The sequence below is a fragment of the Vigna angularis genome, chromosome 7 (genome assembly GCF_016808095.1).
Source record: "Vigna angularis cultivar LongXiaoDou No.4 chromosome 7, ASM1680809v1, whole genome shotgun sequence".
Lineage (NCBI taxonomy): Eukaryota > Viridiplantae > Streptophyta > Magnoliopsida > Fabales > Fabaceae > Vigna > Vigna angularis.
This window is the reverse complement of record NC_068976.1, coordinates 19,167,958-19,238,867: the sequence shown is the minus strand read 5'-3', so window position 1 is coordinate 19,238,867 and position 70,910 is coordinate 19,167,958. Positions and strand designations below refer to the sequence as shown.

Genomic DNA, 70,910 nt, shown 5'->3' with positions numbered 1-70,910 from the left:
AACACCAGAACGGGAATAAAATTTTTCTAGACTTTAAGCCTAAGTCAACCCTACAAAACCAGCTTATAAGATACTGAGGTATATACATTTCGAGCATAGGACTAGGTTCTAATCCATGACTCTAATAGCATATTAAGAAGTGCATTTTATGCCTAACTCTACCCTCACAAAATCAACTTATAACGTGAGGTTTGCACCCACTTATATATTCTAAATTTTTATTATATTTAGTCGATGTGAGACTTCCAACATACAGTTAAAACATTCAATATACAAAAAAATAAAACCTTAAGTGCAACTAGCTTTCGGAGGATTCCATTGACCATGTTTCCAGCCCCAGGTCTAAGAGCAACTTTAGCAAGCTCCACGTTCTGCATTTCATACAGCAGATTCATACTACAATTAAAAGAAGGTTGGAACTATAGTATATTCATACTACATTAAAAGAAGGTTGGAACTATAGTGTATATATTATATTGAACCAAAGCCTCAAAATTATAGTAACATGACATCAAAATTTATTTTCAAAAATTAATTCTTCTGAAAAAAGAGAAGAAATATAGGTTGAATTTCAAAACAATAATCACTCTCATAACCATAACACATCACCAGTAGACAACATTAAAAAAATTGAATTCAGTAAATGAAAATCCTTTGCAATTATAAATTTAGTTCATATCCATTGTTCAAATTATAATCTTTATGACATTTTCTCAAGCCTCAGGCAACATGAATCCAATCCAACCAATTCATTACTAAACAAGAAATACATATGGGCCATAAAATACCTCATCTACAACAGCATAAGGTGGCATGTCCAATTTGACAACCTCATAGAAGCCAATTCGTAGAATCTGAAAGTACTAAGATCATTAAAATGCCCAAAGAACATAAGGACTCAGGCTGATGAATGTTTAACACCATATACTTTATAGCAAAAGATCCAGCAAAAAATCTTTAATGGCCAGTGTTCACGAAATTAAAAAAAAATGGAATTTTGCTCTTTTCTTTATCCTCTGTTTGTGCTGTATATGATGTATTTAATTAGTCAGTGACTGAAACAAACATGATCGTAATAAATATAGAGCTCAAATTCACCTGTAAGAGAAGAGGTTCCATGCTAGATATATCTTTATCATGACACAGTGAATTGATCAGATGATCAAGATATCTTCTCCAGCGAATTGTGCCACCAACAATGTCTGTGACCTATGTAATTTGTAGTACGAATAGAGAAAAGAATCAATAATTTGTTGATGAAGTGACATGAAAGGGAGTTTAGTTTAGAAGTCGAAATACTTAAAAGTTTGAGCCTAATAAGGGGTGATAATACTCTGGATTTTGTAAAGTCTGATCAAATAGGAGAAATTGGGCGAAGTAATCAACGTCTAAGTAGAACTGTAAATCAAGCATTATACTCATACAGTGTGCTTAATCTCTGATGAAGACAAGCGAGCAGTCAATCATTCCCATATACCACTTTAATAAAGGACAACAAAAACTCATTTGCATATTGAATTATTGATATGCAACTAGAAAAGTTGTTGTCATTACCAAAGCATCCAATCTTGAAGTTGTTAGATATTAAAGAGAACATTTAAATATAAGAAAGAACATTTTGCAATGTAAGTTGTGAAGCAAGCACAGAAAGGATTCAAAGGGTTCAAAGTAATAACTAACTAAATTACTAACCAATCTAAGGTCATGATGACTCAATTCCCGAGTGCGAAAACCGAGCGTTCTTTGAACATATCCCATCTCGTTTTCACCAGAACCTTTCCCTTTCTCGTTGAGAAGGTCAGCAAAAGCACCACCGAGCTCAATTCGCATCAATCTCACCGCTGAAACTACAACATCGACAAAAACCAAACCAACAAATAAAAAACTCCACTTTCTTTCAAAGCACACACGACGATGAGGGAAAAAGTGGATGCACCAGCTCTGTGAGGAGAAACCTCTAAATTCAGCTTCTGGGGTTTGAGCAAACGTCTGCCACTGCCTGAAAGTTTCAGTTTTTATTCAATAGTGTCAGAAGCATTGAATGAAGTAGGAGCATTGTAGCAGGAGATGAAAAAGCATGCTTTGATTGTTGTTACCTTTGACAGTAGGAATGGATATGTTGGTGGAGCGGCTTCTACGGGGAAGCTTCAATGGCTTGGAAGAAGAAGATGAGGATGCAGCTTTGCGGGGTTTTGCGGGGACAGGTAAAGCCATGTACAGCACCTGCGCCATGCTTAGATTCTTTCGACTTCTGATTCTTAATTTCGTAGTCTCTTCTTTGGGTATGCTTTGGATAATAAAGGTTTTTATTTTTATTTTTTTTAATTTTAAGAATAAACCATCAAATCAAAATTCCAAAAAAGAAATATATAATTCTTTCAATCATATAAAAATTATTAAGTTAAAATATTCTCAGTTGATTCTTTTATTTGTTGGAAAATTTCTATTTTAGAAAATGTGATCAAATTTAATTTTTTTACACGTTACTTGTGTCAGGTCATAAGTTTTTTTATTTTATTAAAAAATTTTAATTAAAAGATATCAGGTATCAAGTGAGTGTTATACACGAGAGTGTGAAAGAAAAAATCTCAATTTAATCAATATTTACTATTTTAATTTAATTCAATTATTGAATTTTTTTAAAATTAAAATCAAATTTAATTTTTATTAGAATAATATTTTTAAAAATAATATTAATATTTTTATTAAAATTAATATTTTTTAAAAATATTTTTAACAAGATTAAATTTTTTTAAATTTATATCTTACATTTAATTTTATTTAAATGTTGTTTTAAAATTTTAAATGTATTTAAATTGATATTTTATTACATCATACTTTAATATTATTAATATTATTTCAACTTAGATATATTTTATCCTTAATGCATCATTTGTTAAACTTGGTTGTGATGGGTTTCTTCCTTTCCCATTTGAAGTTGCTACTCTTTTTTTTCAACACTGAGTTCTCTAATATATCTACACTACAAATAATTCTCCCTCTTATCCAAAAACACCATTTCCATCCTAAAGTTTCTCCTCTTTTTCCTGGAATATCTCTTTTCTCCGGAAAATCGTTCATCATCGTATTCACATTGCTATATTATTTTCTTTTCAATGACTAAGATTTTCATCAATTACATTTCATCATCTCTTCCCTCAGATTATGATTGTCTGAATTTTTAGATGAATACAGTTTAAATCAGAATTTCTTCATGGTGCGTATGCAAAGTGAGAAAAAAAAAAAGTTTGTGACGCAGGTCGACCATTACAAAAGCTTTGTGAAGGGGAAGTTAACCATCCTTCTTCTGCTGAAAGCTACACTGAGCAAGAGATGATAAAAAGACAGGTGGTGTGACATTCGGGCACTGACGAGGGCGGGGAGTGACGCCGGTGCAAGAGGCATGGTGCAGGGGCACAGACAAGGAGCGGCTCCTGGCAGCTTCGGGTGGAAGGGGTACATGGACGAATCGAACATACACCGGAATCAGAGGGATCTGAAGACTGTATAGGTATGAGACTATACGGTTGAAGGATAACTTAAAGGGATTGATTTGGCTACTCATATCACCAAATGCATTTGCTTTTCGGTAGCCTGACTCATAAGAATTCCATATTAGAAAATTTCTTTCAGTTGTCGGGACGTTACAGGTGGTAAACATATTAGAAAATTTTTCTTTCCATTTCAGATTAATAGTATGACAATAGTAAATGGGATGAGAATAATCTCTCTCAAGTTAAACAATTTCTCCATAGGTCTTTTATAAATTAATAAATTAATAGTGAGTTAGAAGTAAACCTTATTTATAAAATTTATAAAAATCTGATCAATTAAATGGTTATTAATACCAACCTTAATATTCATTAACAGTCGTTGTAATATTAGTTGTACGTTAGTTCTGTTTAACTATTATCAGATTTGAGCGGTCGAACCGAACCACCCTGAGATGCTTACTTATACATTATCTAGTCTGCTATTGTATTCCGCTGTAAGCCTATAGTAACCATACATATGTTTCAAGAAAAAGACTACATATTGAGATAAAATAATGCAAGCAAATTAGAGGATAAAAGCAAAGACTGCATCAATGTGTTGGGATAAAACGAAAAGTATGGGTCCCAATAAGCTGGAATTCAGGAACTTTTGTTCCCATACCACAAATAATGGTGCCAACTTTTCCGGTTTTTCAGCACAGCCACCCAAGCTTTGTTTTATTTGCTTCTTTTCCTTTATAAATTGGAAGCCAGTGTGTGCAGCAGAGTAAGAGTCCTCCATCGAGAAGAAACTTTCCGTGAGAGAGTGAAGGTGAAGACATTCACCAAGAAGAAAATTTCGGTGAAGTGAAGCCACGGTAGTGTGAGTGAAAAACAGAGAGAGTCTGTTTTGTGAGTGTGAAAAACTGAGAGTTTTGTGTACCATCCGAGAGGGTGAGATATTTATTGAGAGATCCTCAGAGAGTGAGAGAAACACTGTAATCCTACTTTCATAGTGGAGATATTTTTCTGGACTAGGTCCCGTGGTTTTTCCGAGAGGATTTTCCACGTTAAAATTTCAGGTGTTATTTTTCTCTACGCTTTCATTTTACGCTTCCGCATAGTGCCCATTTTGGGATTCACAGAGGAGGGAACAAGTACCGCTGTTTCCCAACAGTGGTATCAGAGCTACCGGTTCGAAAAAGTCACGGTCCTGTGAAACTCAAGATGGAAGGAGACATGTTCAAGCTAACTGCGGATAATTACTCCTACTGGAAGCCGATGATGGAAGATCATCTATACTGCAAGGATTTGTATGAGCCGATCACAAATCTGGAAATTCTGGAAGGGAAGACCGAAAAAGATTGGGAGATTCTGAATCGTAAAACAGTGGCTATGATTCGGAAATACATCGACAAAAGCTTGTTTGAGCATGTATCGACTTATACCGATGCGTATGAGTTATGGACAAAGCTTGAATCTTTGATTCAAAAGAAGACTCCCAGAAATAAAGCTCACCTTGTCAGACGACTCGTAAAGTTGGAGTACACTGACGACCAGAATATGATCGAGCACCTCAACACCTTCAAAGGTATTGTGAATCAATTAATGAAGGCGGATATGAAGATTGATGACGAGCTACAAGCTCTTCTACTCCTTAGTTCTCTACCGGAGAGTTGGGACACGTTGGTGGTCACTCTCAGTAACTCAGCACCAGATGGAAAGCTCAGTCTGGATAACATCACAGACAGTTTACTGAATGAAGAATCCAGAAGGAAAGAAAGGGGATCGAGTAGTCACTCAGAAGCCAATGTTGTTGAGAATAGAGGAAGGAGTGAAAACAGAAGCAAAGGAAAACGTGAAAAGTCACGAGGAAGATTCAAGTCTCGTTCCAAAGGTCTGACATGCTTCTATTGTGGAAAAGATGGTCACAAGAAGCAAGAATGTAGATTCCTGAAAAGAGATCAGAAGAATGGAACTGTACACCCTGATGTGGTAGATCCCAAAAAGAAGTTGGAGGAAAAGACTACAACAGCGGTGGTATCAAATGATGAGAATGTGTTCCTTATCACTGAGGTAAACTATCTAAATATTGCTTTTGATGATTGCACTTGGATAGTAGATACCGGAGCATCTTTCCATGTTACTCCTCATGAGGGATTCTTCTCATCGTATCAAAAAGGAGATTTTGGAACAGTGAAGATGGGAAATCATGTCACAAGCAAAATTGTGGGCATAGGAGAAGTGACTTTGACGACAGAAAATGGAAACAAACTTGTGCTGAAGGAGGTAAGACATGTACCAGAGATGCGTCTAAACCTTATCTCAGTGGGTAAGCTAGATGATGCTGGAATGAACAACCAGTTTGGAGATGGAAAATGGAAACTTAGCCGAGGAAGCATGATTGTTGCTCGTGGCAAGAAGGAAGGCTCCTTGTACTGCATGCAAGGAAAAATATACAAAGGACAGACAAATGTCGCTCAAGAAGAAAGTAAGGAGTTGTGGCACAAAAGACTAGGCCACATGAGCGAGAAAGGATTAGAGATCCTTGCGAAAGATTATCTCCAGAGTATAAAAGGACAACCACTTGAATTATGTGAAGACTGCCTAGCAGGTAAGCAGTGTAGAGTGTCCTTCCGTAGATTTGAAAGTGGAAGAAGAAAAGAGCATATTTTGGATCTTGTGCACTCAGATGTTTGTTCAACATCTGAAAAATCCCTTGGTGGTGCTCAATATTTTGTTACCTTCATTGATGACCACTCCAGAAAATTGTGGGTCTATCCATTGAAGAGAAAAGATGAAGTTCTACGAATCTTCAAGGAGTTTCACGCCTCAGTTGAACGTGAAACTGGTAGAAAGTTGAAATGTTTGAGAAGTGATAATGGTGGAGAGTACAGAGGTCCGTTCGAGCACTATTGCAAGACTCATGGGATCAAACATGAGAAAGTACCTCCCAAGACACCTCAGATGAATGGTGTAGCTGAAAGATTCAATAGAACGATTGCCGAGAAGGTCAGGAGCATGTTGTCTCACGCAAAACTTCCCAAGTCATTCTGGGGGGAGGCAGTGGTGACAGCAGCTGATTTGATCAACTTATCACCGTCAAGACCATTAAACGGTAAGATACCAGAAGAAGTATGGTCCGGTAAAAAGGCCTCATATCGCAACTTGAAAGTCTTCGGATGTAAGGCATCAGTTCACATTCCGAAAGATGAAAGAGCAAAGCTCGATGCTAAGGCGAAAGAGTGCATATACCTTGGTTCTCCAAGAGATGAATTTGGTTTCAGATTATGGGATCCTGCAAACAGAAAGATTGTTCGAAGCAGAGATGTGGTGTTCTTTGAAGATCAGACAATCCAAGACATCAAGAAAGTGGAGAAACCAACACTTAAGCTGATAAGTGATCAAAACCCTATTGTGATAAACAACTCAGGGGGAGAGACTCATCAAGCCGAACCAGAGTTACAACCTGATGAAATGGCTGAAGAAGAAGATCAACCTAATTTGACGGAAGAAGATCAATCAATTGAGGATGCTCCGCAAGAACCCCAATTGAGACGATCAACAAGGCAGAAGCAACCGTCAAGAAGGTATTTTTCAGATGAATATGTTAATTTTACTGATGAAGGTGAACCTCAAAGCTTTGTAGAAGCAATGGAGACGAAAGACAAAGACAAATGGTTGCAAGCCATGGAAGAAGAGATGCAATCCTTAAAGGAAAATCAGACTTATGATTTGGTAGAATTACCAAAAGAAAGAAGAGCATTGCAGAACAAATGGGTGTTCAAGCTCAAGAATGAAGAGAACAACCCAAGCCCAAGGTACAAAGCATGAATTGTCGTGAAGGGGTGCAACCAGAAGAAAGGAATAGATTTTGACGAAATATTTTCACCAGTGGTGAAGATGACATCCATTAGAGCAATTCTCGGTCTGGCAGCAACACTAGACCTGGAGATTGAACAACTGGACGTCAAAACAGCATTCTTACATGGAGACCTAGAAGAAGAAATTTACATGAAGCAACCAGAGGGTTTTGAAGAACCAGGCAAAGAACACTTGGTGTGTCGTCTGAAGAAAAGTCTCTATGGTCTGAAGCAAGCTCCAAGACAATGGTACAAGAAATTCGATTCCTTCATGATTCAACATAATTTCAAGAAGACCTCCGCAGACCATTGTGTGTTTGTGAAGCATTATGAAAATGGTGAGTCCATCATACTTCTCTTGTATGTTGATGATATGTTGATTGTAGGGAAGGACAAAATTAAAATAGCTGCTCTCAAGAAGGCATTGAGCAAGTCTTTTGCCATGAAAGACCTGGGTGCAGTAAAGAAGATACTTGGAATGAAAATCTCTAGACATCGTTCTAGAAGAATGTTATGGATATCTCAAGAAGATTATATTGAGAAGATTCTCAAAAGATTCAACATGCACAATGCCAAATCTGCTCGTGTTCCAATTGCTGGACATTTCAAACTTAGCAAGTCGCAATGTCCAAAGAATGAAGAAGAAAAAGAAGAAATGAGCAAGGTACCCTACTCTTCTGCCGTGGGTAGCCTTATGTATGCAATGGTTTGTACAAGGCCAGATATTGGCTATGCTGTAGGAGTTGTGAGCAGATTCTTGTCAAATCCAGGAAAGGAGCATTGGGAAGCTGTTAAGTGGATACTGAGGTATCTAAGAGGATCTGCCAAAAGAAGCTTGTGTTTTGGCAATGGAAATCTAAAGCTAATCGGATATTCAGACTCAGACATGGCTGGAGATGTCGATTCAAGGAAGTCAACATCAGGTTATCTGATTACTTTTGCAGGGGGAGCTGTTTCTTGGCAGTCAAAACTACAAAAATGTGTGACATTGTCTACTGCTGAAGCAGAGTATGTAGCGGTGACTGAAGCCTCTAAAGAGATGCTATGGATGAAGAATTTCCTAAGTGAATTAGGACATGATCAAGATGATTATGTGGTGAATTGTGATAATCAAAGTACCATTCATCTAACCAAGAACCCCATGTTCCATTCACGCTCGAAGCATATCGACGTGCGGTATCACTGGATACGAGAAGCGCTGGATGAGAAGAAATTGAAGATAGAGAAAATCCATACAGACTTGAATTGGTCTGACATGATGACTAAATCAGTACCAACCAAGAAGGTTGAAGATTGTTGCCAAGGTGCTGGTCTGGTGGTATCTTCCAGATAGAAGACCCATTTATTTGTTTTATGGGGGAGTTTTGTTGGGATAAAACGAAAAGTATGGGTCCCAATAAGCTGGAATTCAGGAACTTTTGTTCCCATACCACAAATAATGGTGCCAACTTTTCCGGTTTTTCAGCACAGCCACCCAAGCTTTGTTTTATTTGCTTCTTTTCCTTTATAAATTGGAAGCCAGTGTGTGCAGCAGAGTAAGAGTCCTCCATCGAGAAGAAACTTTCCGTGAGAGAGTGAAGGTGAAGACATTCACCAAGAAGAAAATTTCGGTGAAGTGAAGCCACAGTAGTGTGAGTGAAAAACAGAGAGAGTCTGTTTTGTGAGTGTGAAAAACTGAGAGATTTGTGTACCATCCGAGAGGGTGAGATATTTATTGAGAGATCCTCAGAGAGTGAGAGAAACACTGTAATCCTACTTTCATAGTGGAGATATTTTTCTGGACTAGGTCCCGTGGTTTTTCCGAGAGGATTTTCCACGTTAAAATTTCAGGTGTTATTTTTCTCTACGCTTTCATTTTACGCTTCCGCATAGTGCCCATTTTGGGATTCACAGAGGAGGGAACAAGTACCGCTGTTTCCCAACACAATGTACTCAATTGGATAGTTTGAAGAAGACACATGCAGTGAAAGCCAGTGTAGTAAACTTCATAGGAAGAATGGTCGGCATTCTACCCTTATCTTTCCTGATAAGAATGGCTTCGTATGTGGGAAAAAATAGAACATATTGAGATAAAAAATAGAACAAAAATAAATAAAAAAAAGAAGAAAGGGCATGTCTTTTATTTATTATTATTGATAGGAAAATGTTTTTTGAACAATTTTTTTTATAATTATTTTACAATTCTTTTATAACCGTGTGTTTATGTGATAACTTCTGATTAGTCTTTTTAAATATAATGAATAAATAGTAACACATAATTTATTATTAAAAAATTGTTAAACTCTTTGACTCTTTAACCTATGTTTATCGTGCATAAAAAGAGGGTAAAGTTATTCTTCTTCTTGAAAAAAAGAGATTATATTATTTTCTGATAGCTATTATTTAACTTATCAGAAAACATATCTATGTTTCCAAAAGCAGAGAACCTATAAAAGAATAAGAATATATATGAACGAATTGAAAGTCTTCAAAAAGTTCCATTAAAACTGTAATTGATTTATTTAGCTCTATATATGCAATCTCTCTGCAGCTTTTAAAACCAATTACAAAAGTTTTGTGAATGGGATGTTAACCATCCTTCTTCCGCTGAAACCTACACTGAGCAAGAGATGATAAAAAGACAAGTGGCAAACAGAATCACTTGCAAACAAAACCATATTGTTGTTGCAGTTGAACATTTCTTTCCATTTCAGATTAATAGTATGGCAATAAGTACATATTTTTCAATGGAAAGACAACATATTGAGATAAAATAATGCAAACAAATATCTTTGCCAATTAGAAGATAAAAGCAAAGACTGCATCAATTTACTCAATTGAATAGTTTGAAGAAGACACATGCAGTGAAAGCCAATGTAGTAGACTTCACAGAAAGAAAGGTTGGCATTCTACCCTTATCCTTCCTAATAAGAATGGCTTCGTATAAGGGAAAATTGATAAAAACCAAAAATCCACATAAAAGAACTTGTAACGCCATTTTCTCAACAAAAGCACCTTTTTCAAGGACCAAATCCTTTAAAGTTGAAAGCAAACAAAACAGATTGAGCAAAGCAACTGTTGCTAGAACAGTGAAATAAGGAGAAGAGGTTCCAAACTCCATGATCTCTTTCTCGTAACGTTGAGCAAGATCATCTTCTGTGACCTTTGACGTGAGTAAAAATGATGAATTTGAACGTCCAAAGAATCCTAAGATGAAACTTAACAAGGAAAACAGAAAGGAACTCGATCTTACGTACAACCACATTCTCATACCATTGCACCAACCTTTGATTGATCCTCCCTTACTCAAACCCTCAATCAAACTATAAGCAATTTCCCCAACAATTACACATGCGAAAGGTATGAACCATAAGCTACACATCTGTTGAACCAATAGATTAAGCACAAATATTAGCAACATTAATTAACTGTTGAACCATACATTTTGAGTAATTTAGAATGTGTGTTTGTGTTTGATATGGAGTTTGAGAGAAGAAAATGCTGTAAAGTTGTGATTTTTGTGAGAAAAGGACATACCTTTGGAAAGAAGGAAATGCCCTTAAGGAGATAAAGTGGAGGGATGATGGAATAATATAGTACTGATAAGGAAGTGATTGCAAAGGTGTTATAATGCAAATATCCCAATTGTAGGCCTAATTTGACCTTGTTATGACCATAACATTTAGGTCTGAACTCAGAAAACAAAATTTGCAATTGACCTTCACCCCATCTTCTCAATTGAACTAGTGAGCGAAGTAAGTTAGTTGGAGCAATACCAGAAAAAGCTCTTATTGATGGGTTACAGTATACTGATTTCCATCCTTGTGACTGTATCCATAACCCTGTTACCACGTCCTCCACAAGAGACCCATATATTGAACCAATCTACAACAAAATAAATCATTTTTAGGATCCGATATGTTATGTGTCAAATAAATCATTTTTAGGATTCGATATATCTGCCAAATTCAAACACACACAAAATGATGAGTAGTTACGTTGGAACATGGAAGTTTGGGTTGTTGTACAAGTTTTGTATAGTAAAGGTGGAAAAGATAAACCTTTGAGAGAGTATGTTGGGGAAGGTTGTTCTGAAGACCATGTTCCAGCGGAGGGCTTGATAAAAGAGCCAATAGATGCCAGACCACAGTTCTGCAAGAAACAAACCATACCATGCCCATTGGCCAGCTCCCCCATTTGCGGGTATGTGGGTGAGTCTGAATGCCCAGACAAAGCATATGGCCAGAGACACAGAGACAGCATAGACCCTCCGAACGTGTCTTGCTCTGTCTTTCCTAGTCTCGAACAATGACTGCTGTTCACCACTTCCCATTGCGCCTTCTAACTCACTCCTCTGTGTTCTTGATGTCGACGTTGAGTGGAGTTAATCCTCTTTCTTATACAGCCACAGACGATGATCTGTTATGAGTGATGGATGCTACACTGACGGTACCACGAAGACTCCAAACGAAAGGTGACGAGTGCACTGACGAATAGCAGCAATGATACATAGTGATCAACACATGCCGCCAGGGACTAAAAGTCACATGTTTATAATGATAGGACAGAAACGATAAAGTTAAGGAACTTTTCGTTTGACAACATTTTTCCAACACCATTTTTCCAACGCATAAGTATGGCATGTGATTGATCTCTTTCAATTTTTTTTTTAAAAATAAATTTAAACAGATCAATAAAACTTTATCAAAAAATTATTAAAAAAAATTGTCAACTCCGTTAACTCAAGGGATGTTTTCAAATGTCTGTGTTTAACTGGTATTTTTAATGTTAGTTTATTAATAAAATAATTTGATGAAGAGTATATATTTGGAATTAAATATTATGAGAAATTAATAAAATAATAATTATAAGATTTGTGATGTGTTAGAAAAATAAAGGTTTAATCATTTTGAACATCTCTGTTCTATTTTTGCAAGATCGTCTCAAATAGGTCATTGTATTGTAAATGCTCTCGATTAGATCCTTTATTGTGAAAAATTGAATCAAGTTAGACCTCGCCTTTAGTTCTGTACTAACACCGTTAAAGGAGATGACACGTGTCAGTGGTTTTTTTGAATTTTTGAAATTTTGAATTATTTTATTATTTTTATTTTTATTTTTTATTTTTTTTTAATTTTTTTTTAATTTTTTTTTAAATAAAATAAAAAAATGTTACGTGTCAAACTGATATTGTGTCACGTGACAATAACAGTGTGACATGGCACTGACAGTGCCACGTGTCATTGTCAAGTCACGTGTCATTGCATTAGTCTCAATTTGGTCCCCTGTATTTTTATTGTCTCAATCTGATCCTGTATTTTTATTTTGTACAGATATTTTTATTAAAAGAGTGACATAACATGCTGGTGTGAATTTTCGTAGTGAAAGTTTCCATGGAAAATCATGAAAGAAGAAACTACCTTTAATTATAGTTTTCAGGAAAACTTTCTCCAATTTTTTATTGAAAAAAAAAGTGAAATTTCACATTAATAATTTGGTCAATGAACTAAATCATTTGAAAAATTCACACCACCTGTCACTCTTTTTTTAAACCCTTATAGGTATATTTAAATAACATAATTAACATTTATATGATTAAATAAGTGTAAATATAATTAAACTTAATCTTGTTAAAAATATGTAATAAAAATATCAATTTTAATAATAGTATTTGTTAAGATTTATATACAATTTAAATTTTGTTTGAATTTGAGGAGAGACAAAATTGTGTAATTTTTAAAACTAAGACTAAATTGAGACAAAATAAAAATATAGGGATCAAATTGAGACACAATAAAAATACAGGAACCAAATTGAGATTAATGCAATGATACGTGACTGACAATGACACGTGGCATTGTCGGTGTCATGTCACACTGTCATTGCCACGTGACACAATATCAGTTTGATACGTGACATTTATTATTATTTTTTTTTAAAATAAAAATAAATAAAAAATAAAAAAATAATAATTCAAAAATTCAAAAAAACCACGAACAGACACGTGTCACCTCCTTTAACAGTGTTAGTACGAAACTAACGGCAAAGTCTAAATTGATTCTCAATTTTTCACATTATAGGATCTAATTGAGAGCATTTACAATACAAGAACCTATTTAAAACAATCTTACAGAAATAAGGATGTCCGAAATCATTAAACCAAAAATAAATAATAATTGTGAAAGTGCTTTCATTTGTAGAGTTAAAGGTGTGTCCTCTAGATGAAAAAGTCAGTAATCGTAACAAATTAAAACATTGACAAAAACAAAACGTATACTCTGATGGGAAGTTCCTTTTCAATAGTCCCTTTTCAATAGATTAAAAGTATCATTCAATGGGTATCACTAAATTCAACTTGCATACTAACTCCAAAATAGCCAGCAATAATTTAAGAAAGACAAAAAAAAAATTCAAAGAGAAATTCGTTTTTATTATAAACTAAATGTTAAATATTGCATTATAGGTAAGGTGTTTCGAGTGTACAATTGAACGTCTATTTAAAATAGGAAACAAAACGTGGAAAAAAAAATCGTTTTATATAATAGTATGGATATGTTATCTAATTTACATTTTTATAATATTTTCTTATTTACATTATTAGAGATAAAACATACTTCTAAGAAGCAAATATCTTGACTTTTTATTTTGTGATATGTAACACATACAACAAGTTGTACTTTTTACAAAAATTATAATTGAAAATGGTGGTTAAACATGGAGAATAATAATCATTTGAAATGGTTGTACAATATCCGTCTTTTAACAGAAAATTATTTATAGGAAGAAAAAAAGTTTATTGACATTTAATATACACTAAAAAAGAATTATATATATATATATATATATATATATATATATATATATATATATATATATATATGTGTGTGTGTGTGTGTGTGGGTATCATAAATAACCATTATAAAACTTATTATGAATTTATCTTTTAAATTGATAAAACTATATTAAGATTACACTAAGAAAATAACTCTAAAAAAATAATTTATCAAAAAATAAAATTTGTTGATAGTTACAAAAACATTATAAAACTTGTTGATAATTACAAAAATATATTAATAAATTAAATTTATTAATGTTAAAAATATATTAGTAAAATGTTTATTGATAAATTTTGTCAATAAATGTAAAATATTCATCAATATAGATAAATTTTAACCATCAGTTAATATATATTAGTAAATATTATAATTAAGTATTTTTTTTCCTTCTCCTCATTTTTCGTTTTTTATTCTTTGTTTATTTAGTTATCCTTTTCTTCTCACCTCCATTTCATTGTCGTTGTAATTATTGTCTTCGACTCTTCTATTTTTTTCTCTTCCTGTCCACTAATTTCACCTCACTGTCACTTTCACGGCTACCATAATCGACGTTGTCATCGTGACATCCATGATTGTCATTTGTAATATTTTTTTCTTTTTTTCTTCTTCCTCTGTTCCATCTCTTATTCTTCCTTTTTATTCTTTTCTTTTTATCACTTATTTTTAATTATTTTATAACAAATACATTGTTTAATTTAACTATAAAATTAACACTTATTTTACCAAAAATATTTAAAAAATTGAATTATCAATAAATTCATCAACAAAATTTCAAAATGTTTAAATACTAATGGATCGAGGTATGATTTCAAAAAAAAATCTATTATCAATTAATTTTTCACAACATCATCAAAGTTCACCATAAAAACTTTAACACTCCTTTTATTCATGAATTTTATTAAAAAAATATCTATCAGTAATAAACCTTATAAATTATTAATGGAATTCATCAACAGATATTATCAATAAATACATTTGTGGATAATAAAAATTCTAATTAACCAATAGATTTTATTAATAAATTCATTACCCACAGTATTTTTATTAATAATTAAAATTTTAAATCTGTTAATAAAATTTGTAAGTAAAATTTACTTTATTATATCGGTAATTTATTTTTTTCGTGTAATATAACGTAAATGAAAATTTCACCTTTTTATTCCTTATTTATATTGATTTGGTCTTTATTTTTTAAATACTTATTTCATGTCATATTAAAGTAAATAAATAAATATTGAAGCATATTAGTTTGCAATTAGTTTCTAAATTGATAGAGGTCGGTGCAGAGGCTATATTTGGTGGGGGAGGTGAGATGCCGTGCGAGAGAGATCATCTCTAGGTTCAAAATATACTTATTTCTTTTCAATTATCCATTTTTCAACAAAAATATTTAATTTCAATTATCGATTTTTCAACAGAAATATTTATTTTTATCTGTGTATTTTTAAATTTGAATATTATAATAATATTAATATTTTAATTGTCCTTATTTAATTAATATAAAGAAAAAATAATTATAACAAAACTAATAGTCACATAAATATACATAAAATAAAACAACTATAAATGGCATAATAATTTAAAACTTTATTAGAAATGACACAAACGCCTTAAACCGTAATGAATATGTTTAAATTATTAAGGACCAGTCTATTATTGCATTATTATGGTAACGAAGAGAGTGACTGTAACATCCCAAAATATAGTAATTACCATAAATCAGAATTAATTACAATTAACAGTATAATAAACAGTCTTTAATATTAACAGCACTCAAGGGTTCAAAACCGAACGGCGTCAGTACAAACTAACGAGCGTATCAAAGTAACAGGGAATAAAGCGGAACGAACGGTTTTACAAAAGGATTAACTGAACGTCCAAAACGAGCTAACATTTACAGCCTAACATCTACGAGCGCTCTAAGGCTCGGCCTTTACTTCAACTTCGACCAGATTTGCATCTTCCAAATTTTCTTCTTCTAGTATTTCTTCAAGAGATGCACCACCATCTGCTCACATCCACACGGATGATCATTGCAAGACAAGACGAACGTACATAGACAGGAGACAACACAATGGAAATGCAAGGGTAAACTTATAATATTTAATTCATACAATTAACACATACATTTTAACAATTCAATTTACACATACAATATGTAACTTAACATAGCATAACATAGAAATATGTATAAATAAGACAGACCGTCCGGACTGTATGAACCATGTAGTTACAAGCGTCCTTGCACCCGAGTGGTGTAGTAGCCGGGATATACCTAAACAGCTGCCACTCGAGGTTAGTCCGTCGCCCATACTAAGCGATGAACGAAGAACCTCTTGCCATTCCCACACATGACTACCCCCTTCTACGTGAAGATGAGTATCACAGAATATCAGGATGGACCGCGATTCCTAACTTATCCATGTTCATACTTTACCAAATTTAATAGTTAGCACATCTGAAACGTTCCTCCTTGGAACGCTCGTTCAAATTCCATAATCGTAAAATCACTTAATATAGTGTTCGCACTGTAATTCCTTATAATTTATCATCATTCTCATCTTTAACTTAAAGAGTACAAAAGGACGAACGTTCAGTCCTTTGAAGAATTAGGACGAACGTCCAAATAAAGTACTGGATTGGACGAACGTGACACTCTGTTTGGTCAATTAAATGAACGGACTCTTATTGAAGGTGTAAGGATACTTAGAAAAATTTCAGAATATAGATCTTGGACCAGATTTAATGTACAAAGGATGGTCAATAGTACTTTGAATTTTCTTTGAAGAATTTTACATATGAAAGACTGATGCCAGTATTTGAACGAACGTAAGAGGATGAATATTGAATGGTTGGAACGAACGCTATTTTATCCAAGTGGTTATTCAATATTACGAGCGCTTGGTATGTGACCGAGCACTCTTTGGACGAACGCTTGGTATAAGACCGAGCGCTATTTAGAACGAACGTTCGGTATAAGACCGAACGCTACTTAGGACGAACGTTCGGTATAAGACCGAACGATATTCAAGACGAACGTTCGGTACAAGACTGAACGCTCTTTTGGACGAACGCTTGGTATAAGACCGAGCGCTACGTATTTTAAAGTTCAAGGTATTTATATACAGCTGAGCTGAACCGAACGCTCAGACATTCAAATGGGGACGCTCGTTCTCGAGCGGAGTTCTTTCCAATTGAAAGAATTCTATTCTAAGTTATTTCCAGGAAAACCGAACGATATAAGACCGTACGGTGACGAGCGTCATTTATCAAAGGGGAATGATTTAAGTTTCAGATTCTTCAACCAGAATAGATCTCAGATTTCAACATTTAAACTTATACTTTATAATTCATAGGATTTTCAATTTATAAACTTTATAACATTCATTCCAGTAAATTCACGTTCAACATTATCACATTAATAACTCATATATTACAATCTTCATCCATCATTCATACATATCAAACCAACATGCAGTTCAAACAAACCAGAAATCATATCTGATATCAGTGAACGTTCATAACAACTCAAACATCATACTTTTCTTACAGGCAATTCAGATCATACAACATACAGGTATAAATTAAACATATAAGCTTCCCTTACCCGGATTGGCAACCAAACTTGTCCTAGATGCAAAAGTGGCTTCGTCCAACTACGTTTTTCTTATGTTCTTGACTCTTCCAAAACAAACTCTAACCAAGGAATACAAAACACTTAGAATACATGCTTGCATGCAACTACAAATCCTAGTTTTCCAGAAACCTAAGGACGAATTACGGAAAGGGGACTTACTAGTTTCAGTTCTTGAAGTTGTTCGGTCCAGTGGATAGCTCTCAGTTCAGCGGACGTTCCTACGGTGCTGAAAATGTGATCGGAGGAGAAACGTGAGGATTACAGTAGAGAGAAGTTTAGGGTTTCTAGAGAGAAGTTGGAGAATATGAAAGGCTCTGAGGAAGAAGATGAATGGTGCAGGTGAGTGGAAGGGTTTTCGAAAAATCTCTTTTGTTCCTTCCATTTCCAGACGAACGAGCGTCTCATTTTCGGACACCTGCACCCCCACTCTGATTTCAGAAACTTCCAACGTGACAAGTGGCATGCGTGCATGCAGAGTTTGGTGTGCTTTTAAAACCCTGCGCGTGTGACATGGTGCGTTTTTTAATGTACAGCAGAGATATGTATCAGAGTTGGGAGTGGGTTTTAATGGCTGAGAAATGATGTGGCGTGCATAAGTGGTGAGGTGTCAAAAATTATCTTTGCTAATTATTCAGGGTTTCACAGTGGCCAAGATAGTATGTGTTTTAAAGACCATTTTCATTTTTAGGTAATAAATATATGTATATGTGTAAAGTTTATGTTTGACCGTGAAACCTCATTTTACCTAATTTATAATTTTCTTACCATAATTAAAAAGTTCTTTGACTTTACTACAATAATATTTCATAAATGTACTTTTACTTAACACTTTCTATTTTTCTTTTAAATGCAACTTCAAACATCTTAATATATCAGTTTCTAAATTTTATGTTTATTTTTATTCTGTCTACAAAATATTTGTTAAGTTTTTTTTTTATTTTGTATATAAAATAGTGTTATACTATTTTTGAAAAACTCACCTTCAATAACAATCAAATTAATGTTTGATTAACATTATAACAAACGCTTTTTTCAATTAAAATTAATTATTAAATTGCTTGGATATGATATTGTAAAAATGTTTTTTACTCTAAAGTTACAGAAAAAAAAATTCTTATAAACACTAATAAAGTAACATATTTATTTACAAAGAAAGTTTCTATTAAAATTATTTATTGTATTTTTATTTTTGAAATCGTATTTTAATTTTGAATAGTAATCAATTAAAAATAAATTACTTTTGTTCAAAATATTTATTATATATATTTTTAGCACAAATTTAATATGTTTATTAGTGAATTTGAAAATGGATAGAGAATTATCTAACCAAAAAATTGGACTAGAGAAAAAAAAAATCTCAAATTAGTTAAAAGTTATATATTTATAAATATGCTAAGCAAATCTATCACACTATTTAGTTTTCACCTTAATTGTAGAAACAAACAACAAAATATCAAAATAATTTTAATGGTAATACTGCATATGTTTTACCATCAATCTCTGATAATATTTCTCACTTCTTTGGTTTGTATCTAACATTTACTTGTGTTGGTTGTTGTCATTCTTCAGTTATATATCACAATCATCTTTACTATTACATTTTCTCTTTACTTTTCTATTAATATATAGTTATGCCCAAAAGATAGAGATTTGAATTTTAAGTGGAAAATTTGTAAATTTTTTAGATACTCTGATGTCTTGCTTTTTGCAAACACTAAAAGTTCTTTAGTAATATTTCTCAAACTAGAGTAAAATTAAATATTTTAATTTTTCATTTGAAATTTGAAATTTGGGACCAATCTAAATGTTGAAGATGATATATTATACTTTTATAAGGTCCCAAGAAACCATTGAATGACGGATATCCAAGTCAGTAAGATAATATTTGCCAATAATAAAATAAACAAGTGTTTAAAATATTGTAAAAAATCCTCATGATTTAAATTAAAAGTAATTAATTTCAGCTATGTACAAATATTACGAGGAGATGCAAGGAAACCTTATACTTGACTTTTAAGTATATGTTTACTGAAATAACATCATGATTACATTCTCAAGCCCAAATGTAAAACACATATTACATTTGTTTGTATATATTTTACTATGACCAATAATATTTTGAAACAGATTTTTTAATAACATTTTAATGCAAATATAATTTTATCATTAATTTATTTTATTAATTATTTGTTGTGTTGATTATTTAAACTCAATAAAAAATGACGTGTATATCATGTCAAGATATTGTCAATAAATCCATGTTAACATGATTTATTTTCTTTGAAGAATGTCAGTAATTAAGAAGTTATAAATGGATACTTTTTACAAAGCAAGCAAATTTCTATCGAAATTCTGGTTCTCGTATTCTTAATATATATTCATTTGTCTTTGATTTGGTGTTATGTTGATTATGGAGAGATAAGTATGAAAGAATAAAGAAATAACATGGAATAAACATTTAATCTCATAATAAAATACATTTATTTGAATGCAAAGCTAAACATAGTTGGAAAATAATGAAGTGCAAAGACTGCATCAATTTACTCAATTGAACAGTTTGAAGAAGACACATGCAGTGAAAGCCAATGCAGTAGACTTAACAGATAGAGAGGTTGGAATTCTACCTTTATCTTTCCTCAGAAAAATGGCTTGGTATATGGGAGAATTGATGACAACCAAAACTCCACACAAAAGAACTTGTAGTGCCATTTTCTCTCCAGCAAAAGCACTTTTGGCAAGGACAAAATCCTTTAAAGTTGAAAGCAAACAAAACAGATTGAGCAATGCAAGTGTTGCTAGAACAGTGAAATAAGGAGAAGAGCTTCCAAACTCCATGATCTCTTTCTCGTAACGTTGTGCAGCATCATCTTCTATGGTCTTTGCTGTGACTACAAAGGATGAATTTGAATATCCAAAGAATCCCAAGATGCCGTCTACGAAGGCAAAGAAAAAGGCACTTGTTTTCAAGTACAACCATATTCTTATAGCATTCCACCAACCTTGGATTGATCCTCCCATACTCAAACTTTGAACCAAACTATAAATAGTTTCCCCCACAATGACATACACGAATGGTATCAACCATGAGCTTGACATCTGTCCAAACCACATATGTCATTTAGAGAAAATATTCAAATATATTAGTATTTAGTGAGAAATTAAAGGTAACATGACACACATTGACATTCATTTCACACATATAATAAGGGTGACACATATAATAAGGGTAAAATAATCTTAAAAGACTTAATTTTTGTAGTTTTTCGAAAGAAAAATAATGGTTTGGCACACCTAAATTTTTTACATTCATTTAATATTATCTTTACTTTTTATTTTCTTCTTTCTTAAAAAAATAAAGAGTAATGGTAGCATAAAACACTTTTACATTCATTTGACAGAGAGTACAAGGGTAAAATAGTTATAAAAATGTAAATTTTTGTATTTTTTTCAAGAAAGGAGAGAATAAAAAGTAAAGGAGGGTAGTGTCAAATGAATGTAAAAAATTAAGGTGTCATTTTTCAAAAATAAAAGTTTATACTTTTATGATCATTTTATCTTTATGTTAAATTAATGTAAAAGTGTATCATGATATTATTACTCTTTTCGAAAAAGAAGAAAATAAAAAATAAGAAAAGATAGTATCAAATAAATGTAAAAGAATTATGGGTGTCAAAGTATATTTTTCTTACTGAGAAAAGGAGGTGTTTATTACCTTTGGAAACAAGGGAATGCCCTTAAGGAGATAAAGTGAAGGGATGATGGAGTAATATAGTATTGGCAAGGAAATGGTTGCAAAACACATAGTGTACTCATATGCCAATAGTAGGAATAAATTGATCTTTCCATCACCGTACCATGTTGGTCTGAACTCAGATAACAAAATTTGTAAGTCACCTTGTGCCCATCTCTTCTGTTGAACAAGTGTATGAAGCAAGTTGGTTGGTGCAACACCTAAAAAACACTTTCTTGGAGGATTGTAACACACTGATTTCCATCCCTGTGAATGTATCCGAAACCCTGTTATCACATCCTCCACAAGACATCCATATACTTGACCAATCTGAATTAACATAAATTCGTTCAGAATCATAATATTTTAACAACTTTTTTTAACAATTTTTTTTATAATAGATGATGTGTCACTATTTTATTAGTTCGTATATTTGAAACAGACTAATCACACGCTATCCCATAGGTTGTTGTTAAAAAAATATCAAAAAAAAATTGTTAAAGAGACATTTTCCATTCGTTATATTAGTATACTTATTTGATTGCAAAGTAGAAAAAGAGACGAATGAATCACCTTTTTCCCCCACAGAGTATTTTTCTCATAGGTGCAACTTGCTAAAGCTTTTCCTTCTTCTTCTATTCTTTGCATGTTTACTTCAACCACTTCTTTCTCGCTCTCATCATTGCAACCATTTTCTTCTTGATTATTAAACTTCTTCCCACAAAGAGCATCTCTTCTGAAAAAGCAACAAGTTCCAATGCACAAAGGGCCACCCAGACCATCTTCACCATGGAGGTGTATCTTCAAAGTGATAGAGATAGTGTGAAATTATTAATATATATTCATTGTGATTACAGTTGCTTTTTTATTCCTGAAGTAAAGAAATTATTATTATATATATGATTTTCACTAAAATTATATATGATCATTCAAAAAAGATCTAACTCACCTGCATAGTTTCTGATAGAGCATTCCCGTACAGATCATTCTGACCAATGTTGTCAAAATATTGTGGCAATTGCACATAACCAATTCTTTGGCCTTTATGCTCATCCATGAAAAAACATAGAACATCTCTCACCGATTGTGAATTTGTTGAATACATGTCACAATCCAGAAATAGAATGATTTTCCCTCTGCTAATCTTTGACGATATTCTTAGCTACATTTTGGTCAAAGAAAATAATGTTATATTCAAGGACTGAATAATATTTCGTAAAGTACTGACCCACATGATTAGGCAATACTTATGTATAGAAAAATGTATCATTGACATTCATGTGTCAATGTAAATAACTTATACAATATCATACGAGTCATTCACCAACTGTGGAATAATTATGTTTTAACAATTCTTATTTTACATACCACAATTTCACGAAAATATTTAAAAAATTATCTGATTAATTTAAATATTTATGTTATTATTTTATTATAACATAAATAATTATTAAAATAATGGTTGGCAAAATATTATGATTCTATATGATTTGAAAATAATACGGTCATATTACTTGTTTGCTATTTCTTTTGTAGTACCAAACAAAGTTTTAACCCCGTGAGATTCATTGGGTGGATAGAATTATCTGTTTTAGCTGAAGTAAATCTAATTAAGTTGCTTACGCATATTTTTAAGTTAGAGGTTTTTATAACATACATTGAGATGCATGCTCCATGCAGATTTTTCTTTAAGAAATGAAAGGGTTGTAATTAAGTATGCTACCAATGAATTTATAGCTCCGGCTTTATAGTGGCTATGATACTGAGGTCTCTTTTCACGAGCCATATACACTAATGTTGGCAGAATACATCCATCTTCATCCTTTGACCCATGCAAATCGTTCTTATGCAGAACTATCTGTTAAGGACAACATCAAACATGCATCCAAGTTACTAGACAATCGAAAATATTTAACATGGGATTCTCTCAAACACAGTTTTAGAATGTTAATCTACTTGAAGGATGGTGTCGTGATCACGTCGTGAGGTATATGAATTCTCCCATTGGGAAAACCCATTATGCTTTGAGCGTGCTTCACTGGGTACACCCAACTTGGTTGCATCTTCTACTCGCCTTTTCATTTCTTCGTATAGTTTCTGCAAATAAAATTCAAGAACATCGTTGTGACAAGGAATACAGGGTTTTCGAAACACTTTGTATGAAATGGAGATGAAAGTAGAAAGAGAAGTGATGGTGAATATGTGCATACACGGATGGTTGCCAAGTGTTTGACATAGATATGATCATGTGATTTTGTTGAGGCATGAGTGTTGTTGAAAAAGGCAGCAGGTGACCTCGGTTCCAGCTTAAATCTCTTGCAGAATGGAACCCAATGCTTGGCAAAGGAAGAAGCTTCTAAAAGTGCATAAAAGGTTATCTCCGAACACCCATCGTCTGAGACATACACGCTCAACTTCTGAGCCGGATAGTCATAAGCCATCACAGATAGCACCGTATTAATCACCATCAGCGGTGGCTCCACCACAGCATCCGCCGTGAACACAAAGATGTCCACTCCCGGCAACCTACTCTCGTATCTGCCAAATTTAAACACACACAAAATGATGAGTAGTTACGTTGGAACATGGAAGTTTGGGTTGTTGTACAAGTTTTGTATTGTAAAGGTGGAAAAGATAAACCTTTCAGAGAGTATGTTGGGGAAGGTTGTTCTGAAGACCATGTTCCAGCGGAGGACTTGATAAAAGAGCCAATAGATGCCAGACCACAGTTCTGCAAGAAACAAACTAAACCATGCCCATTGGCGAGCTTCCCCATTTGCGGGTATGTGGGTGAGTCTAAATGCCCAGACAAAGCATGTGGCCACAAACACAGACACCGTATAGAGCCTCCGAATGTGTCTTGTTCTGTCTTTCCTAGTCTCGAACAATGACTGCTGTTCACCACTCCTCATTGCGCCTTCTAACTCACTCTTGTGTCTTTTTCCTGTGCATGTGGAATGGAGTTAATCCTCTTTCTTATACGGCCACGATGATATGTCAGGAGTTATTAAAATTTCAATCTAATCTTCTAACTAATTTCAGTGTATTTTTAAAATATAAAATTGCCTCTGATAATTGGTTACAAATGCATGATGTAGACAGGGAACTGATCCATTAACATCACATGTGATTTTGGAATAGTAGGTAACTGATCCAATAACAACCAATGTCATTTTGGAATGGTTTTTTATATATGAATTTATAATTAAGAAAAGAAAGAAATTTAGTAAAAATGATAAAATGTTAAATGGGTTATTTAATGATGTGAACCAAGTCGTTACAGACATTTACTGATATGTTCACTTAGAAGATGTACTGATATAAATCTTTGATAACTGATATAAGTTGACATAGATACATATGCTTACATGTGTAATATGATGAATTTGATTAAATAAAATAAGACGTCTAAATGATCTAATGGGCCTTGAACAGTCTGGTAAGATATAGTCTTCTGAGACTATATGATGTTTATTCAATTTTGTTTCGAGAAATATTGTGTCTTCCTCATAATTATAGATATTTTCATATGACTGTTGTAATTGTTCTTGGTTAAGAGTTTTTATTTCTTTTCCTATTCCCTTTCTTATCTTAAATTCTCTTTCATAAATTATGTCAAACTCAAATTAAAATACAAAAAATAGATATTTTTTATTTATATAGGAAGTAAAGACATTCATTACAAGTGTAAAAAAATTATATTGAAAATTATTAATTACTATGTAGTAATTTTAAAATTTATTAAGTAAAAATGTTTGTGAGGTTTTAAGATTGATTTTAAATGATATATTTATGTTTAGCCAGATGAATGTATAATTAGTCCTTTATATAGTTTAATTTGCTTTTGAAGGCGGAAAACAGATTATAATAAAAATGAATGTAAAATTTATTAGACTTTGTTCTGACACTTAGGTGGGTTAGGTCTTTACACCTAACCATTGATCTGAATATGACTTTGTATATAATTATGGTAAAATGTGGTAGGAAAGAGATTAAGAAAACAGAAAGAACATGAATGAGAGCTGAAGAGAAAGGAAATGGTGGTTGCGTCTGAAGATAATAAAAAGCTGTGTTGACTGATTGTTATTTATAGTGAAGAGAACGAAATTATCTCATTGAATATAAATCACGAAAATTGAAAAATATTTAAAACTTGAAAATTGAAACTTGTTTTTTACATCAGGGTTTTTCTGTTTCTCTTTTCTTCGCCTATAATTCTCAATGTCCGGAACTTATTTTCTTTTTTAACTTTTTTACACTTTGATTTTTTTAATATTGTTAGATTCTTTCATTTATAATCTTTTATTTTGATTTGATTTTCACTCAACTTTCATTTCAATTATTTTTTAATCAATAGTAAGTTTTTGCGCCCCTCTTTTCTTTATTAATAATATCCATTATCTTAATTTTTTCTTTTAACTGTCTATACACAAAACTTTGATTTTTCTAATCTTTCATTTATAATCTTTTATTTTGATTTGATTTTCATTCAATTTTCATTTTGCATTTTTTCATCAATAGTAAGTTTTCGCATACCTCTTTTCTTCGCCAATAATTTTCACTATCCGTAAGTTAATTTCTTATTTAACTTTTTATATACAAAACTTTGATCTTTTTAACATTCTTAGATTCTTTCATTTATAATCTTTTATTTTGATTTGGTTTTCACTCAATTTTTATTTCGCGTTTTTCCATCAACAATAAATTTTCGTGTCTCTTTTTTTCGCCAATAATTCTCACTGTCTTAATTTTTTTTTACTTTTTATACACAAAACTTTGATCTTTTTAACATTCTTATATTCTTTCCTTTATAATCTTTTATTTTGATTTGTTTTCACTCAATTTTCATTTCGCGTTTAAGTTTTCACGTACCTCTTTTCTTCGCCAATAATTCCCAAGTAAATTTTTCTTTTTTAACTTTTTATACACAAAACTTTGATCTTTTTAACATTATTAGATTCTTTCCTTTATAATCTTTTATTTTGATTTGGTTTTCACTCAATTTTCATTTCGTGTTTTTCCATCAATAGTAAATTTTTGTGTCTCTTTTCTTCGCCAATAATTCCGACTGTCTTAATTTGTTTTTAATTTTTTGTATACAAAACTTTGATCTTTCTAACATTCTTAGATTCTTTCATTTATAATCTTTTATTTTGATTTGCTTTCAGTGAATTCTCATTTCGCGTTTTTCCATAAATAGTAAATTTTTGTGTCTCTTTTCTTCGCCAATAATTCCCACTGTCTTAATTTTTTTTTTAACTTTTTTACACAAAACTTTGATCTTTTTAACATTTTTAGATTCTTTCATTTATAATCTTTTATTTTGATTTGTTTTCATTCAATTCTCATTTCGCGTTTTTCCATCAACACTAAGTTGTCGTGTACCTCTTTTCTTCGCCAATAATTCCCATTGTCCGTAAGTTAATTTTTCTTTTTTCACATTTTATACACAAAACTTTGATTTTTTTAACATTGTTAGATTCTTTCATTTATAATCTTTTATTTTGATTTAGTTTTCACTCAATTTTCATTTCACTTGTTTTTTCATCAATAATAAGTTTTTGCGTCCCTCTTTTTTTCGCCAATAATATCCATTATCTTAATTTTTCTTTTAACTTTCTGTATACAAAACTTTGATCTTTCTAATCTTTCATTTATAATCTTTTATTTTGATTTGATTTTCACTCAATTTTCATTTCATATTTTTTCATCAATAGTAAGTTTTCGCATACCTCTTTTCTTCGCCAATAATTTCCAGTGTCCGTAAGTTAATTTCTTGTTTAACTTTTTATACACAAAACTTTAATCTTTTTAACATTCTTAGATTCTTTCATTTATAATCTTTTATTTTGATTTGTTTTTACTCAATTTTCATTTCGTGTTTTTCTATCAATAGTAAGTTTTCGCGTACCTCTTTTCTTCGCCAATAATTCCCAAGTTAATTTTTCTTTTTTAACTTTTTATCCACAAAACTTTGATCTTTTTAACATTCTTAGATTCTTTCCTTTATAATCTTTTATTTTTATTTGGTTTTCAATCAATTTTCATTTTGTGTTTTTCCATCAATAGTAAATTTTTGCGTCTTCTTTCTTCGCCAGTAATTCTTACTGTCTTAATTTTTTTTTTAACATTTTGTGCACAAAACTTTGATCTTTCTAAAATTCTTATATTCTTTCATTTATAATCTTTTATTTTGATTTGTTTTCACTCAATTCTCATTTTGCGTTTTTCCATCAACACTAAGTTGTTGCGTACCTCTTTTCTTCGCCAATAATTCTTACTGTCCGTAAGTTAATTTTGATTTGTTTTCATTCAATTTTCATTTTGCGTTTTTCCATAGTAAGTTTTCGCGTACCTCCTTTTTTCGCCAATAGTTCCCACTGTTTGTAAGTTAATTTTTTTTTAACTTTTTGTACACAAAACTTTGATCTTTTTTACATTCTTAAATTCTTTCCTTTATAATCTTTTATTTTGATTTGATTTTCACTCAATTTTTATTTCACGTTTTCCCAATAGTAAGTTTTTGTGTCCTTCTTTTCTTGGCCAGTAATTTTCACTATCCATAAGTTAATTTCTTTTAACTTTTTGTAGACAAAACTATCTTCTTAACATTCTTAAATTCTTTTATTTATAATCTTTTATTTTGATTTAGTTTTCACTCAAATTTCATTTTCGTTCTTTTTGCATTGCATTGTGTTATTTTTAAAACTGTAGCTGTTTCTTTGTCTCTTTTCCTTGAATAAATAACAAGACTTGGAGACTTGCAGAACATTCATGTGTTATTGTGTGTTTGTTGGGTTTAGGGTTTGGTAACCTATGGTAATATATTATTTTTTAAAATTTTGAAATTGTTTGTTTTAATAATATAGTATAATATTAAAAATTTATTGTTTGTTAGATTTAGATTTGTATATATTATTTTTTTAAAATTTCAAATTGTTTATTTGAGTAATATAATATTATATTAAAAATTTGTTGTGTTTTTGTGATTTATATATTATTATTATTATAATGAATTATTATCTATGAATATTGATTTGTTGTGTATTCATTCAGTGATTGAAATTAATTTTGTTCTGTTACTTTTTTTCTTTTCTATAGAAAAGTTTTCAATGATGAAATATTGGATTTTTTACAACCCATTATATATATATATATAACAAAATGTAACCTAATATAAAATATAAAAATATTTACAATATCTAAATCTTGATTTCTTAATTCTAAAGTAATAAATAATTTTTAAAATTGAAAGATACTTTTAAAAACAAAAATATTTCCTAAAATCTAATTTAAATAAAAAAGATATTAAGTTAGTAAGTTGAAAGATTTTCTTTATATTATGAGTAAGTTGAAAAATTCTCCTCGCTTATAATTGGATCACTTAAATCATGTTAAGGATGTGTGCTCTTCACCCAATGGATTACCATAACACTGTCATTTTTGTGTTATGGTAACTTACTCATATTTCTTTGTGTTTATTGTTTTGTGTGTCTTACAATGATTGTATAATCTTTGATTATACTCGAGCAGGATGTAGCAGATGCTCCAAATACATTATAGAGACACGAAGGTGAAGAGCTTGGTTTATTTAATGTTTTGAGTTATAACATTTCATAAATAATGAAAGTGGATTAATTTTATTTCTTAGTTTATTTAATAAATTTTGGAATTTTGTAATTAGATTATATTTTTGGTAAAAACATAACTTTATTTAAATTCTGCAAGATTTAAATGTCAAAATTTTTAATTGACACCATTTTATGCCTTAAGGGGATTTTTAAACATCTTACTCTAAATATGACTTGTAAGACCCTAAACTAGGACGTTACAATTTTTGGTATTAGAATCTGATTTTCGAAAAACTTTTGGGGTTTTTGGAATGCGAGTTCGATTAGCTTTGTTGTGTGATTATGATATGTTATGAGATTAGTGGTCTTATATGTTTGTGTCAGATATGGTCAAGAATGTCGAGCTCAGCAAGAACACCTACTCCTCTCGAGACTATTATTGAACTCGCGTAGGCTTTTCAGCATATAGTAGAAGTTCTACCTGGACAAAAAAGCATAACTGGCACAACTAACGCAATAGGCACAACAGGCTGACCAAGCACCCATGCATCGGGTGGACATAAATAATGACTACTTGTTTGATAATCCTACTAAATTTAATGACTAATAAAGTTTCGAAAATGAAAGTTAAGAGTTTCTAAAAATCTAATTAAGGTAAAGGGTAATTCATTTGAGCTTGCCACGTCATTTACTATTGACTAAGTTATAAATTCCAATTGTCAGCTTTTATAATTTGGTATGAAACAAACAATATTGTTTAAAAGTATTTACCTAATTGATATGTTTTAAGGTACCTATCCACCTAAAAGTTTTAAGGTACCTATCCAGCTAAAAGAAAAGCTAACAGTACAAATAATTGTGGGATGAAACCTTATTATGACACATTAATGCATAACAGATTTCTTACCACAAGGTTACAAATTTTACAATGATAAATAAATATATATATATATATATATATATATATATATATATATATATATATATATATATATATATATATATATATATATATATATAATTTTTACATTTATTTAATATTATCTTTTATTATTTTTTACACTTCTTTTAAAAAGTATATAAATTTATCATTTTATATTTTACTAGTGGAAAAATGACTTTTTATAACGTACAAAAATAATCTTTTATAATGTAGTTACTAGGGACATAATTCTGGGCGATATAATAACTCTGCGCATTTTATAACGTAGCAGAAATTTACGTTATAATATGTTCCACATATTATAACGTAGTTTCTTAAGTACGTTATAATATCGCAATTTTCAGAATCAACATATTATAACGTACATTGTTTAGTACGTCATAATATATGTTTTTTTTTAAAAAAAATTATTATAATTGACATCCTGATAATGTGGATGCAGATTTAAATGGAGTTCCTTTTTTATTTTCTTAATTATTTTCAAGCACTTTTTTGAAAATATTACATATAAAAGTAACGTATTAAGCTATGGCATCCATGATAAGGCAAAAAGAAAAGTTACCATGTGAAATATGTTTTCGAGAGTTGAAAACAGATTCAAAATTCATCCAGTTGTTATTATTAACATGCTGCTACACCATTGGGGTTAATGTTGATAGAACTGAAATCACAAACATATTTACAAACACTCAGGCTTATTACTTAATCCAAATTAGCTTCAGTGCTCTTCAGAGATTTTCACCATCATCAACATCTAATAACCCCCTTGTATGAAAGCATTCAAATGCTCAAACTCTTGACGGTGCTCGCGCACCACAACATGAACCACATCTCCAATGGACACCATTCCAATCATCCCCTTCTCATCAATCACAGGAATGTGCCCGATTCTGTTATTTGTAAGAAAATGCAGAATAAGATCTCAAACATGATTTACAAGCTTGTGTAATCATAAACTTATATGATATCTTTCCCAATGAACAATAATATATACATGTAGTGACAATGTGAATTTTGGTCTTGTTATAATAATATTCAATTACAAACTGTGATTATAATAATGACCATCTCAGAAGTCAAACCAAGGATGATTTTTTTTATTAATTGACAGCTTAAAACAATGTTTCAAAACTAAACTAAGTTGAAATACACAATTCATTTAAAATCAAAGCTGAAATGTCTACTTTCTATTTCAAAACTAAACTTTATTCTTTAAAAGGACTAGCATTCTACAAAAATTATCTGCATGACCATTAATGGATATGAATCTTTTAATGAAACTTGTACTTATCTACATCAGTGGGATAATTATTGCAGAATCGTATTCTATGCAATGCATGACCATTAAGCTAAATTATTCATTTTAAAGCAAATTATTCATCGCAACTTCCTCTGTTCCTCATTATTTTCAATTTTAACATGTTCTTAATTTATGACTTGATCATTGCCTTTGGTAGATATAGCAAAAGAATATACTGAATAAAATACTTACAAAATCTCCAATTCAGACAGTGATCCAATATCTCCAGAAAGTTTACCACCCAAACCAGTACTTGCCAGTGTTCTGAAATAAATAAAATTATTCAGTTCCTTTTAAACACCCATTCATCACTCACGCACGTACCAGCTTTAATCCACTACTCTTAATATACTTTACATCACCACCTATCCAACCAAACACAAGGTTGTATGGTGAATTGAAAGTCACATCAATAATACAAGTCCATGGCAGTTCATATCAGAATTATACATAAGTTTAAATTCTGAAATGGATATAAGCACTAACTTACCTTCACACAAGTGTTTTCAGCTCATTAGAGTATAAAGAGGCCTTTCTAGACTAACTAAGACACCTTAATATCATCCCTATGTCAACTATCCCTCCGAAAATTATATAATGTAGCAACTGAACTATAAAATTCATACCCTTTAACAACAAGACTAGAAAATATAAGCATTATAATACTGAGAACTCTACTCTTCAAGAACCAATTATACCTCACAAACCAAGAAACTATTAAACACACAAATTTTTATGTTACAAAAAAACAGATACAGCATACCAAATTTATAACAGAGAAAAACAAAATTTTTATATTACTCTCACACTAAATGGTTTCAGGATTCATGGTAATTGGCCACACAGTTGAGATATCCACGAACCTCCCTTCGGAATCCACCAACGCTTGAACCATCAAGCACCCATTTTCACCCAAAAACGAGTCGTCAATTCTGAACCTAGCCAGCCCTAAAACCCTTAAACTAAAGAACAAAAGCAAATAACACAATCGATGCACCGAGAACATCAAAGAGAATGAAATGCATTGCATGAAACGAAAATGCAGAAACACGAAATCAAAGTACCTCGTCGTTGTGAAAAACCAATCTCTCAGGAAGAGAGGGTTTCAAAGGAGAAAGAAATAAAGAGAGGAAGAGATGCGCCAGTTTTGGTGGTAGAAAGGGCTGTCGGAGGCGAGGTTAGGAGGGAGAGGAGCGGGATCCGCCAGCTGAGGCTCCTGCGAGAGGACGGGAAAGTGGATATGGTTTTGACGAGGGAAGAGAGTTTTGAGAAGAGAATAGAACGCGTGCGGAAGAAGATCGCCATTTGCGAAGCCATCAGTGGACTGGACTCTGAGAGAGAATTAGGGTTCGACGACACTGAGAAAGATTGCGACACTATGGGACTAAAATTGTAGAGAGAAAGGGGAAAATCAATTTAGAGATATATTAAGACTGATATTTAAAACCAGTTATAATATCTTACTAAAATTTTTCACCCTTCTCATATATTAACAGTTATCCAAGATTACGTTGTAATACGGTTTAAAACTTATTTACAAGTTTGCCACCGCGTTTCATATTATGATTGATTTTTATAACTCCGTTATAGTACGTTTTGAAATTATTTACAAGTTTGCCACCGTGTTATGTATTATGACTGATTTTTAAAACTCTGTTATAATATGTCTTACGTTTATTACAGTTTTGCCACCGGTCAACCTATTATGATGGATTATTTTTATCAGTTATAATAGGTCTGTTATAGAATGACTTTTTTCCACTAGTGTTTATATTATATATTAAATAATTATAAAAATATATCATATTATTATTACTTATTTTATAATAAATTACAAAAATAAAATTACAGATTTCTTTCACATAAATTTCTTTTATGTCACAATCCTATCGGACTTACCAACTTTGATAGTATTTTATAATTCTATTTATTTATGTAATTTATTGTAAAATCTGGACACTTGTTATAATTTTAAAAAAAATCATAATAATAAAACAACATTTTGTTGCCCAATGATGCTATTCCTTTTCCACTACCTCAATTGAGATGAATTTATGAAGAGAGGAATAATAATAATAATTAAATATATAAATATCGAGATAAATATAATAAAAAAAACTTAAATATTTTGTTAAAAGAATTTACATTTCCTATTTTATAAATTTCATTTATATATATTTTTTAATTTAAAATAAACTTTAACTAATATTACTATTTAATAAATTTTTAATTTTAATTTCATTCTTTGTTATTTATGAAATATTGATGTTAATATTAATATTTAGAAAATATAATTTTTAATTATAGTTTTTGAAAAAATCTGTCTATAATATACATGTTGCACAATCTTGCACAATATTGCATATAGATAAATATTGCACTATCTTAAAAGTCAAAAGGTAACAAACTAATGTATTAATTAAGTGGAAAGTTTTTTTTTATATAAATTTAGATATTTTTAATTAATTTTTTGTAGTGTTCATAATTAAGTTTTCTACTTTTTAATTTTTCTGTTAACTAAATTATGAAAATAATATATTGTCTTATCATCTTATTTATTAAGTAGAGAAATGTGAGATTATGATTAATATTGATATTAATGTAAAATAATGGGGTATGATATTATTTTGTTAAATAGCATGATAGATAAATATAAATAAATAAAATAACAAAACAAATTATATTACTCAATTAAAAATATTAAAGAGTATAAACTCAATTAAAACATATTACATTGCCTTTTACTCTTGGCTACACTAGCAAATGAAAGCTCCAAGGTAACATGCTAAAGAAGCCACAACAATGGACTTCAGCATAATCGAGGATGATATGCAGCCTTTATCAGAACGAATGAAAAGTGCTTCATATACCGGTAAATTGATCATTACCACCAAGAAACTCACTGTAATCTGCATCATCAATTGGCTCCAGCTCAATTCCAATTCCATTAGAATTCTCACGATTCCTCCGACCAGACCAAAAAGGTTCAGCAAAGCCACTGTTCCTAAGATGGTCAACATGATTGAGGAGCCTCCAAACTCAATGATTCCTTGCTCGTATCTGGTTTGAACATCCTCAGTTACTACTTTATCTGTGATCACAAAGTTTGTCTGTGACAATCCTAGTTGCTTTGTCATGGTATCGATGAAACCAAAGAGATAAGAGCTGACTCTGTGGATGAACTTTATTCTCTGCAAATTCCACCATGCCTTTGTCGTGGATCCACAAGTCAAATACTCACACAAGCTATAGCCATAGGTAGCAAGAAATGCATACGCAAATGGAATGACCCACATGCTTGAAAGCTGCAAAAACACGAAAGGAGAGCAAATGAGTGCAACAAAATCAAAGAAAGAAACAAAATTTATTCCAACTACGAGACAACCTTTGGGAACAACGGAATGCCATGAAACAAGGAGATAGGAAGAAGAATGACATAACAAAGAGTGGGCAGGGACATAGGAGCCCACAAGAGGTAATTGCAATATCCCATTTGAACACCCAAGTGTATCTTTCCATGTCCATAAATGAAAGGGCAATACTTGGAGAAGAAAACTTGGAACAGGCCTTCTGACCACCTCATATGCTGAAGACATGCTACATCCAAGGTTGTTGGAGCTATGCCCAGAAATGCCTTTTTTTCTGGGTTGTAATAAATAGATTTCCAACCCCTACACGAGATTACAAGGCCAGTTGCAACGTCTTCTACAGGAATACCATACACTAATCCCATCTGCAACACTCAGAAGTTTTAATGATCAAAATATCCCCGATTATGAACTGGTTCAAATGGTGTAAAAAATTATTTTTCATTACAGAATGCTTTTAAATAGAAATTTAGAAAGCAAACATATACGTACCTCCTTCCCCCATAAGGTGCCCTCTTCATAGGTGCAAGTGGCAAGAGCCTTCGATGCTTCATTCAGTTCATCAATTGTTCTGTTATTGTTTCTTTTAGGCTTCTTCTCCCAATTTACTTTGTAATCTTTCAAGTGAGATCCTGAAAGACTTTCTCTTCTATGTAAGCATCCTGTTCCACAGAACAAGGCTGCTCCATATCCGCATATGCCAGCTAACTCATACTTTATTGCATTACAAAATCAGACTCGATAGTGTTAGTTCATCTTTTTGTGTGACTATATAGCATACATACACCGTGTTAACATCTATAGTCTGGGTAAAGTTAATGTTATAAGTAATTTTATCACTCACCTTAGCGCTTACAAGATAAGAATTTCCATACTGGTCATTTTTGGTGATGTTACTGAAGCTTTGGGGAAATTGTACATATGCTATATCTTGTCCTTTTGTTTCGTCCAGGAAAAAACATAGTATTTCTTGAATTGTATCTGCATTATTGGAGTACATGTCACAGTCCAAGTTGAGGATGAAAGGAGCATTGCTTATTTGGGATGATACTCTTATCTGCACAATTGTAAGCATTTTATTGTTAGATAAAGAGTTAATAAGCTTAAGACATTCCAAGTTTAATTAGCATACACACTGAATGCAAAAAAAGTTTAAAAAATGTATATTTGATCATTTTTATCAAACATATAGTTAGTGATTTAATCACTCACCAGTGCATTAACAGCACCAGCTTTGAAGTGATGAGGATGGTTGGGTCGTTTCTCTCGTGCCATGTATACCACTGTTGGAAGTTCAAATCCATCTTCATCTACACTATTTCTGTCTCTTCCATCCACTATAATCTAACATAATCATGAACAGATATTAACTACGTAGAAAAACTAATATGTTCTTTATGTTTTCTCAGAAAATTAAAAATGTTCATACCTGCACAATAGACTGGTGATCCTGCTTTGTCGATTTTGGGTTCCATTCTGAGAATCCCCTGTGCTCATTTCTCACATTCTCTGGAAGCTCTCCCTTTACTGCTGCTGATTCAATCTCACTTTTCATTTCCTCGTACAATTTCTGACATACATATATAGATACAATCTCGTTAATTATACATACGTAAATTCAACATGCTTAATAATAAAAAAAAACTTGGTTACCTTGATATGTAAATATGCTTTCTGATACTCAGTGCTAGTGCTTGAATTTTGGGGATGAGCAAAGAAGACTTCCGGGGACCTAGGCTCAACATTGAATCTTCTACAAAAGGGTAACCAATGTTTGGAAAAAATGGAGGCCTTTAAGAGAGCGTAGAATGTTAGCTCAGAGCCTCCATCGTCAGAGAGATACACGTTCAATTTATTTGCAGGATAGTTGTATGCCATTGCTGATAACACTGTGTTCATCACCATGCATGGAGGTTCCAGTTTTGGATCAGCCGTGCATACAAAAATGTCCACTGCTGGTAAATTCTCATCATCATATCTGTCCAAAAAGATTGTAGAATGTTAAGAAGTGGACTTTATTTGTTGTTTGTTGGGTATGCTCTTTCAATCGCCATCGGACCGTTATCGGACCACCCATTAATATTTACTCTCACGTTCGAAATGATGTTTATACCTCGACGTAAGGGAGGTGTATTGAAAGTCTCACCTCAACTAGAGACAAGATAAATTTATAATATATAAGTGGATACAGACCTCGTCTTACAAGCCGATTTTATGGGATTGAATTAGACTTAAAATCCACTTTTTATCATGATATCACAGCTATGATTAAAGCATATTTTAACTATATTTATAATTTGATGTACATCTTGTTTCACCCCGGCACCATCCCAGTGATGTATGTAAATGTGTTGGAAGTTACACAGTGGAGTTTTTTTCACTATTTTATTGTAATAATCCATAAATAAGTAATGATAAAAGTTGAAATTATATATATAACATTGATAACAGACAAAATCAGTAAGCTATCAAGATAAGTTGTGGTGCAGACTTAAACTTTATCTCTTAAATTTGATGCAGAATAGTCTTAAAATGGTCATTTTCTTACCTAAAAAAGACAAAACAAGAAAAGACACAAGACTACCATTTTCGTAAATAAATTAAAAAGATATGTATTTAGAAAATTGAAATAATGTTTTTCACTAAATTTAAAATAATATCTATCATTTCAAAACTTTTTGTACGAAAGGAGAGTAGAAATTAGTGTTTTTGGTGATGCAAAATAATTATAGTTATAGTATAGTAGATTTAGTTAAAATGAACTTTGATAATTTTATATTTAATGAACATTAAAATTACGTTTAATTTAAAAATATTATTTAAATATTTTAAAATTATTTTGTCAAATATATTTTATAATTCTCTTAGCTAATATGAGCAATATGAATTACTAGTGATTTGTTGCTTTGAAGTTATTTGGTAATTGTTTTAAGGTGTAAATAATTTTGGAATAGTGTAAAGTAAAGTATCGTTGAAAGTGAGTGTTACATTAACCTTCTCTTAGATGGGACTTAATAAATCAGCAATTTGTTTGTTTCTCTTTGTCCAAATAATTTTAAATTGGAAAAAAAACAGTAGACTTGACGTTGTGAATGAAACACTTCTGTCTGGTTCGTATCCTCTCTTGAAAGGATATTCTGAAAAAATGAAGAGAAAGAAAAGAAATATATTCTTAGAGAAAAAGAAAGATCTGATATTATTCTTAATTAAAAAAGAAAGAGATAAAAGAAAAAAATTAATCTCCATTGACTATAACACCAGAATGTGTGGTTGCAACTTGCAAGATTTGGCAGTCATCCTGGGTAGTCTTCTTTTATATATTTTTTAATCTACTTTTCAATTTTTTTTATTATATCATCGCCGCAGATCCACTTAGTAGACTTTGGGGGTAGTTGCCCCACAAAATTTTAACTTTTTTTAAATAAAATATACACTTATATTACAAATAGTTCACATACTATTAATTACATCATAAAAGCCAAACCAATATATAAAATGAATACTGTCCTAGCATTCTCGCGACATATATCTCAACTTTAAAATGAGGGATGGGAAAAGTAAAAGAAAAAAATAGAAATTAATAAATATGATGAATGATGCAATAAAAAAAGTCTAATTCTACTTTTATTCAGGTTTTATCTATTCATTTAAATATATATATATATATATATATATATATATATGTTATATTAGTATGCTAAATTAGAAAAATCAACTTAAAACTGATTTTTAAAAATGTTTAAATCTTTCAAATTTAGGGTTTAAAGGTTCCATATCTATCTTTTCATTCAGACCATGACATAGGAGGGTAATTTATTTTTAAGTAAATAGTTTCTTCAGTATAACTGTATTGTGATATTTTTTCAATATAATAAAAAGTAATTATAATCCTAAAAAAGGTAATTTTATTAATTTTATTTAACATTTGTGAATATTTTATAGAAATAATGTATTTGATTTATAATAACTATTTCGAATTTTATGAAAGAAAAAAAATAATATTAATATATAATTAAGTTCGGAAAAAGTAACAATAAATTTATAAAAACAAGAAATAAAGGATAAATAAAAAGTTTTCTTTCTCTTATCATGATAAAAAATATATATCAATATTTGTTATGATAAAGTGAGTATCTGTTAGGCTTAAAAGAAAAAGTAAAATATGATTATATTTAAATGTTCAGGGAAGATATTTGAAGTATTCTATAGGAGAGAGTGAGAGAAGATGAAGAAAAGTAAGTAGGTGACCTGTTTAAGAGGGTGTGTTTGAAAGGTGTGTGGTAGAGTATTCTCCATCGAACAGACTGTGTGATGATCCAGTATAATCCAAAACCAAACTCTGACACCATAACACTCATCCAACACCACCTTCCTCTCTCGATTCTGCCCATGTTCACCACTCTGTAAACCCAGATCAAACAAACAGCGCCAAATATTGTTGTTGCAAATACCTTGTACAATCCTCGGAATCTTCCTTCCTTTGTCTCAAACAAACTAACAGGGGATTCATCTTCTCTCATACCTTCTTCTCTCATCCTCTTTTTCTCTCTCTCTCCGGATGAAGTTGTTCTGTCTTTATGAAGGGAAGATAGAGTATGCTGATTGGTAGATACGGTTGTACCGAGTGTATAATAACTTTTTGTTATAATTTGTGATATTTTTTAAAAAACCATTTAGTCGAGTGACCGTGTTACCCACGTTGTTCTTTTCAAAATAGGTTTAATGTCTCTTAAAGTCTTTATTTTCGTCCAGAATTTTAAATAGGTCCTTTTTTTTTGCATCTCAATTGGGTTTTTATTTTTGTAAAATTGGATCAAATAGAAACTTTCCGTCAAATTGAGATAACGTCATTAAGAAGAATATGCTGACAATGTAATTTTGGGTGTTGCTCCCTCCACCACCACCGTATATTTCCCCCACCTCCCCACATTATTTTAAATACAATTATATCTTTAAGTTAAAACCCCCACCCACAGAACTCTCTTTCTCTTTCCCCATTTCCGTTTCACCTCCCCACCTCCTGCGCTTCCATTCCTTTTTCTTCAGTTTTACAAAATCATTATGTTTAAAAACTAATTATATATCACATCCAAAATTAAAAATTTAAATATAAACTAATATAAATATACATTATTAAAATACATTAAAAATATATTCAAAAATAATAAACCAAAACATTTAAATTAAATTATTAAAATATCTAATAAACTAATAAAACAAACCCTAAAAAAACGAAACCTTTAAACGGAGGTGACATCCTTCAACGGATGTCAACATCCGTTTAAGTCCGTTTTACCTTAAACGGATGTTGACATCCGTTGAAGGATGTCACCTTCGTTTAAAGGTTTCGTTTTTTATTTTAGGGTTTTATGTCATAGTTTATTCGAGTACGCACCTGGAGGAAGCACCACACACGCACTGCACCACTCCACGCACTGCACCACGAGAGTGACACTGCACCACCACGAGAGGGAGACTGCTTAATAATTCTTTCCACCACCACCAACCTTTGCAACTTGTAGTATCTCACAGCAGACCAAAGAAAGAGAAGAACAAGTATAATGTTAAAATGAAAGAAAAATATTTTACTTATACACGGTACTAGAATAGGTTATTAGTGAAATAGGTTATGAAGGGGTAAAATTAAAAAATAATAACCCTAAAAATAAAATTTTACTGAGGGGCAAAATAGTAAAGGGGAGGTGGAGGGAGAAAGGTGTGGAGGGAGCAACACCCTGTAATTTTTTATTACGTGGCATTAAAAGTTAAGCTTATAGTTCTTGTTCGCGGTGTGGGCTGTTCTTGTTCGTGGTGTGGGCTGTAGGGATGGCAGGCCCCAAGAAGATGCTATTGGGGAGGGGGGTTGAGAAAAATTCTCCATTTTTTTTCCTTTATATTCTCTCCTTCACTCCCTTCCACGGCAACCCCTGCCTCTACCGAACCAGTCCAATTGTGGCTCTCTCTGGCCGGCCAAAATCATCACCGGCGACGTCCTCCGCATTGGAAGTGCCACCACACACCATTGTTCCAGCTTCTTTCTTTTCCCACGCGAGCCACTATCAGAGCAAGAACGTGCCACCGCTGCCGCTTCTCCTTCAAACTTCCAGATCAGAGTGCAACATAGGAACGTTGCTTCGCCTATCCAAGTTTTGCTGGAACTCTTTCTTTAATTTGTTGTAAATCCGAGAGTTTTACTTGCAAAGAAGAATAAAGTTATGATGATGGATGATTGTTGCGTAGACGTTTGAGAGTTTTACTTGGAAAGAAGAATGGTAATGGGATGAAGATTGGAAGCTGAAATTGGAATCATGGAGAATTTTGGGAAAGCTGGTTTTGGAGGAATCGTATGGACGAAAAGGGAAACATTTTTTTTTTAGGATTTTGGATATGGTGGTGTCTACTGGACCTTGAAGGAGAAGAGATGCACTAAGAATAGTTAACAGAGGGGAAAAGAGAACATTCCCTTTCGGCACTTAATTTTATTTCACCCCTTAATTTTATTTCATTTACAACTTTGCCCTTTCAGCACTATTTATCCTTCATTTTTTAATTCAAAAATATAAAAAAACACAGTTTAGTCACGTCAACATGTCACGTAACATCCTATTTAACGGTGTTTAATCAATTTGACGGAAAGTCTTTATTTGATCCAATTTTACAAAAATTAGGACCCAATTGCGACGCCGAAAAAGAAGGAGACCTATTTGAGATTCTGGACGAAAATAGGGACTTTAGGAGACATTAAACCTTTAAAATATTGCTTTCATTTTGTATATACAAATAATAAAATAATTAAATTATTATGCAATGAGATACTATAAAAAAATTGTTGTATTATTGTAATTGTTATTATTAAAGTAATTATATTCTATGTTTATTTGGTTAAGTTTTTTTAGTTGAGTTTTTATATGTCAAGATTTTTAGGTTGAATGTGTCTAGATTGAGTTTTTATTGGTTTACTTCTTTTAGAATAAGCTTTTGTAAGTCTAGCTCTTGTTAATCGAACTCTTCTAGGAAGAATTCTCTATACCAACTCTTCTATGCTGATTGGTAGATACGGTTGTACTGAGTGTATAATAACTTTTTGTTAAAACTTTGTGATATTTTTTCAAAAACCACTTAGTCGAGTGACCCGTATTACGCACGTTTTTCTTTTTAAATTATTGCTTTCATTTTGTATATACAAATAATAAAATAGTTCAATTATTATGTAATGAGATACTATAAAAACTAAGTTGTATTATTGTAATTGTTATTATTAAAGTAATTATATTTTATGTTTATTTGATTAGGTTGAGTTTGTCCAGATTGATTATTTGTTGATTTCTTTTAAATTGAATTTTTCAAATTGAGTTATTATAGGTCTTGTTTTTTGTTAGTCAATTTTTTCTAGAAAAAATTCTCTGTATATCGACTTTTTTCATGTCAAATTCTAATAGATCGACGACCTCTTAAGGTTAAGCTTTTACAGGTAGATTTTCTCTAAGGCAAACTCTTATAGGTCAACTTGATCAGACAGAACTCATGCGAAGCTCTTACTAACCAAGGTTGTAAAAGTCGAGCTTTCTAGGTCGACTTCCTCTAGATCATGCTTTAACAGGTCGAGTTCTGTATGCTGAGCTCTAAGAAGCTTATTTATGCTGGCTAACTTCTTCCAGGTCGAGTGGTTACAGGTTGAGCTATCTAGACCGAGTTGTTCAGGTTAAGCTTGTATAGGCTGGCCTTCTTCTATGGAGCTCCTACAAGGTAAGTTTGTACAGGTCGATGCTCTCATACCGAGCTTCTTTAGGCCAAGTTCATTAGTCCGAGGTCAAACTCTAACAGGCCAACCTCCTCTAGGCTAACTTCCTCAAACCGAACTCTTTAGGTTGCTCCTTCAGGCCGAGCTTGTACAGGCCGACCTTCTCCTACCAACTTTTTGGGCCAAGTTCGTAAAATAGTTTTTATTTATATGAAAAATAATAATAAAATAGTGAAATTATTATTTAATGAAATATAATGAAAATGTTATGAAAGTTATTAGTAGTAAATGATGAGGTAAATGATTGATCATTGACATTTAACTCCATTAGTAAGAGTTTGAAATTAGATTATATTATTGTAAATGTTAAATCAATGTGATATGAAAATAATTTTAATTGCATATAATAAATAAAATTGATATTACATGATTGATTTTGAAAAATACTTAGTTAAAAAAATTATAAGCTATAGAATAAAGTTTTAAAAAATTATAATCAGGTGAGTTTATGGAAAAGTGTTTTTAAATTTCATGAGTATTATGAACCCAGGGACGATTTAGTTTTGTATTATGAATGAACATTACTCAGTTGTCTTATCAAGTTGTTATTGGTACTCAACAATATTGAGAAGTTTTCCTCTGTATTGTTAAGTTGTCTATTCTACTTGGCTTTGTTGTCGAGTTGTCTAGTTTACTTGACTATGTTACCGAGTTGTCCACTACTCAACTGTGTTGCATAATTGTTGAATCTACTCGGTTGTGTTGCTCAGTTGTTGAAACACTTGGCTAAGTAAAATGGATCAGGGGTTGCATAGTTGTTGAGTGTTTTGGTAGGAAGAAAAAGTACCCACTCTAGTAATTGATAACATGGCATTGTAGTTTGTAGACACAATTTACATATTGATGAATCATTATTTTGTTCTATTCACTTAGCTTTCTACATCGAATTTAATTAGTGAAATGTGCTTAAGTGTCCATTATTCTTTCAATTTCATTATTTGGGTTTAATTTGACCAATAATTCATATTTTAATTAATTTGAATTATCTGAATTTAATTATTTTCATTACTATTTTTAGGAGAACTTCGAAATTATATTTTAACACTTAAAGAGAGTTGTCACGTCATTTGAAGTCGTCACGTCATTTACTATTGTCCACATCAGTAACTGTTTTTAATTTAGTTTGTAATCTCGTTTTTAGTTTGTTTTTGTATTGTAGGGTCAGACTTTTGACTCTTTGGACCCATTTTTGCAATATATCACAAGTTTAAATCTAAGCCATATGAATGCTCCATTAATGTAGAAAGAGAAAGAGAAAGATTGTTGAGGATAATGGGAAAGTGTATGGTATTTTTGGAATAAAAGAAAATAGTGGGGAGGTGTAAAGTATTTTTGGAACAAAAAAAAATAGTGGGAAGGTGCAGAAAGCACTTGGGGTGGTGGAGGGAGCAACACCCTTTTGAAGGTTAGGGTTTATTTTCGTTTTTGTTCTTCTCTTTGTCTGTACTAAATTTGTTTGACATTTTCATTGTAATTACATGCTTGATTTTGTTTCTACAATTGGGTTTACTAATCTTGTTTTGGGTTCTTATTTACTTCACCCATTTCCGGTCACCATATTAAATTTGTTATGTGCTTGCAATTAAGTACACACTTAGTTGTTTAATTTGTGTTTAATCTTCGCTTAGTTGATTAGAGTCACACTTGTTTAATAAAATTAATTAATTAGGTGCATTACATTTGCTTAATTTATTTTTAAGAAAATTGGATTAATATTCACTTAATTAATTCGTGTTGGATTAGGGGTGAGAGGAGAAGATAATTATTGTTAATCAGGAATTAGAATTAGAAGTGAATAAATTATATCTTTTTTAATTTTATAATTATATAATTTCATAGTTTTATAATTTCATAATTTCTCAGTTTTATAACTTCATAATTTTTTAACAGTTTTATAATTTTATAAATTTATATTTGTTTATTTTATAATTTGTTTTTCTTATAATTTAATAATTTTGTATTCTTGAATTTTATAATTTTACAGTTAAATATATATTTCTTTTTGTATTTTATACTTTTATATTTTTAATTTAGTTTTAAAAAAAAATTGTTAATTAAAACAAATCTTTAAAGGAGATCTTGTTTTCATCAACAATATCTAACTGTATGGAGTCAATTAAAAGTGTTAAAATATTAAAAATTCCAAATTTATTAAGACCTCAAAATATAGTTAAGTCTAAATTTCTTACCTGTTAAAGAAATTAGTCATAAACACTGACTGAGCAATTCTTTTTTAATATTAAAGTAATTCTTTTTTAAGGAGAAAACAAAACAGTTATTTGAGATTTAGTAATACAGAATATGGAACTTCTTGTAGAAATAACAAATACAAGATCACCCAAATTTAAAGTAAAAAACCTTAAATATACAATTGGATGAAATTGATTCAAATTACCATGACTTTATAAATTTAAGCGGATTATACTCTTCATCATTGTCCAGGAATAATATTAATTAAATGTTGATCCAGATGGTTGTTGCATTGAAATGTGTTGCACATGATGCTGGCAAAACTAAAGATTCAAACTTTCTAGGATTCTAGTATTAAATTTTGATACCAACACCAGCATCCCATAATCGCAGAAGTATTATTTAAGTTTTCTTTTTTTAATAATAAATATCTATCTATCTTTTATTCAACTTAATTTTTATATATATTTTTTTAAAAAATCAATATAATCTCGTTAGTTAAATTACATTAACCTTATTAGAAGATAATGATATGATATTAGCTCTTTTTCATATTTGTTCTCTCGTGTTTTAAAAATGATGATGTTATAAAAAGGAAAACAAGACTCTCATTGAAAGGTATTTCCACCTTAAAAGAAAAATATGAAAAATAAAATTTATGAAATTCGAATATTTAGGATTTAAATATTTTTTTTCCCTAAAATTAATTTCATAAAGTTTTTTTAAATAACAATAATAGTGGTTTCACGTGTTTATCACTTTTTGTTGGTTGTGTAGAAAGTTTGAAATATAAAAAATTTAGAGAAAATAAATAGAGAAAAAAGGAACACAAATGAAGAAGAAAAAATATTAATAAATATTATATTAAAATATCTAAATATAAGAAATTACATTGAATCTTTTTAAAGAAAAATAAAGACGACACTAAATTAAAAAAAAAGAGAGAGAAAAAAACATTGAATAATTACTTAAAATATAAGGACAAAAATTTGTAAACCTTTAATTAAATTTTAGTGATTAAGACTTTAGTGCAAAAAGACTCTTTATTACATAATATAGTTTTCTATTTGATTTATTACATAGTATAGTTTTCTATTTGATTTAGTGTATGAGTAAAGTTTGGATATTTCCATCAATCTCTTAACTTTAAACTTACACTACACATCTAATATATTTTTAATAACTATTAACCTATACAAAATATCACATCTATCTATATACATATTATATTATTAATCACACTCAAGTAATTTATAAAACAATATTAGTTATTCTCACCTTATTCATAATGTTTTAACTCAAAACATCATCGTGTAAAAATTTGCTTAACAAAATTTCGCTAAGGCGAAATTCAATAATAGAAAAAAAAAATTGCAATACTTTTATAACTTACCAATATTTTAAGATTCAACAACCATTCAAATGAGATAAATTTATATAGTTCTCATTTTTACTTAAATAATAAATGTGTAACCTACGTAAGTAAAAAAAGTGAAAATATTCAAAAGAGAAAGATTTGTTTCACTCCTATCTCATTTTCTAAGTTTTATGTAAACTTTGGCAAGAAGAAACATCTTCTCCACTCAAAATTTTATTAAATAATATAAACATTAAGTGTATAATATGAAATATTAATTTATTTATAAGTAAAATTATGGCACTCAACACATTCTTATCCTATTAAATATGAAATTGTATTTTGATAATTTACATTTTATTAAATATAGTGAATATATTACTAAGATGAAACTCTGAATATGATTAAAAAAATAACACATTCAATAGCTATGATATGATATGGTATTTGAGTTTTCTTCTATACTTTATAATTTATTAAATATTGCATATAATAATCAAAATAAAACTTAAAATATGATTAAAAACAGCCTATGATGATAATATAAATGTAAGTTTTGTATTAACTTATAATTATTATAACGTCCCTTTTCTTCTAGATCTTTCAAAAATTCACACAATAATCCATTTTAACCTGCCAATTTGTCTTTTAAATAAAGCAATTAACGGTGGGAAGTTATGACTTAGTCTACAAAAATGCTTGGAATCTTTCCAAATAGAGAGGGAAATGAAGATAAAATAAAACACTATAAAAAATGACAATTTAACATTTTATTTATTAGGATTAAATATATTTTATATTATTTTTTAATTTTAAATTAATTTTATTTTTATTTTTATAATTGTTTGATTATATTTTTTAATCAAATTTTGTTAAATTTATTTGAAGTATTAATGTATTTAAAATTTTAAATAAATTTAATAAAATTTAATTAAAAGAATTAAATTTATATCATTTTAAAAATGAGAGACTAAATTGATTTAAAATTTTAAAAATAAACTAATTTTAATTTTTACTAAAACTTAAGAAATTAAAAATATATTGACCTTTTTATTATTTTCTGTATGTCATTCTAATGTTTTTTTTTCTTTTCTACAAACAGTTTCACTCACATTTATTTGAAATTAATCGATCAGCTAGGTTTGAAAGATTCATAAAACAATGATCAAATCAAAAAAGAAACATATAAACTGAGAAAAAAATAGTTGAAATGAAATAAGAACCTGATAGTACCTGGTTTGAACTGAAATTTAAATAATTACGTAGTTTTTTCTTTTAATATTTTTAAATAAAAACGTTTACATGGAAATAATTGTAGAATATTGCTGTTTAACTATTACTTTTACTTTTTTATGGTTATATATACGTATATTTGTTTAAATATATGATATAATGTAGTGATTTTTTTATAATATATGTTTAATTCAATAATTTAACGTAAGAATTGAAATTAAAAACAATTTGAATATATTTTTCTGTTTTAATATTCTTATATGCCTTTTAAAAACAAAACACGAGTAACTTTTAAGCAAACTGGACAAATTAAATAAATTTAAATTAGATGCAAACTTTTGTAACAAAGTTATTATTAATAAGAAAATGTATATTACAGAAAAAGAAAATCATTAACAGACGGTTTACAGCATCCTTTCTTTCATCATACACATGTTTTGTCTGATTAGAAAATGTTTTTAATTTTTATATACGTGACTAATGGGAACGTTTTGTTTTTGTTTTAGGTCTTAACTTGATCCATAATACTTTTGGGCTTTGAGTGGGGTTAGTGAGCCCATATGCACATCTCAAGACTGGCCCATTGACATAAAAAATTGAAATTATTTATTATGATTTAAAAAATATATTCCGTAGGTCATAGGGTATTAATATAAATGTGACAGGGTACAGGGAGCAATGTGTAATTATAAAATTTCACCTTGGTGAGAATGAATTATAAAAGGTTGGAAAGACTTTAATCAAAATCTCTTTTAAGACTTTTAGGTTCAATTTTATACGTGCTCTCAAGCAAAAAAGATAGATATTATGAAATATTTCTAAAATATTTAATGAGAATATCTTATAAAATAATAAATTTTATCACATCTTATTATATTTTTAAGATATTATATAAAGTAATTGATTATTTAATATTTTAAATACATTAAGATATAATATTTTTTATCTTATATTTTTAAAATATTAATATAATAATAATTGATTATCTAATATCTCTACTATTTAATATTTGATTATCTTAAAGTAACAAGATATATTTATTCATCATCTAAAATGTTTATAAATACATCAACCTAATGAATATAGAAGACTTGACTATTACGTGAATCTCTCATCAGTCTTTTTTCTTCAAACTTGGAGTTCTTTCACTAAAGAGAACAAGCTTCATATTCCTGATACTTTAGACAAATTCTGGTAAGAATAAATGCATTGCTAAATTCACTCTTAAAATTGATTCATAATTTCTTAGGTATATATTTTTCTTATGTTTCTTTGATTGTTTACTACTGTAATATTGTTTTGTTAAATTATGAACATTTTATATTGTTGTTTATCACACCTTGCATTTAATTTTTTTTAAATGATAGTGTCTCAGAGAATAAAATGTATTCTGATTAAGAAATTAATGGTTGAGATTTACAATAATCAAATGTTTTAAAGTTAATTACAATTTAATTATTATTTTTATCTAATATTATTTATTAAATTTTATCTTTTTAAATATACTCTTTAAAAGAATGGAATCTTATGCAAAGTATTAATTTCTTATTATAAACCATATTTAATATTGGTTTTTTTATTTAAAAAGTTGTAAAAAGCTGTTGAGCTATTTTTCCCAGAAACTCCTTGATAAAAAATGTTTCATAATATGCATATTTCTTGGTTTTTATAATTAAAAAACGATAGTAAAAATTGAAATAATATTTCAATTTTTTAATCGAATTGTGAATGATTTCAAAAAAATTGAAAAAGCTTCTCATATATGAATTTAAAGCCATAGTTTCTTCCATTCCAAATCTTGAAAAATATTAAAAATATATATTTTTTCCTTAATACTTATCTGGTTTCTATTTCTAGTCTTTGATTTCATTTTCATACCAACTTTATATATTCTATATGAGTAGTTCAATAACAAAAGATCTAAAAGATAGAAAACTAATAGGTAACATAAAAGGGTTTGAAAGCTCAATTATTAGCTATTAAGTACTGATAAACTTTTAAATAATTACACAATAGTTCCCCAATCCATTTATAGGTCAAGTTCAATTATCCATTCACACAATAGAAAGCAATGTTTTCTCTTTGATTTTGTTTTTGCCTCCAATAGATTTAATTAACCAATGAATTTATGGAAAAGTTAATTGTATTCTTATAAATAGTACTAAATTGTAAAATAAAAATAATATTTTTTTATCCATCGAAAATAATTAAAAATTATTAATTTACAGAAGTTTTTTTCAAAATCTGATTTTTAGTTTTTTTCACAAATTAATGTTAACTTATACAAGTTTTATTTTTATTTTTCTCCCTTGTCTGCTGTTAAGTTTCTCCTAGATATAACCCTAATATAATCTCAAAATGATTTTTTTTTTGCTGTACAGTGTAGTAAAATAAATTTTAACATCCTTTTTATCTGCTAATATAATTAGAAGAAAAAAATAAATAAAAAATTGATATGATTCTGGAAGAAGATGTATGGGCAACCAAAACACCATGCATGAGTGTCACAAATTATTGCTGACAGATGTTTTTGAGACACATTGTGAAACAAAGTTTGTCTTTTTCCTTTCTCTCTGATCTGCATCACCATCTCCACCTTATTTTCAAAACAAGATTTAATGCAATCTTGATTCCTGAAATACTGCAATGGTAAAAATTTGGTATACTGTGGAGATATTAAGAAAAATTTAACAGCAATGAACATTCAGAAAATTTATATAGAAGATCAAAACATCACATTCAGTTCAAAAATAATTATAATATATTTATGAACTTTTTCTTAGTGATACGAGTTTCTAACTCAAACAATGACATAATAAATTTATGAACTTTTTCATGTATACTGCAAATCATACTCATTTATATGCAAAGTTTACAGAGAGACAAGACAACATAGTAAAATAAAATATAAAAAAAAGGAAAAATTACTTTGTTAGCAGGGTGACAGATGGTTTTGTTCTTAGAGGGTGTTGACGTGGCGAACTATCTTTTACTTCGACTTTTGTTCTGACAGAATTTTACGTAACGCTCCTCACAAGTCACGATACTGGTGAGATCACATCACAGACACTGTGTGTTACAGGATGACCGTATACACAACCATTTTAAAGGAATCTTGAATAGTAACGATTGCACAGGATTATTTCCTCTTTCAACTTTTTGTACCTGACATGCTGATGCAAAATTTGTCTTTAAACATACCAGGCATTTTGCATTTTCACTTCAACCCAGCCTATCTCTCTCTTTCCCTCTTCACAAGTATGTGAAGATTATTCGCTACTGTTTTGCTCAGCAATTCAATGCCACAGGTTCTCCACTGTCTGTGAAATTTTCCTAGAAGCACCCTTTCAAAGGTTTTTTCTTTTCTGATATTTGTCGGTGAGTTTTCTTTCGATTCATTGAAAGATGAAATCTTTGATGCGGTTTCTTCATGGGTTTTTGTTAAAATGCCCGAATAGGCTACTGGGTGGTTGTTTTTGGGTGAATTCCTGTAGAGATCTTTGAAATGTGCGAGTTGGATTGTCTTGAGTTTGATGTTTGCAATGTGTTGTGTTGATGCTGTTTTTCTTTCGGTTTCTTTTCTGTAACATCATTTTTTTTCCTACCAGGTTGGCTTCAAAGGCTATTATTATTGTGAATATTATTTAAATTCAAATAAAAGGCACTATGGTGGCCAAAATCAGGCAAAGTTCTGCTAACTCTCCGAGTCCTAAAAAACCAGTTGTTGGGGAGATTGACACCAGTCCACCTTTTCAATCTGTTAAAGATGCAGTTTCTCTATTTGGTGAAGGTGCTGTGTCTAGTGAAAAACCTGTCATTAAGAAGGCAAAACCTTATTTTGCTCAGGTAACTATGATTTTGTTTTTCTCTATCGTTTTATTTCTAGGTGGTACAAAGTATGAATACCATCTTGTTACTGTTAAATTATATCTGAAGTTGAACATTTAAATGGTAGAATGGAGCAACAGCTATAGGGTAAAATTCATTCCTGGAATTGTAGAGACTGTGAATCTAAATTATTGTCTCGACCTTGTGTTCTGATGGAAGAAGTTTGATCATGGTGGAATTTGAAAAAAATTTGGAGACACTCTTCTTATTAAATCAAATTCTTCTATATTATCATTAGATCTTTCACAATTCGTTCTACACAATTCAGTAGCTGATGGCATGTCCTTGTTAACACGTGTCATGTTTGTCAATGACATGCTCTCATTTATCACATAAGTGAAAATTGTTTAGACTGAAGCTTAAGAGGATTTCTATGATCCTAGACAAGTTGCATTAAAAGTAGATAATCAAGCTTTGGAAAAATCTATGCAAGGTTGTTCAATTTGGACAAGCTGTTTTCAGAACCAAACTAATTTCTTTGGTCATTATTTAATTTTCCAACTTTGAAAGGCTTTCTAGTATTGCGTATTACAACTTACAATATTTGCTATTTTATTAGAGTATTTGGGCAAAGGAGTCACAACTTCACCTAGCCCGGAAAGAGCTGCAAAAATTAAAGGAACAACTAAAGAATGCAGAAACTACGAAGGCTCAAGTCCTGGTGGAGCTTGAAAAGGCTAAGAGAGTGGTTGAGGATCTCTCACAAAAGCTTGAAGCTCTCATCAAATCAAGAGAATCAGCAATACAATCAACAGATGTTTCAAAAACTCGAGCAAAACAGCTTAAAGAAGAAAAGTGTGGTGATCTTGATGGAACCAATGGTTCTTGGAAAGAAGAGTTAGAAACTGCAGTTAAAAGTTATGCCTCTGTCGTTACAGAACTTGATGTTGCAAAGCAAGAACTGAGTAAAATTCGGCAGGGGTATGATTTATCCTCCGAAGCAAGAGTTTCTGCTTTCAAGCAAACAGCAGAAGCGGAAGATGCAATGAAGGCCAACAACAAAAGAGCATCAGAACTATCTAAAGAAATTTTGGCTGTAATGGAATCAATCGATCAAGTTAATACTCAATCTGTCCAAGCACATTTGCTGAAAGAAGAGACACAAGCCAAGCAAAATGTTCTAAGACAATCATATGAAGCTGCCCTTGAAGAATCCAAAAGGAATCTGCTCGATTTAAAGAAGGAATTTAATCCAGGGCTTACCAAAAATCTAGAGTTGCAGCTGACTGAGACAATGAATGAGATAAGCGTTTTGCAAGAACAATTGGAAAATAGAAAGAAATCAGACTTGGATTCTTTGAAGAGTGTCACTCTGGATCTTGATGATGCTAAGGAATCACTGCAGAAAGTAGCAGGACAGGAAGAGTCCCTTAGAGCCATCGTGGAAGCTCTTAGGATGGATCTGGAGAATGTAAAAGGAGAACACACTGCATTGAAAGAGAAAGAATTCAAAACTGTTTCCTTTGTTGAGAATCTGCGGGTAGAGCTCCAGAAAAGTGAGTCTGAACTTGAGGCCTACTTGGCAGAAGAATCTAAAGCTAGAGGTGCATCAGAGGAAATGATCTGGAAATTGAACCAGTTGTTGACTGAAACTGAAAATGCAAGGAGGGAAACACAAGATAGGAAGAATGAGGCTGCACAATTGAAGATGGAAGCTGTAGTCACTAAACTTGTTTTAGAAGATGCCGAAATAAAGCTCAAAGCAGCATTGCAAGAAGTAGAAGTAGCAAAAACAGCTGAGGCAAGTGCTCTTGAACAGATCAGGGTCTTATCTGTGAGGACCAGTGATTCTGGTTCATCAACTTGTGAATCTGGTGCAAGAATTACAATCTCAAGGGAGGAGTTTGAGTCCTTAGTTCATAAGGTTGAGGAGTCTGATAAATTAGCAGATATGAAAGTGGACGCTGCCAAAGCACAGGTGGAAGCTACAAAGGTGAGTGAAAATGAAGTTCTAAAAAGGTTAGAGGAAACTCAAAAGGAAATTGAGGATATGAAGACTGAAACACAGGAAGTCTTGAAAAGGGCTGAGATGGCTGAAGCAGCAAAGAGAGCAGTGGAGAATGAGCTCAGAAAGTGGCGTGAAAGAGAGCAGAAGAAAGTAGCAGAAGCTGCTTCTAAATTATTGGCTGAAACACAGATGGCAGCAGAATTATCTCCTCAGCACTATAGGATTCAAAAGCAGAATTCACTACCAAAGGTGGAGATGAAGAAGTTAGAGAAAGGGAAGGTTTCAGTTTCAAAGAAAGTTCTCTTGCCTAACATGAGTGCCATCTTTCACAGGAAAAATAACCATGTTGGAGGAGGACCTTCTTCTTAGCTTCTGAAATTTGTCAGAGAAACATAATGGTTTGTGTGAAAGTTGAGATTTTTGTCAACATGGTATCAGGGAAAATAATTTCTAAGTGTCAATAGTTTGGTCATAAGTATTTTATTAATGTAACTTGCCTTGTGAATTATTGTATATTGCTACCTAATGTCTGAGTAGTAGTAGTATGATGAACTGTTCTATTCTATGGCAAGCATTATAGTGATTATAATAACTATTGAAAAACTATATCTTCGTCTATCTGTGCATTCTTCTGGTTCATTATTTGATGCATTATATAATGGTAATAAAGCATTGCTTATATACCCAAAAATAAAACAAAATCACTTTTTGTCCATAAAATTATCATACTTCTGGCTTTTTCATAAAAACTTTAAGGCCTTGTTTTTTTAGTGGATTTGAAGATAAATTTTTTTAATTTGTCATGTCAATACAATTCTATACTAATTTTTACAAATTTTATTTCCAAATTCACTCTCATTTATCTCCAAATTTACTCAAATAAACGACAAAAAAATTTATCTTCAAATTCACTTCTTCAAATTCACTCAAAATAACAATGCCTAAAAGACATATGAAAAGAAACACAGTAACTTACATCTCTATTCAAATGATAAATAATAGATATGTCTACTTTATTATTAGGCCTTTTTTTGCTATTTAACTTCTTTAACAAAAGTATATAGTTTCATCCATACCATAGTATTTTTTCTTTTACATTTAAGATACTATCAAGAAAAAAATCGAATAAACAATACTTCGAATGGATCAAGATTTTTGAAAAAAGCCTAAATAGATAGGATTCATGAAAAAGAAATAGATAGTATTCATGAAATTATATTTTGGCACATAAATTTTTTATATTCATATTATTTTTATTTTTTTATTTTTGTTTACTTAAAGATATAAAAATTTAATTTTTATAATCATTTTTTATCTTTAGAGTATGTATCAAATGAATATAAATTATAAGATAAAAACACAATAAAAATTTGACCTAATTAACCAAATACTTCATGATATTCCTATTTTTATTGCTCTTTTAAAAAAATCACTTTTTTCTAAAAAATTAATTGAAAATAATAAATTTGTCAATAATTTATAGTATTATTTTATTTTTTTGTATACATTTTAAATTAAAATAGTTAAGTCATATATTGATATTTTTCGGTAAGTATATTCTCACATTAGATTACGAAAGAAAAACTTTATATTATTTACTTTAAATACTTATTACTTTCTTTAAAAAAAAAAAGACACACACACACACATATATATATATATATATATATATATATAATTCATTATAAACGAATCTTGGAAACAGAAACAACACTTTCTTAAAACATTCTTGGTGTATAGCGTTCCCAGATCACGATAATCGTGTGAAGGACGCAGTTAATTTGAAAAATATTTATTATTGTAATTAATATAAAATAATTCTAATGTAATAATTAATTCAATTAATTTTTGTTGAAATTTTCAAAATCATGTTATTAGTTACCAAATTTATCTTTGCTATTAATAAATTCAAATATTTTTTTATTATTTATCAATAAAAGTACTTATTTATAGAATAATATTGACAATATTTAATATTTCATAAAAATCATTAAATTATTCTTTAACTACTAATGAAAAAAAGCACTCTGTATCATTATATTTTTTTAAAAAAAGAGAAGAAATAATAATGATGGTTTGAACAAGTTATGGTAGTCTAGTACTGAAAAGTGTAAATGATTTGAACAATTAGGGAATAGTAAATTAGAACCTTTAAATAACACGTGTCAGGTGATCAAACCCGATTCCACCGATAAATTCTACTTTCTACCTCACAGGAATGCAGCCTCGTCTCACATCATCATCAAACCTCGAAAAAATAGAAAAGCACAGCACAGATACTCACTCAAACACACACAACGTTGTTAGAGAGAGAGAGGGAGATTGTGTTGTGTATCTCTATGGCGAGTAACAGGGAGAGAGAAGAGTCTCTGACATTCACAATCCCTTCTTCCTCTTCTCATTCTTCCCCTGTCACAGTCTCCGACCAATTCGACAGCTACCTCGCCGACCCCAGAAGCGCCTCCGGAAGCTTCCAGAACGATGGCCTTCTCTCCTCCGCCGACGCCGCCGCCGATCCCGATTTTGGATTCTCCCGCCCCGATTTTCGTCAGAGTCCCCTCGCCGGCACCGTCGAGTTCTACCAACGCCACGTCTTCTTATGCTATAAGAACCCTCGCGTTTGGCCACCGCGCATAGAAGCCGCCGAATTCGATCGCTTGCCAAGGTTGCTTCACGCTGCCGTTGTCGCAAGAAAGCCTCACATGAAAAAGGAGGTACTGTCTTCTCTCGCTCCCCTTTTGATTTTTGTCTCTACAATGTTCAATGTATCACTAATAGACGTGTGATCTTCAACAATTGTTGAGCCACGTTTTTCGACTTTGCATTTGTTAAGTGCTAATTACATTGTGTTGGACTTACGAGTTGTGTCTTTTTCAGACTCGGTTAACGATTTGTGAGGGTCATGATGGAACTGAGACATCCAATGGGGATGTGTTGATCTTTCCTGACATGGTCAGATACAGGTATGTGTTATTGATCTTAAAAGTGGTATGCCTTATTTGTTTTTTGTTTTTTTATTGCTTTTCCCTTTCTTAGATCATTGTGGACAACAGGTTTTAATGGAATTGCAGGAGGTTAACGCATTTTGATGTTGAAACGTTTGTGGAAGAGGTTCTTGTGAAGGATGGGGAATGGCTTCCTGGAACCCCTGAGGCATTGAGAGGTTCGTTTGTTTTTGTGTGTTCGCATGGATCCCGTGATCGCAGATGTGGGGTTTGTGGACCTGTCTTGGTCAGTAGATTCAGGGAGGAGATAGAGTTACATGGTCTTCAGGGTAAAGTGTTTGTAAGCCCGTGTTCTCACATTGGGGGAAGTCAGTATGCGGGAAACGTCATTGTATTTGGACCTAGCATGAATGGAGAAGTCACTGGCCATTGGTAAAGAGAACACCTCCATGGTTATTAAAAACTACTTTTTTACAATTTCTTATTTTATGGTTCTTGCTAGACCTTTGTACCATTGGTTATTATATTTTGTTAACTTGTTAATGTTGCCCTCAATTGAAATATGTAGGTATGGATATGTTACCCCGGATGATGTGCCTTTATTGCTTCAACATCATATCATGAAAGGGGAGGTTTTAGACTCATTATGGAGGTAATTATTTCCTTAGTGCTCTATTGATTTTCTTTACTATTTTGGTTAAAAGTTAGATTTCATCTTATATTAGACTAAATTGCTAGACTATCTTTTTTTTACTTCAATACTGGGTTGTGGCCTTTTGGATGTCTTGGGCAGGAAGGAAAAATGTGAGACATAGAGTGAATGGAATAGATGAAAAATAGAGTGGATGATTCTCTTCTGTGATCTGTTTCTTCTCTCCTCCCCCCTATATTTTCACACCACAAATTAGAGTTGGGGGCAGTGCCTGAGCCTCTAGGGTTTAGAAGTTAAATTTACCTAAATTTTGTGAGAGTGGTTCAATAAATGTGGAAAAATTAAAATTCTGAAGCTTATTATCATTTGCATGTCAAAATATCTACAAGATTCTTTGACACCTTCAGGAATCACGATTTCTAAATTCTTCATCCAAAATTTTGCATTAAATAAGGTAGGTCTTTGTTTTTTCAAAAATGATCTTTTTGCTCCCCATATCTGCAAGCCCTGTTTACCATCAATGATTTGATCGCATTTGAATCTTGGAGTAATAATGCCTTCTTGGGTTATGTATTTTGAAATTGAAATTATGGTATGACGATAAGTGCCATCTTCATGCCAATGTCTGATGGTATGACAGCTTTACTTCATGCACCTTTAAATGGCATCTGTGACCTCTGTTATTTATTTACAAAATAAAAAATCATAGAGCATGTTTTCAATTCCAAGGACTTCAAAGTTGAGCAGCTACAAAATGAAGTACATATGATGGATCACTCTTAAAGTAATTTTATTCCCTTCTACATCTCCAAACTTTCAGAAACCCTGGTTTCATCCATAGCTTTTCAATTACATCTCTTTATGCCCCCTTTTTTGTGATGAAAATTTGATGAGACATGTGCAAATTCCATCTTTAGAAAAATACCCTGCTGAAATTATTACATGGTTAAAGATAATAATATGTACCGGGCTGATGGCTATGAAAAATTTGGTGCATAGGTCCATGATGCATATGCTGACTTGTATTTGTTACCCTTTTTGTACTGTCATCAGGGGTCAGATGGGTTTCTCAGTAGATGAACAGCTGACTAAGCAAGAACAAAGGCTTCTGCTAAATGGCTTAAGAAATTTAGAGGAAAGCACTGAAGTGTCTAGATCTCAAGAAAATTTTGTGAGCTGCTATCAATCAAATGCCAGCTGCTGTCAATCAAATGCTGGCTGCTGCCAGTCAAATGGAGATTCTTCTTTCCATCAGAATCACGTTTTAGTGGAAAAGATATTGGACCCTGATGTCATTGAGGCAGAGGCAAAGCTCTCAGCTGATAATAAGAACAACGACTCTGTGTTTTCTCGGATGAATAGTGGCAAAGGAGCTTCACGCAAGTTTCCTTCTGTGACAACTTGGCTTGATGGTTGGGAGCAAGAAGATACATACGCAGCTCTTGCTGTTGTATGTGCTGCTGTGTCAGTTGCCATTGCCTACAATTGCTACAGGCAATTGAGATAAAAGGATTCAACTTTGGCAGCGCTACTAAGTGGTTCAGATAACTTAAGTGTTGCTATATCTTGTTATATTAGCTTCATGTCTGATGCTAGTGCAGTTCTTCTTTAGAGCAGTCATAGTTACTAAACATGTAGGGAAACGAGCGGGAGCTCAATGTTTAATCTGAATGTGTGATTTAGTGCTTGCACTGTATTATTGGCTGGGTCACTTTTAATTTCTAGTTAGCTTATTTTGTACATAAAAAAGAAAACCTTAGACTCAGAATATTCAAATTAAATATGTCAACAGTTTGTTTAGGTAGAATTTGATTTGGGCCCATTTTCAATTATATGAAAAGTTTCGCGGTTCCTTGAACTTGCTAGTTAAAAATATCATGTATAGGAATTAAGTAGGGTTGTTATTAAATATAAAAATTTTAAGGAAAAGCTTCTGCTACTACTGTAGAAGCAAAATGAATGGTTAAACCGGAAAGAAATAGTTTTGATGCAGGATAATGGTACTTCACACTTCAGAAAAAAACATTTTTTTCCGACACGGGTGTGAAAACTCATTCTACATTTTGTATAAATAGCATTAATTGACAGAAGAATTGTAACTGATGCTGTCCTTCCAACACTGAAAAAAATGCCATGCTCGTCATCCCAGGCACTTATAAAAATTATATTTGAATTTTTTAAGTTTAGATTCTCGGATTTTGGTTGTTAGGTCTCTGCTGTCTTTTCAAAATAGCCCCATGTACATGTTGTAACTATATTAAAGAAGAATTTATTATATCAAATTCAGTGAATTTTAATAGTACAACAAATATACAATATTAAAAAGTAGTAGAAAATCTGAACGTAATTTCTTCTTTCAGAAGACTACATCTGCATAAACACTCTGATATTACTCTCAATAACTGAATTTTTAAGTTTTTGCGTGTAATATAACTCTTATTCAAAATGGACCATGGAACTCATAAACGAGCATCATCAGAATTCTCCAGGTTCAAGTGACCACGATGCAGACGAGAACTGCAAGACCATTCCATCAATTGGTAAGGCCATTCTGAATTTCCAGTTTATGGAACTCAGTTTCTATAGTCTTGGCAATTTTGGCATCAACTGGGTCTGGCTCAGGTAAATCTACATGGAAAGAATCCTGGGATATGGACTCTATGAATATAGCCTGCTGCTCGGTGTAATTATATAGTTGTTTATGGAAGACATGATCAATGAAGAAACAATTTTCAGTGTTTCCAGCTTCATGATGTTGGGGCACCCTGGAATCCTCCTTTCTGCAAAAATGTGGGAGGGATGCATAGTCCATTACCTGTTCACAAGTTTTTGAAAACATGGTTTAGTATATTAAACCCCTCTCAATTGCAACAAATCTAGTAATAATGGAAGAAATTCAATTTGGTTGTGCTATTTTTCAACTCTCCATATCACAGGTTAATTATTAACAAGCATAGATTTAAGATGAACAAATATGGAAGCTCCTTCATGTAGTAAACCATTCTGATTTGGAAAATTATTCTAAACTTATCTATCCATTCATAAAAAAAAAATCCACAACATTTATTTCTTATGACTAAAACAACTACAGGAAATTAAAACTTAAACATCTTCATTGTGCAAAGGCAATTTCACAGTACTGAATTGGAAATTGGCAAACAAAATCCATAAGCATGATGATGCTATCATCACCAACTGTGAAATAACAATAAAATACAGTGGTTTACAGTAGATATAGTCAGATTTAGACGTCAAGAAAATTTCAAGTTCTTCGCTTACTATTTAACATAACTTTATCTGTCAATAAAACAAAGAGGAAAACTGATATTAGGTGTAGTATATATGAAGGGTCAAGCAAATAGTTAAGGGTAATGCTGTTGTTTACCTTGAGTAATTCCTCCGTGCCACAACCTTTGAGAACATGGACTTTCTTCCTTGTTCTTTCCTGCAAAAGAGGCTTTACAACCTGCCAATTGTCAATGAAGCAAGAAGAACTCAGCTTTAGTGTTGAGATTTTCAAAGATCTGAATGAAATTAAAGTGAAAAGTACTAACTCCTTCAACATGAAAGACTGACACAAACCTTCCAACACGCTGAGAATACATATGGAACGTTAACTATGTAATATGCGTCAGTCTTTTCTGGATAGTTCAAGTCATCTATTGTTGTTATAGCTGTCAAAAGCTGAAGGTGGCCAAGAAAGTGTCAACTAAGAAAGCATCTAGTTGTATGGATTCTGAGAAAAGAAACTTCTGAGAGATGGTAAATAAGAAGTTTGTAAATTGCTATATACCTTCAATTGGTTCAGTGCTGAGAGTTTTAAACCAGTCATATCCAAGACTTTCACACAAGTATCAATGTGTCTTCCATGATTCTTTGTAGCTCTTGGCTGCAATAAACATTCCAAATAAACAACTAGGGTGTCAGAATTTACACCTAAAAAAACTCTGTCTAGGTACTCACCATGATCACTCGATCCCTATATTCATTCATTTGGATGTGCGACTGTATATAGTATTTGTCCTGAACAAAAAACAAAACTGGCAATTTGACATCATATAAAACACAATCTTCCACATGGTAAATCAAGGAGAACGAAGAGATAAGCAACATTGAACACTGCAGCTTCAATGTATCGTATAATTGCAAGGTACTGATAGGATTGGTTAGAGATGGTATCAAGTCCTTACAAACGATTCATCAAATGTGCTGAGCCCAACACCAATAGCAATGACAGGTAAGCCCTGCCATAAATTATGAATCATATATGTTACTTTATATAAGAGATGTTATGTTATTGATCAATGCTTATATGGTCCTACGTAAAGATGTTATTCTTACATGTCACTCATATTGGTTAATGGCAGAAAAGAACCATAAAAGGTGGAGGAAAATAAAAAAATTTAGGCCTGAGATCAAAACTTGTACGAGATATATCTAAAGCACACAATACCTCCTTTGTGAAACCAGACATTCCCACGAGTTGAGAATCTCGCAAACGTCTGTATAAACCAGGTGGTATAGGCTTCTGTATATAAATACAACAAAAATATCAATGATGATAGAATTTATGATCATGAATTCACAATGATCGAGAAATATAGTAGCTGTCCCTTTTATGCTACAACAGTGATATGATGTAGGGATTTGAAGAAGAATAAAATATCTCAATAACTACCGTATCATAGTAGATTTTAAGTCTAACTTAACTTTACAAAGTACATAAGCTGAGTTTTAAACCTATTATATCTCAAGTCAATATTGGATATCCAGGAGAAACCATGTAAATTTCATCCTAGAGTGGTAGTGATAACAAGGTTTTTCTATTTCAGGCAATAACTTGCATTCTTATCTGCATTCGTGTCACCCTTGAATATGTGTATCATTGCTCTAACTTTAATTGGTATTTAAGGTATGTTGTTTCAAAAATGAATAATATTATTACATTGCTGATATGCACAGTAAAGGAACTCACCGCTAAAACATTGTCAATCTCATTTTCTACTCTCCATTGTAAACAATCAATCAACTGTTAACAGTTAAACCGTCAGCAAAGTGTTATATCCAAAAGATAAAGAGTCAAGATAATGACTCTCTCTATAAGCAATAAACTTTGGGAGAAATTCCTATAAATATCTTTTACTGCACACTATCTAACCATTTTATGTGCTTTCACAACATTCCCGTCCCTTGCTTTGAGAAACCGCACTAATGTTTCTGTTGGATAGCCCTGGTGCATATTCTGAAATATAAAGAGAAAGCTTTCATGGTAGAAAAAAGGAAACTCAAAACACTCGACATGATCACCATCTACATTCACAATGTTCACAGCTTTACTTCAGTGAAGAATTGTTAGCAGAAACGTGGTACTGATAATCAAGATCAATTTGGCAGGAAAGTTTTGTTTTTTTGGTTCCGAACTCACACCCCAACGAAATTTTTAATATATAAATCGAGTTATAACTTGTACTGTTTCTTTCTGTCACGATCTTTCTCAACACCTAAGATCAAGTAAAACCAGGAGACATAAGAGCCAAACCTGGAATGTGTTCTTCTGTTGCTCATCCACTACATCAAGAGAGAAACAAATATGTATAAAAAAAAACAGTAGAAGATATTTGACAGAAAAAAATCATCGGGTCTATAAGAGCAGAAAAGTGCAAGTTAAATGCTTACAGTTTTGCAAAAGGGACTCCAACTGCTTGATAACTTCCTGATTAGTAATACACATGTTGCTGTTTATCTCTGATAACACGGGATAGAAACTCTGAAATTATCTTGCTGAGAAGTTTTCAGGAAAACCAGTGATTGAGTTTTGAAAATTGATCTCCTGTAAGGGAAAGAAAGGGACCCCTTATATAGAATCTGGCTTTTTGGTTTGTCCACTTCACAAAGCATGTAAGTTTTTCTGAACTTTGGTGCAACTTCCCTGTGAATTCTGAACTGAGTGGTCATCATTTATAAAGAAAAATAAAGAAGCTGTTAAAAAATAACAAACACAGAGAGGAAAAACAATTTTTGTTTGGAGTTTGTGAACGCTTATTTGAATAGGTAACAGCTTCATATATGGAATATGTGCAATGGAATAATATAAAACTTAGATTAAGGTGCACATAGTTTACATATACAGAGATAAGGAAGTTTCATTTAAAATTTGAAAACGTGGATTAGTTTATGAAAACACACTCAGTGCTTAAGTTCCATCAAAGATACGATAACCTTTTTCCTTCTGGTTGAAGTTTTCAGTGGCTAAGAATAGAGATGCTGATAACTAATAGAAAGAAAATTAAGAAATAAAAGAAAATGGCAAGTTGATCAAAATGACATGTTTTTCCATGTTAAGAACCGATGCCTTGATAATTCAGAATTGTGTAGTTCACTTATTTAAAATGGGAGATTCACCTCATTTCGATTTTTCACATAGTGTGGCTGCCAAAGAACAACATAAGAATATGTACCATCAAGGTTTCACACAGCCACACATATTTATTTATGTTTATGCATGTCTATTATACTATCAAGGTTTTCCAAAGCATCCAATAAAAACACTGCCACATTAGACAGAAAAAGTGCACGTAACAATTCTATTGAAATCACAATAAAGTTTATGATAATGTTCTAAACATTCATACAGGTAAAATTTCAACTATGAATCTAAATTTAATGAGAAAGTAGACTATTATATAAGGTTGAAGATTCATTTATCTATTATTTTAAGGTTTTTGGTAGAGAGTAGTATCGATCCTTTTTGTGGTTAGGTTCAAATCTCATTAACGTTGTGTCTTCCGGTGAACCTCCTTCTCAGTAGATCCAACACACTTTTTATCACACCTCAAACAAAATTTACTGACCTAGTTAAATCCATTTTTTGACATACTCAGATATTGAGATCAAACTGTGATAATGTTTAAGAAGCAATGTTATTTAAGTCATACTAATAAGTGGTTTCAAACTGTTAATTATCAATATATAAGAAAAAAGCACTGTTAGTTATCATAAACAAAAGTTGCTTGCAGCTAACGATATCTTATTCTCCACTAATAAAATTGAAGCCCCAGTCTTTGGGTGTTCGAGTTAGAGAAGACATAGGCAACAACCTTAAAGTGAATAGACTCAGGAATTTGTATTTGATAAAACAGGTGCATGAAAAAAAGTTATTCTAATCAAATTTCTTAGTAGAATCTATTCTTATTCTAAAAAAGAAAAGAGGAATATATTCTCAGTTTCTCACTCAATCTTTAATGTTTATGTTTTCAATGTTCACGTTTTCCTATATATTTCTTTTATAGTTTCTCTCCATCTATCTTTTTTCCTTTTCCAACGCTTTATTTATTGAAACTCAGGCTTTACTTTTATTTCTCTATTTTTCTTTCGTAGCCGCTAGTATACCTATTGCTGCGTGTTAAATTGTTACAGTCACTGGGACACACGTCACACAACATATCATAGCAACAAATATTATAATAATTAGCTTTTAGCTGATTAACAGGTGAGGAATCTTATTATAATCTTAAAAATATATGTCGGACACACATGAAAATAGTAAAAATTTGATGAGTGCGTTAAGAATATTCATAAGGGATTAATTAATTTATTAAATTTGCCATCATATATAAGCTTCTGATTCGGAAAGTTGAATCAATTCACAGAATAACAAACAACAGTAAAAAGGAAGAGACACCCGAATACAATATGCCTTTTTTTTCCTATTATAAGAGAGGTGAGTTAATGAAATTATAATGATATTTCACAATATTTTTTTACAATATTTTTTTACCATTTACGTTTTTTATAATATTTTAACACTAATATTTTAATATCATTTACATCTGTGATTGATTTATGTTAGTGTTTATAATTATTATTATTGATTGTGAAATAATTTATAAATAATGTTAAAATGTTATTAAAATTGTTAAATCATTATCCTAATAAAAAATTACTTGCTGTACATTCTCAACGAATTTAAACTCAAGAAAGCAATGCTACAAATACAATGGCACTTTGTGCCAAAACTATGGCTTGAAAAAATGGCACTGGCTACTTCAAGAATAGATTATATAGAAACCTTTACAACATTTCTTACAGAAATACTTCCAAGCATGCTAAAATACTTCCAATTTAAAAATTTTGCTTCTAGTTCAGGAAGTTAGTAGTGGGGTTTCAAACTCAGGTCATACAAAGAGCTTGGAATGGAAGCACATGGAATGATTTCAATAAAGGCTTAGAAAAGTGCCATTGTCATGAATCATCCCTAGCAAAGAAAAGGAGGGAGAAAGTAGAAAGTAGAAACTATCAGAATCATTTATGGATTTCACATTTGACTGGAGATACAACGAATACTGAAGCCTCATTTTACTACAAGGCTAATTAGTTACATGTATGTAACACAGAATGTCCAACAATTCCAAATAAATTAGAATCCTAGACAGTAAAATACCCCTTGATAGCCTCCAGTACTCGGTTTGCCACTTCTGGACCAAACAACCTGGGGAAGCTTGAACCAAGATCAATCTCAATTGTCTTGTTTCTAATGAGACCATCCCTTTTTTTCAGATAAGCTCTTTCTGCCTCTCCAACATCTCGCTGGGCACAAGCACAATGATCCAACCAGATCCCCAATACTTGCTTTGAAATGGGGTCCAAATGGTCCCTGATGATCTCCTCCATGCGTTCTACTCCACCATTTTCAGTCACAATGCGAACCATTATGGTTGTAGGGGAGGAAACACTGCGGATGTAAAGGGAAGAAGAGAAATATGGTTTAACCTCTGGAACTCTTTCCAGAGCCTGCCTGTGAGTATCCAATTGAGTGTCTTCATAGAACGTTTTGAGGTCATCTGGCCAAAGCACAAGGTCTTTCCGGGGAGGCAAATCAAGAATGAGAACTAGCATTGTTGGACTACTGCGGATCATTTCAAACACAAAATTTGGTGCATCGGTTGAACTGTTAAGATAGGCTGAAAGACTAGTTATATCTAAGGACCCTCCTGTTGGTAACTCAGAGTGCACCCAGCTTCCCAACACAAAATCTACCTGAGACAAACATAAAAAGAAGATTAAATTCAGTACAAAACAAGTGCCTTCATTTTTCTTCTATACGGAATAAATCCACTGGAGGGTAGAGAAAAATTAGTGATAGCACAAGGTTAACAAAGAACAAAACCATCAATTCACGATAAGAAAACAGATTCTTTATGGAATAATTTTAGTGTCATACTCTTTGTAATTGCTTGAAAATCATTAAAAAAAAAACACGAATTTTAGTATGTTTCACCCTAATTTAATAATTGTCCCCTGAAAATGTAATTTTTGGGTATAAATTTCAATCAACAAGGAAGAGTCTAAGAAGGAATTTCAGTAATGAGATTTCATCTTGGTCTACTTGCAAACAACTCATAAACTTGGTAATGTTTAACCTTTTCCATTGCTATTCAAATTGTATGTACAGGTAAATCATCAATGAAGTCTAGGCAGTATTACTCATCACCTTCTCTCAGCATAAAAAAAGTATTGAGTGACTATCAAAAAAGCACTTTCAATAATGGATAACTCCCCGGCATATTTTTAGTGATTGATGGATTATATATATAATTTATGTACTATAGAGAGACAGTAGCAGTTTAGGGATGAATTTGATGGTTTATCCAATGAAGCACAGAAAAGGACAAAAATACTAGATCGCCCATTTGCTTCAGAATCTAATCCGGAAATGGTAGTAGTTTGAGCACCTAATTATCAACCCGATACCCTGATCTCTTTCTAACGCCAATACTTCATTAAAAAAAAAAGACATCAACCACTACAAAACAAGTAAAAAAGACATTGATTGGGAAGAAAAATGAAGACAAGAGAAAAAAAAATGAAAACTTTATATTGAAATTGAGGAATTTAAGAAGAGAAAATTCACCGGAGAGTCATCAGTGGCTGATCTGATATGAAGGGAAGCTTGGGCAGTGCCAGTTTGGCTCTGGTAATACTGAACATCAGGGGGGAGTGTGCAAGGAAGAAGCTGAGAATGAAAGCGATCCTCAAGCTTCGAAACGAGTTCGACCATCAGATTCTTCTGGGCAGCTGAAACGAACGGAAAGTCAATGAATTTGGAGCGGCCATGGTCGTGGGTCTCCTGGGTCTCTTCCATGCGAGAGGAAGAGAGAGATGAAGAAGAAGGTTTAAGCCTGAAAGAAGGAGAATAAGAAGGTACAGAGAGAGGGTAACGTGTTGAAGGAGAAAAAGAAGAACGATAAGAAGATAAGATGGAAAGTGGAGAACACCGAAAATGGTCACAGATCATCACTTCCATCATCTGTAACTATTATTCTCTCTTACACTGTTTTCATCCTTTCAGACTGTTTTGTTTCTTCACGTTATTATGAATTAATCTCTTACATATTCACTGTGTTGTTGATTTTCCTGCCATATTAGATTTTGTATTTTGAATAAATGCTTTTAAATAAGCTCTGAATTTTATTACAAAACTATTTCTTTTTCATCTATAAATGTAAAATTGTTACTTTTGTCTTTTAGTTTTAGTTCTTACAGTTTTCTTTTATTTTTCAAAAAATTTAAATACTTTTTTTAATTTCTAATATTTGTTTTAAGATATATTAACAATGTTTGTTTTACGAATTTGAAAATTTTCTGTCATATAAACATTTTGTTATAATATTGATATATGTAACTCGAAATCATTAACATTTTATTCAACACTGATTAGTTTTATATAATAATAAATATAATTTTAATTAAAAAATAATAAAATTAAAAAAAAAGTGTAGCAACCAAAATCAACACTTATTTATTTAACGTTATAAAAACTATTTTTAAGTCTTTCAAAAAATTATATTTATTATTTAGTTTTTAATTTATATATTATTTATAGATTAATTGATTTTTTAACTTCAATATTTATTATACAAATAAGTTAACTAATTAAAATTAAAATAAAAGCGTTCGCAAAGTTAAAATATTGAATCAAAATTATTTATTTTTAAAATATAAATACTAAATTTTTAAAAATATAAGAGAAAAAAATTACAGATAAAAATTAAAAAAAAAATCTTTGGGTTTATAGTTTGCATAAAGTTTCTTGTTGGACTCATAAAAATAGTTTATTTCTAGTAATTGGACATAAGAACCACAAAACAACCAAAATCAAAGAAAATAACTTCTTTTGAATCCCTGCACCTTCATAATTTTTTAATATCTCTCATACCTTTTAACAATTTAAGTTTTGGATTATATAATTGAGAATGTATTATATGATTCGAAATATATATTTTTCCAGATATTATAAATTGTAGAATTTCTATCGTACTTTTCTTATATGGAGAAGGGGATCAAAAGCTGATCCACATAATTTTCAGATTATGTAATTCAGAGTTTTTAAAACAAATTATATAATTTAGAAGTTAAATGTAATTTTTAGATTATGCAATTAAAAAGTTGAATAATTTATTTTGAAATGTGTATTCCATAAGTACTTTCTTAAGAAAAAATACTTTCAAATTTGACATCATAGAAATATTCTTTTTACTTTTGGATTACATATTCCAGAATTTATTCCTAATTTCTGAATTATACAATTGAGAAAAGGCAAAATAGGAAGTTCATTTATATGGAAGCGCAGGAAAAAATATCTATGGAGGTGCATAAAGAAATGCTCAACATAAAAGTCCGATTATTGAGTGGACTGGCCCATTTTTTTCTCCCTTTGGACTCAAAGTGGACGTCACTAAAGGGCCCAATAGAAACTTTTAGAGAACTGTTATTTATATTTCTCAATTTCATTAGGGGATCCAAAAATTTTGTAATGAATTTGACTTACTCTAGTCACTGTAGAAGGAGGAATAAATTCAATTTATACCCTTAAAATAATTAATTTCTACTTTTAATACTTTGAAAAGAAAAATATAAAAAAATTGCTCATCAACATGTATATAAAAACTGATAAAAAAAAAAATTTAAAAACAAATATTACTACACATAAAGTTGTATACCTATTTTTAGTTTCTAATAAACAGGTAAAAGATAGTGTACTTATAGACTTAACCATATTTAAGATAAATATGTTTCCAGTTAATTTTACCCAAGCAAGCATATTTCTGTTTAAGTTAAAAAAAAAAATTCTTTCCTTTTTTTTTCTTCTAGTCATTTTAACATATTTATGCTTTTTTATAAATGTAAAACAAATATAAATATTTATATTTGATTTATTTGCGGTTTTATTTGATGGATTATGTTGTTTTATAGTGTTTATTGAGTTAATGAAATGGTCTGAATTTGAGGTATCATAGTAAAGATAATGTGTGATTTATTGTTTGAATTGTGTATTAAGCATTAATATTTATATTTTATATGGTAACCAAAATTCTCTTACTTCAATGATGATATAAGTTTCAAACTAAAATAGTATGTGGTGAAAAACAAACAGGAAAACTTACATCTTAGTTTTGATGAACTTGTTCTCATTTCATAATTTGTCCATTCAATTATAAATTCAGGTCTTAAAAATTAGATTATAGTCTTCATGTAACATATTTAACATGAGTCTCCGAAAAGAGCGTCAGTGAATATTTTCTTTATTATATATCTTTTGACACATATAAATTCCTATATATTTTATATAGTTTTTTTTTAACTTTTATCAATGTTTAAAATTGAATTAGTTATGAATTATTAATAAATTTTTTTATTTTATATCATTATCTTACATTAAAAATTTATTTGCAATAGTTTATATTATATATATATATATATATATTTTGTTGAATGTAGTGAATACATGAATATATAATAAAACTTTATATATATATATATATATATATATATATATATATATATATATATATATATATATATATATAAAATGCATGTTTAAAATTATATTTTTAAATATTTTATATTATATATAAATTCCTCTTAGACTATCTTAGATATAGAATATTGACTCTTCAAGTTTGAGCACTTATACAGAGTATTAAAAGAAAAATTTAATAATTTGTTACGTTCTTATGAGTCTATAATTGTGAAAATTTGATAAAATTAGATCTTCGATGTTAAAGTAGAAGAATGACGTAAAATATCAATTGACGTGACACGTAGTTTAATTAAAATACGTGACAAATTTAAGGTGTGGTGATCCTATCGTACTCATATGAGCCGATCACAGGTTGTAACATCATCATCATGTTCATTTCTATCTTCTCAATCAGAAACCAATCTCCATCGCATGAGCTCGTCGTCGGCCACCACTGAAACCCTCCTTCAGACCAAATCATGTTAGATCTTCCACTTCATCGCACATCCACACATAGAACCTTGAGCCCTTGAGAAACTCATCTTCTCCGCCACGATAAAATTATCGTGCAACCTCTACCATTGTTCTCCTTCAACCTCTCAACCACCGTGAGCACCAAGCTTTTGCACTAAACTAGGCATATTTGCCTAGCATATTACGTAAATGGGTAATTTTTGACCAAATATGAAGTCGTGGGGGGCCAAAACGACTTCCAATGAAGAAGTCGTGCCCCCCTTTCACATTGTTCATTTGACCAGTGGTTAAGTCGTGAATCCCAAAAACGAGTTCTAGGTCCTGTAATCGATTACACAATGTTGAAATCGTGACCCCCCTGCACGACTTCAGTGTAGTAGGCAAAAATGATACTGGTAATCGATTACTACACTTCTATAATCAATTACCAGTGTTTTAAGTGTGCAAGAACCATCCTAGTAAGCGATTACAAGCTTGTTGTAATCGATTACCCGTGTGTTTTGGTTGGTTTATGAAAATTATTTGACAGTTTACATATTTTATGTATTGTTTGTGTTATACGAAAAAAGAAATTGTGGTTATTATTTAATGAATTGAGACAAATTTGAAGAAAAGAGAAAAAAAATATTAATAAGAAATATTAATAGTAATATATTAATGATCGATTTGATTACAATTGGGTAAGATTAAGAAATGGATCAATCTGGAAGACCATCTACAATGCGACGCAAGGCATCCGGAAGATCATCTACAAATTTGATTCATAATGAAATGGATCAATCCAATCCAGATAAGCAAAAAAATGCTCTTATTACACTTCTGTAATCGATTATCAGTATCATTTTTGCCTACTACACTGAAGTCGTGCATGAGGTCACGATTTCAACATTGTGTAATCGATTACAGAATATTGTAATCGATTA

The 70,910-nt window shown here is 31.1% G+C and overlaps 8 protein-coding genes across 14 annotated transcripts in view; 2 read left to right on the top strand and 6 right to left on the bottom strand.

Moving 5' to 3' along the window:
- Positions 1-2,299, bottom strand: part of LOC108338687 (uncharacterized) — a 9,379-nt gene extending 7,080 nt beyond the window's left edge. For both annotated transcript variants that reach the window (XM_017575722.2, XM_017575723.2), the window contains exons 1-6: positions 2,097-2,299; positions 1,937-1,999; positions 1,693-1,847; positions 1,099-1,209; positions 789-854; positions 288-371 (exon numbers count right to left, since the gene is read on the bottom strand). In XM_017575722.2, the coding sequence (XP_017431211.1) occupies positions 288-371; positions 789-854; positions 1,099-1,209; positions 1,693-1,847; positions 1,937-1,999; positions 2,097-2,232 (615 nt within the window). In that variant the 5' untranslated portion in view covers positions 2,233-2,299. The remainder of the gene's footprint in view (positions 1-287; positions 372-788; positions 855-1,098; positions 1,210-1,692; positions 1,848-1,936; positions 2,000-2,096) is intronic.
- A 7,693-nt stretch (positions 2,300-9,992) lies between these two features.
- LOC108336488 (cellulose synthase-like protein E1) lies at positions 9,993-24,456 on the bottom strand. Of its 3 annotated transcripts, none has more exons than XM_052880379.1 (8): positions 24,159-24,456; positions 23,729-24,056; positions 23,475-23,615; positions 23,242-23,376; positions 22,468-22,680; positions 22,092-22,319; positions 10,853-11,200; positions 9,993-10,697 (listed from the first exon to the last, which is right to left on the bottom strand). In XM_052880379.1, exons 1-8 carry the CDS (start codon positions 24,428-24,430, stop codon positions 10,149-10,151), a joined length of 2,214 nt encoding a protein of 737 aa, XP_052736339.1. In that variant the 5' UTR covers positions 24,431-24,456; the 3' UTR covers positions 9,993-10,148. The 3 variants fall into 3 exon arrangements, with proteins under 3 accessions (XP_052736339.1, XP_017428458.1, XP_052736340.1); XM_017572969.2 differs by lacking the exons at positions 9,993-10,697; positions 10,853-11,200 and adding exons at positions 20,219-20,884; positions 21,501-21,848; XM_052880380.1 differs by lacking the exons at positions 9,993-10,697; positions 10,853-11,200 and adding exons at positions 20,219-20,884; positions 21,501-21,785.
- Positions 24,457-30,607: 6,151 nt separating this feature from the next.
- On the bottom strand, positions 30,608-32,747 carry LOC108340038 (CBS domain-containing protein CBSX3, mitochondrial). 3 transcript variants are annotated; one of them, XR_008250522.1, is made up of 4 exons: positions 32,397-32,747; positions 32,140-32,294; positions 31,525-31,596; positions 30,608-30,922 (listed from the first exon to the last, which is right to left on the bottom strand). XR_008250522.1 is itself a non-coding variant. In XM_052880378.1 (4 exons), exons 2-4 carry the CDS (start codon positions 32,225-32,227, stop codon positions 30,787-30,789), a joined length of 240 nt encoding a protein of 79 aa, XP_052736338.1. In that variant the 5' UTR covers positions 32,228-32,294; positions 32,397-32,747; the 3' UTR covers positions 30,608-30,786. The 3 variants fall into 3 exon arrangements, 1 of the variants encoding a protein (XP_052736338.1); XM_052880378.1 differs by having other exon boundaries at positions 32,196-32,294; XR_008250521.1 differs by lacking the exon at positions 32,140-32,294.
- A 1,246-nt stretch (positions 32,748-33,993) lies between these two features.
- On the bottom strand, positions 33,994-39,308 carry LOC108338664 (cellulose synthase-like protein E6). Its single transcript, XM_052880377.1, has 8 exons — positions 38,949-39,308; positions 36,354-36,678; positions 36,130-36,270; positions 35,913-36,044; positions 35,545-35,757; positions 35,193-35,414; positions 34,718-35,065; positions 33,994-34,637 (listed from the first exon to the last, which is right to left on the bottom strand). The coding sequence occupies exons 1-8, from the start codon at positions 39,233-39,235 to the stop codon at positions 34,089-34,091; spliced, it is 2,217 nt and encodes a 738-aa protein (XP_052736337.1). The 5' UTR covers positions 39,236-39,308; the 3' UTR covers positions 33,994-34,088.
- An 11,008-nt stretch (positions 39,309-50,316) lies between these two features.
- Positions 50,317-53,735, top strand: LOC108336219 (WEB family protein At5g55860). Of its 2 annotated transcripts, none has more exons than XM_052880376.1 (3): positions 50,317-50,634; positions 50,890-51,127; positions 51,729-53,735. In XM_052880376.1, the coding sequence occupies exons 2-3, from the start codon at positions 50,948-50,950 to the stop codon at positions 53,484-53,486; spliced, it is 1,938 nt and encodes a 645-aa protein (XP_052736336.1). In that variant the 5' UTR covers positions 50,317-50,634; positions 50,890-50,947; the 3' UTR covers positions 53,487-53,735. The 2 variants fall into 2 exon arrangements, with proteins under 2 accessions (XP_052736336.1, XP_017428066.2); XM_017572577.2 differs by having other exon boundaries at positions 50,317-50,659.
- A 1,649-nt stretch (positions 53,736-55,384) lies between these two features.
- Positions 55,385-58,518, top strand: LOC108337075 (uncharacterized). The gene is made up of 5 exons (XM_017573518.2): positions 55,385-55,831; positions 55,995-56,080; positions 56,189-56,494; positions 56,631-56,714; positions 57,768-58,518. The coding sequence occupies exons 1-5, from the start codon at positions 55,457-55,459 to the stop codon at positions 58,219-58,221; spliced, it is 1,305 nt and encodes a 434-aa protein (XP_017429007.2). The 5' UTR covers positions 55,385-55,456; the 3' UTR covers positions 58,222-58,518.
- A 469-nt stretch (positions 58,519-58,987) lies between these two features.
- LOC108337387 (SEC14 cytosolic factor) lies at positions 58,988-62,825 on the bottom strand. The gene is made up of 11 exons (XM_017573907.2): positions 62,391-62,825; positions 62,254-62,282; positions 61,873-61,956; positions 61,690-61,743; positions 61,168-61,242; positions 60,905-60,958; positions 60,678-60,737; positions 60,508-60,603; positions 60,297-60,398; positions 60,100-60,180; positions 58,988-59,529 (listed from the first exon to the last, which is right to left on the bottom strand). Exons 1-11 carry the CDS (start codon positions 62,443-62,445, stop codon positions 59,248-59,250), a joined length of 972 nt encoding a protein of 323 aa, XP_017429396.2. The 5' UTR covers positions 62,446-62,825; the 3' UTR covers positions 58,988-59,247.
- A 2,182-nt stretch (positions 62,826-65,007) lies between these two features.
- On the bottom strand, positions 65,008-67,077 carry LOC108337053 (red chlorophyll catabolite reductase, chloroplastic). Its single transcript, XM_017573491.2, has 2 exons — positions 66,625-67,077; positions 65,008-65,750 (listed from the first exon to the last, which is right to left on the bottom strand). Exons 1-2 carry the CDS (start codon positions 67,018-67,020, stop codon positions 65,139-65,141), a joined length of 1,008 nt encoding a protein of 335 aa, XP_017428980.1. The 5' UTR covers positions 67,021-67,077; the 3' UTR covers positions 65,008-65,138.
- Positions 67,078-70,910: the final 3,833 nt, after the last annotated feature.

Coding starts and splice junctions, on each gene's coding strand:
- LOC108336488 (XM_017572969.2), bottom strand. CDS start 24,430: ATGAGGAGTGGTGAACAGCAGTCATTGTTCGAGACTAGGAAAGACAGA. Junction 23,377..23,474: donor ATCACGACACCATCCTTCAA/GTAGATTAACAT, acceptor TGTCCTTAACAG/ATAGTTCTGCATAAGAACGA. Junction 20,885..21,500: donor GCATTCCCTTGTTTCCAAAG/GTAATAAACACC, acceptor TGGTTTGGACAG/ATGTCAAGCTCATGGTTGAT.
- LOC108340038 (XM_052880378.1), bottom strand. CDS start 32,227: ATGGTTCAAGCGTTGGTGGATTCCGAAGGGAG. Junction 31,597..32,195: donor TTGGTGGATTCCGAAGGGAG/GTTCGTGGATAT, acceptor TATTTATTTCAG/AACACTGGCAAGTACTGGTT. Junction 30,923..31,524: donor CTGTCTGAATTGGAGATTTT/GTAAGTATTTTA, acceptor TACAAATAACAG/AATCGGGCACATTCCTGTGA.
- LOC108338664 (XM_052880377.1), bottom strand. CDS start 39,235: ATGAGAGAAGAAGGTATGAGAGAAGATGAATCCCCTGTTAGTTTGTTT. Junction 35,415..35,544: donor CTTATCTTGTAAGCGCTAAG/GTGAGTGATAAA, acceptor AATGCAATAAAG/TATGAGTTAGCTGGCATATG. Junction 35,066..35,192: donor GCACCTTATGGGGGAAGGAG/GTACGTATATGT, acceptor TGAGTGTTGCAG/ATGGGATTAGTGTATGGTAT.
- LOC108336219 (XM_052880376.1), top strand. CDS start 50,948: ATGGTGGCCAAAATCAGGCAAAGTTCTGCTAACTCTCCGAGTCCTAAA. Junction 51,128..51,728: donor CAAAACCTTATTTTGCTCAG/GTAACTATGATT, acceptor CTATTTTATTAG/AGTATTTGGGCAAAGGAGTC.
- LOC108337075 (XM_017573518.2), top strand. CDS start 55,457: ATGGCGAGTAACAGGGAGAGAGAAGAGTCTCTGACATTCACAATCCCT. Junction 56,081..56,188: donor CCTGACATGGTCAGATACAG/GTATGTGTTATT, acceptor ATGGAATTGCAG/GAGGTTAACGCATTTTGATG. Junction 56,495..56,630: donor GGAGAAGTCACTGGCCATTG/GTAAAGAGAACA, acceptor TGAAATATGTAG/GTATGGATATGTTACCCCGG.
- LOC108337387 (XM_017573907.2), bottom strand. CDS start 62,445: ATGTGTATTACTAATCAGGAAGTTATCAAGCAGTTGGAGTCCCTTTTG. Junction 61,243..61,689: donor AGATTGACAATGTTTTAGCG/GTGAGTTCCTTT, acceptor ATTTATATACAG/AAGCCTATACCACCTGGTTT. Junction 60,738..60,904: donor GCACATTTGATGAATCGTTT/GTAAGGACTTGA, acceptor TTTTTTGTTCAG/GACAAATACTATATACAGTC.
- LOC108337053 (XM_017573491.2), bottom strand. CDS start 67,020: ATGATGGAAGTGATGATCTGTGACCATTTTCGGTGTTCTCCACTTTCC. Junction 65,751..66,624: donor CAGCCACTGATGACTCTCCG/GTGAATTTTCTC, acceptor TGTTTGTCTCAG/GTAGATTTTGTGTTGGGAAG.